The sequence below is a fragment of the Macrotis lagotis genome, chromosome 8 (genome assembly GCF_037893015.1).
Source record: "Macrotis lagotis isolate mMagLag1 chromosome 8, bilby.v1.9.chrom.fasta, whole genome shotgun sequence".
Lineage (NCBI taxonomy): Eukaryota > Metazoa > Chordata > Mammalia > Peramelemorphia > Peramelidae > Macrotis > Macrotis lagotis.
This window is the reverse complement of record NC_133665.1, coordinates 4,825,835-4,897,923: the sequence shown is the minus strand read 5'-3', so window position 1 is coordinate 4,897,923 and position 72,089 is coordinate 4,825,835.

The window sequence follows — 72,089 nt, the reverse complement described above, 5'->3', positions numbered from 1 at the left end:
TCTGCTGCCAAGCTCACAAAACTAGCAGCAGAAGTGGTAATGGGCCAAAGTTCTTGCTACCTCCAATACTTTGGTCTAATTCAGCATGGTCCTTTTGGGGGCTCTCCATGGAGAGGAACAAAGTCCAAATTTGTGACACAACTAGGGAAGGTAACAAAAGAGGACTGGTTGAGGTGAATGAGAGCCCCTGAAACTGAAATTTCCCTCTCTCTGCTGATTGATGTGCCATTATTCCTTCAAAGGCATTTTTTAAACATCTCTGGGAAGCTGTCCCTGACTAATTCACACTGGCATAAGTGTTATAGTGAACCTCAATCCTTGGAGACCAGAGCCAATCTGTTTTGGAGAGCACTGCCCTGTCCTTTACATCTTGGATGAGTCCCTTCCACCCTCTTCCTGCTGTCATTATACTATTTCAGGCAGTAAATATACAGACCCCTTATTACCTCCTCCCTGGACTATTGCAAATGGCCTAGTAAGGAATATTTCCTCTTTTATTCTTTCTCCCCATCTAATCAATCCATCCTTCAGCCTGCCAAGAGAGTAGACTTTTTTACTCATAGGCATCTTGATTATATTATTCTTTTGCTCAAAGAAATCTGCAAGAGATCACCTATTTTAAACTTCAGTACAAAAAAAATTTAAAAACCATTGCTATGTACACAGCAAACATGAGAAGATTCATAATATAAAACAATAGATCTCCATTTCAAGCTTAAATTTTAAAGGAAATTAAAAAAAGAGACTCTCTAATGAAGCAATTACTAGGCATGACAGATAGAGTGCTGACTGGATGTGGAGTTAGAAGGATCTGGGTTCTAGTCCTTCCTCAGATACTTTATAGGTATGTCACTCTGAGCAAGATGCTTAACCTCTCTCAGTTTTCCTTATCTGTAATATGCATATAATAATAGTCGTGAAAATCAAAGAAGATAATATGTATAAATCATTTTGCAAAGCTGAAACACCAAATAATCTTAACTGCTATTATTATTATCTAACAAATGAAATTTAAATTACATACAATCTTTGTTGTTATTGTTCAGCCATTTCAATTGTACCAGACTCTTTCTGATCCTATTTGGGGTTTTCTTAGCAAAGAAAGGTTTACTATTTCATTCTCCAGGTTATTTTACAAATAGGAAAGTGAGGCAAACAGGGTTATGTGACCTGCCCATTGTCATAAAACTAGTGTTTTAAGTCAGATTTGAACTCAGGTAGATGAGTCTTCTTGATATCAAGCTTTATATTCTATCCATTATGCCACCTAGCTGCCTTCCTGTACCAACTGAGGCAAAGAACATCCTACCATAAAACCTGCAAAACCATTTGATCTGGCATTGCCATTATAACCACAAGTGGGACTCAAAATTCAATAAATTTAGGAGCATTTTAAGGATGAATTAATTAAACATTTGACCAAATATAGTAGACTAATTTTAAAGTGATAATATTGTATGATCTGCAAATAAATGACCCTTGGCAGAAAAAAAGGTTCCTACCTCTGATATAGAACAACCCTTTATTCCATCCTCATGCTCTTATTCCTTTGCTTATATCGTCTGATATGCTATCTTGCCCCTCTTGATCCAACTGAAATATCACCACTCCCGGGAGGTGCTCCATGATCTTCTTTCCTGGCTTAGTATGAACCTTCCTTCATTAGACTTCACACAACAACTTGTTTTATAACTCTCTGATCCATTTAAAATAAATAGAAAGCGGATCTCAGTGTCAGAGTTGATGTTGGTGTTGCTATTGATATTGGTCAATCACATCTGACTCTTTGTTACCCTGTATGTGTTTTTCTTGCAAATATAATGGAGTGGTTTGCAAATTCCTTCTCCAGTGGATTAAGGGAAACAGAGGATAAGTGGCTTGCCCAGGATCACATATCATAAGTATATGAGCCTGGATTTGAATTTCTTAACTCTGGTCCAGTGCTCTATCCACCGGGTCATCCAGCTATCTTTGTGTAAGAGAGACTCAAGTTCAAGTCACTCTGGGCAAGTCTTTTAATGTCTCAGTGTTTCAAGGAGCACTGTAAGGCTTGCCCTGTTTTAGTGGTGAAGTACCTCACCTGGAGCAGCCTGTGATGAAATAGAAAGTTCAATCTGGGTAAGTAAACTTCTTGAAGTCCAGGTCTGTATCTCATCTAAACTCTGTGCCTTTCCATTCCTTAGCATAATCCCTATAGCATGCAGTACTTCAAAATGTTTGGTGCATTGTAATGTATTCACATTTTTAATTGCTTTGTGTGTTTCTTTTTAAAAATTGCATTCATCTTTTCTACCAGTTGATATCACAGGGAATATGAATTCTACCTTTTTTTAAGGCTTTTGCAAGGCAATGGGGTTAAGTGGCTTGTCCAAGGCCACACAGCTAGGTAATTATTAAATGTCTGAGGCCAGATTTGAACTCAGGTACTCCCGACTGCAGGGCCAGTGCTGTACCACCTAGCCACCCCGAATTCTACCTTTTTTTTATATTGCTCCCTTCTCTATCTCACCTCCCACTGCCATATTGGGTCAGTTGGAGTTTAGCCAATAGTGAGGATTATTTTTCAAGTTTTGTGATAAACAGGGTGACTACCATGGAATTTTGTCCCTAAATAGAAAGAAAGAAGAATCAAGAGCATCCTAAGCTTTGTGAGTGGCATTTGACCATGATAATCTTACACTAATTAAAGGAGGTTGTAACTAGAGAAGAAGCCCCAGATCAATTGCTGTACTTCCTGGCAAAATAGAGGAAAATTAGTGGAAAAAACTCTAAGCTCCTCATCCACCAAATCAGCTCTAATTAATTGTGAACACCTGCCCTTGCACATTCTAGTCTGAATCCTTGGGAAAAGAGCCATTAGTCCCTAGAACCTGCCAACCACTCTCACCCTCACACCTCCCCTTATCTGCTTAGAACCCTCAGTTCCATCTTCCCAAAGCTTTAGGGCCTGGCTAGGAAGAAAGAGCCAATTCAAATACAACCCAGACAACCCAGAAATCATCTATCAGGGGAAGGATATTTTGGGTCTCCTCCAAAATGACCCTCAAAACACCCCCTGAGGTTCAGTTTGCATTAACAGCTGGCTATGCTGAGCTTGCCTCAGAAATGGATCTGATCTATCAGCTGACTCTCCTCCTGTCCCAGAGTCACCCTAACACCCTGTCGGGTGAAAGAAAGAAAAGACCAAATATTTAATAGCCCATATAATTTTCTTCTCCTACATTCCCCCAGGCTCCACTGTATACATTTGCAGAAGCAGCTTTCACTTTCTCTATGCCAAACCCCTGGCATAGAAAGAAGACTTAAGGTCTCTAGCTCCCTCCTTCCCTTCACGTTTTTTTTTTTTGACTCAAACTAAAACATGTACTCTCTAACATCAAAAAGACCACACCATTCCTTTGGGACAATGCTCAGAGGTCAAGCACCTTCTCCAGGTAATCAACTTTAACTTTAATAGACATATCAGAAGATTCTAAGGAGTAGTTAGCCCTACCAGGGTACAACACATGTCCCAAAGACCACTCAAAGGATGATGCAAACCTGAAGTTTCTTTGAGAAGAGCTATAGATTCACATACTCCTTCGAAGCTTCCTATGCTATTTAAACTATCTCAGATACACTTAAGGACCAGCCACACATTTGAAGACCTCTTCTTCAATCCCATTACTGAAAAATTTACATGCATAATAAAAAGCTGCTGTCTTAACACTAATCTTTGAAAAATTTTACATTTGTATTAATTTTACTTCCCAGGTTTTTAATTGAAGAGAGTATATTCCATCACAAGGGAAATAAAATCTGAGTTCATCTATCCAAGGGCCATGTGGCTTCATTAGAAATTACATTAGCTCCTCATTAAGCAACAATAATAATGTAGAGTTGGAATCAATAAAAAATACATTGCCCTAAGGTGTAGATTAGCTTGGTTCAATTATACTCTTATATGGCCAAGCACTAGCAGCTTCAGTGCTAATAAAAAGGCAATGGGATGCTGCATGAGAATATAATTCTTCTTCATTCTCAGTCACAGAAACATAGCCCCTCATTACAATGGCATAAAAGCAAATCCTATCCTAGAAGCCACACTTGTTTCTATCAGGGTCATTTGTGATGAGAAAAACTGGCTCACTTTTCTGGGAGGCAGAAAGATGTGGAAGATGTCAGAGAGGCACTAAAATATCATCAGTTCATAGATCAAGAACTAAGAGACCTCAGAGAACATCTGGCCCAACCCCTTCTTTTTACAGATAAAGAAACTAAGACCCAAAAGGCAAAGTGCTTTATCCTCCCTCAGTCATGGTTTAGTTAAGTGGAGGAGCTAGGATCTGAAACCAGATCCTTTGGTTCTAGAATTCATGCTATTTCCACTGCTCACTCTATATCAGAGAGCCCAATAACTACTTTAGGGTGAAGCTAGGATTTTAGTTTACATTCTAGCAAATCAGGTAAAAAAAATGGACATCTTAGAAATGTTGTCACACTTTCTCTCCTCTCCTCTGATATATGAATTACAAAATGCCTTCCAAAAAGGCCCTACAATACCAGATTAACTTAGAGGAAAATCTATACATGAAAGAAGTTCTTCTAAACAGGGGTTCTGCCCCAAGCTGGACTGTTACATAAAACTCTTTGGATATTATCTATAATACAAAGACCAGACTCAGGATCAGGCTTAACTCTAAGTAGTATCTTAACCCAGGATGGGGGCGGGGGGAGTAGAATTGCTATAGATAAGGCACAGAAGCATATCCTTGGATAATAGAGATAGATAGAAGTAAAGAGCTAAATATAAAGCTTTATTCTTATCTTACATAGTGAAAGAGCCTTACCAATATATTCCTAGAGTCTCCTTTTAAGAAACTCTGGCAATCTCCAAGGGCTAATATTAAATATAATAGGGATGGTAGCAACTATTGAATCGCTGGTTGTGATACCCATCCTTAGATTCTTATGCCCAAACTACATGGTTATTCAGTACTCTCATGCTACCATAACATTCCTACTTTGTTAATCTCCATCATGTTCAAATAATATAGGGAAAAAATGGCAGGAGGCATAAGAAAATGAACAACCTACCTGGTTCTCTGCTAGACTGTAGGGCAGGGCTAGTTGAGCCTGGACAAAAAATAAAAAAATAAATAAATAGAATGGTTAGTTTTCCAATTAAAATAATGTCTTCAAGCTTTGTTGCCCTTCTTAGAAATAATAACCACATTACTCATATAACAGTCTGCCTGGGGAGTTTCCATGAAATCAGAAAGAGGTTCTAGTTAACTTATTATTCACTGAAATTAGTGGTAGTGGGAAAGGATTTTTCTGTCAGTTTTCTTCATTTGTAAAATGAGTATTTAGACACAAATACATTATTGATTTAGGGATGTTATAACTCATTGAGTCAACCCCCCCTTCATTTTATAGGTGAGAAAATTGAAACAAAGAGAGATTATGTGACTTACCCAAAGTTACATAGCTAAGAAGCATATGATTTTGTGTTGCTGATTCTTAAGTCCAAAAGCTGGCCCAATACTCACTGTTACCTGTAGCCCTTAGTAAGCTCTACTAACTGTCCTCTATTGGAACCTTCAGTCATGAGAGACCACATCTCTTCAATGACTTAATGACCTCTATCACCTCTTCTTGCTCTAACTCTATAATCCTATAAGTCAACATCCTCACACACTCATAGTATAGCTTCAATGTTTAGGGCAATGACACAATAGGCAAATGTCTAGTGACAGGTGACTGAAGGATGGGGGATGAAGTTGGACAGGAAGACCTCCAAGGACTTCCCCTAACTCTAAACATATGACCCTATGACATTAGGTCATCTTGAAGGGAAAAAAAAGTTTTAATGCATTCCTAATTGTCTGATTGATGAGAGAACCTGCATTCCTTTCCTTTTCTCCCACTTTTCCTTTTTTTAAGAACAAAAGGGGTAGATTTTCAAAGGAGGAGAATCCAGTCAGACTAGGAGTTCCTAGAATGGGACTTGGCAGGAAGAAGGAATAAGTGGCTAAATATTGTTATTAACTTGGTTAGCATATATACTTAATAATGATTTTAATTAGTCACTATCCACGAATAAGGAAAAGTTATTTGTGGTGTGTCTAGAATGCTATAAATAAAGGTTTGGGATGGAGAATGTCCAAAAAGAAAATACATGAGTTTTCAAGAGTAGAGGGGGAAAAAAATCTAGTTATCAGAATTCTAGCCCAGAAGCAGCTCAGCTAACAATTAAGCCAGTTTGGTGTTTTTGAGGGGCTAGATCCTTCCCTTTAAAAGAAATGAAATCAAGAAGTAATTACAAAAGACAGACAACTTTGATTATAAGAACTGGAAAAGCTTTTGCAGAAACAGAATTAATATTCCTAGTATAAAATTATAGGTAAATTTCAAATGAGGGGAAAAAACCTTTGTATTGAATTTCTCTGATAAGAATTTGTTATTCAAAATAAATAAATGGATAGATATAGATAACACATACATACTACACATATCCATGTGTGTGTATAAAATTAATTCCCCAATAGAGAAGTGATCAAAGGATACAAACTGTTTGAAAAAGAATTTCAAACTATTAACAACCATGTGAATCACTATTAAAAATAAAAATGCAAATCAAAACAATCTTATACCCTGTAAATTTTATCAAAGATGATAAAAGATAGGAAAACCAAATGTTGGAGGAATTGTGGAAATGTAAGCTCACTAGTACATTGCTGGTGGAACTGTGAATCAATACAACCATTCTAAAAACAATTTGGAGTTATGCAAAACAAATTATAAAAATGTTCACACTGTTTGGCCCAGAAATTGCATTACTAGGCTTATAACCCAAAGAAGTCATTGATAAAAAGCAATTCCCCATATACACTAAAATATTTATAGCAGAATTTTTTGTAATAGAAAATAATTGGAAACAAAGTAGCTGTTCATCAAATGAGGAATAGCTAAACAAATTGTGGTACATAAAATGTAATGGAATATTACTATGCTATAAGAAATGATGAATATGATGGAGAGAAAAGCATGGACAAAACTACAGAAACTTGCTGAGAGAATATACACAATGACTAAATGCAAATGGAGTGAATGTTACAAAATTTCAAAGGACAAGTATGGCACTCAAGAAAAGATATCTAAAGACCCTCTGAATCTCTTTGCATAGGTGGGAAGTCCATGAGTGTAGAATGAATATATTTTTGCATAGCAAATATTTTTAGAAATTTTCTGTGTATTAATTGGTTATATTAATTTCCCTCACTTTTTCTTTTCTTTTAGTTTTGAAAAACATTATTTATTATATAAGATGGTTCTCTTATGAGAAAAGAATACTAGGAAAAATATGTGATGTAAAAAACTGAATAAAAACTTATTTATTATAAAAAAAGAACAAAAGGACCCAGTAGTTAATCCAAAGGAATTAATCAGTAACAGCAGATTTCCAAGTGTTGGTGAGTGAAAGTTCGGGGACAGAAGAAGATGAAGGAGGAAGTTTCCTTTTCTGTCCTGGACATTATTCTTGCTAAACACTCTATTGCCTTTATAAAATGTTGCACAAGAAAATCATGTGCTACTTGTCAATTGTTTACAAGAATATCCCAATAAAAAGAAGAGAAAGTGAAATTACTTTAAAAAAAAGATGGTCTCCAATTTGATGGCTTCTTCAAAGAACCAAAAAGGTGGCTGATAGAGAACAGTAGCATTTAACAAAAATCCCCTCTGCTATGTCTCTGATTTGAAGTGGGCATTGGTATTACTAGCAAGAGCCCTGAAGACATACAGCTGGGAAAAGAGGTGGCACATGCTGGTCCAGATGCCCATGGAGATGATGGCTTTGAGCTGTAGTAATAGTTTAAGCCTAACTGCAGAGTTCACACAGTGCTATGCACATAGCAAAAGCTCAATAATTACTTACTGAAAGAATGATTTCAGTTTCAATTTCTGCCAAAAAGCCCAATAGCTCAAGTAAATTTAGTGATTTACTAATCACAAGGCATCAACTTTCCCATTTGTTAGGAGGGAATGAGATGACTTAAGTAGACGTGTTTTGATATTTGGAGGATAAACAATTTTTTTTAAATTGGCAGAGTAGGGAATTCTTTTTGCTCCTTACTCAGTTACCTCATCCAACCCCTATTCTATATCTGGATTTGTTTTTCAGTCTCTCCCTTTATACCCAAGAAAAATAAGTATCCAATACGATAGCCTATATGATGGGCAAGACCATGTAAATAAGTGCCAAGATCTGATCAGCTCTGAAGAAGAGTCTTAAATCAACCTATTTGTGTTTGTTTTTGCAAGGTAATAGGGTTAAGTGACTTGCCCAAGGTAACACAGCTAGGTAATTATTAAGTGTCTGAAGTCAAATTTGAACTCAGGTCCTCCTGACCCCAGGGCCAGTGCTCTATCCCCTGCACCAGCTAGCTGCCCCAGATCAACCATTTTGCTAACAGGAAATGCATCCCAGCAATAACTCTTCTCTTCTAACTCCTTTTTTTGAATTAAATGTAAGGGTCATTTCTATAAAAAAGAGGATTTCCCTTCCTTCATAAGGAGCTCATGTGAGATTCTGCCACACCTCTCTGTCCCAGATTCCCAAGCCGCATCATACCTAAAGTTTACTTTCCTTCAGTGTCCTCTAGAACATCTCTTGATTTCACACAAATAGAAAACAACTAGGTGGTAAACTGAATACATACAGCACAGGTCCTGGGGTCAAGAAGACCTAAGTTTAAACTCTGCTTCAGACACTTATTATCCGCATGACAAATCGGTTAACCTCTCTTATTTTCAAATAAAGGAAGGAGTTGAACACATTAATCTCCCGATCTCTAAGTTCTTCCCATGAACCTATGAATTAACTTTCTAAGTATATCTACGGTATAAGATTCCCTCATCTAATGCTTATTTCAAAGAACTGAATGACATCAACAAGTACCTTACACCATAGTTGCTGATGTTAAAAAGTAAAAATTACAGTCCCAATAAGATGTTAGATCTTTCATTTGATTGGAAGAAATATTGATCAATAAAGAACTTCTCAAATGCCTACTATATACCAGGCACCTTTCTAAGTCCCAAGGATACAAAGGCAAAAAAAAACAAAATTGCTTCAATTCTCAAGGTTGCCTTCTGTGAAAAGGCAGGGGGAAGTCAACATGTACACATGTAACCAGATTAAAAAAATTTGTAAAGTAAGGGATGCTAGTTAGGTAAGGGACTAGTATCACGGATGTTCAGGTAAGACCTCCTATAGGAAGTGGCACTTCAGCTTAGTTTTGAGAAACCTAGAAGCCTAAGAGCCTAGAAGGAGGATAAAGGATATTCCAGATATGAAAAATAGCCCATGCAAAGACACAAAAGTAGGAAATGGAATTTTATGAATAAGGAGAAAAAGAGGAATCTATTTTGGCTAGATTCTAGTGTATATAAAGAAGTGTAATGCTTCAATAGTCTGGGAAAATAGGTTATGCCCATATTGTATAGATCTTTAGATGCCAAACACCAAAGTTAGTATTTGATCCTAGAGGCAACAGGGAACCACTAGATGTTTTTCAGCAGGGGTTGGTATGGTCAAGCCTATGATTTAGGAGTATCTCTTAAGTGTTCACTTGATTAATACATATACTAAAATGTGAATAACATTTTGGCAAATCTGGAAAGATTGAATTGGAGAGAAGATAGTCTAAAACTACCAATTAGAAGACTAGTTCAAAAGGCAAGAGGTGAAGTAGGTTTGAACTAGGTAATTAGAGCATTGACAGAAGGAAAGAGACATGTCCAAAAGATGTTGTAGAGACTGAATCAACAAGACATTATAAATGATTGGAAATGGAAATAAGGGACAATGAGAAGTTGAGCTTGACTCTGGGGTTTCAGACTTACCTAACTGGAAAGATAGTAGTGCTATTGTCAGATAAAGAGAAAAAGTAAACATTTTGGAGGAAAGAGAAAGAATTCTTGTTGAGTTTGTGATCTTCTGCTGCTTTATTAATCTTCTTTATAAATGAATCATGCAATGGTTCCTTATTGTCAATAGGTAAAGCTGAGACTTCGAAACTTGGTATTTGAAGCCTTCCATACTCTGTCATTAACATCCTTTTCATTTTTATCTCATATCTGTTCCATGTTACAGCTAACCTGAACTATTATCCATAGTACACACCATGTTTTATCTAAGCTTTGTATTCTTCCAGCATAAAAGCTTCTTTAACTGAAATGTTTAATTGATTTGTCTTACTGACAATAGCTTTAAAAAGACTCAGATTACTATTAAATAAAACTATCACTTCACACTGCCAAGGTATCTGTTATGATAAGCAAATGGAGTGGGAATGCAACAAAAGGAAGCTGGAAGAGGAGTAAAAGAGTGAGCATAGGTGACAGGGACACTTACTCAAATAGAGATTCTGAAAAGGAATTCATCAATGATAATGGGGTGAAAGAATCTTCTACTATGAGAAGGCTACAAGGGAATGGTGCACCGATCCAGATAGAAAGGAGCAGAACTAGGAGAGGGTACATTTCTTCTCTTTAATATTCAACCTAACCTTTTAATTATTATTTTAGGAATTTTACCAGGGCTCAATATCAGCTCATTGGACTGTAGTTTAAAGTATCTCTCTTTTTCCATTTTTAAAAATCAGCACCCATCTCTGTGAATGTGGCATTGTCTATATTTCCCTAATGATCATCAAATCACTTCATTATCTTGGAATGTTGTTTAAGTCATTCAAGCCAGATTACTTAGACTCACTGAGGATAATGAGGTACTATCTTTGTATCTTCTCTTGTTATTTTTGAGTTCCAGTTTGCCATAAGTTTTGTTCAATTCTATACAAACGGGCATTCTTATTCATAGAGAAATTGGAAGTTGGGTAATTCTTCCTTTCCCTTCTCTCTATCATTTCTTATTAAACCCTATCTTTCCCAATCAGGGGTTCTGTGCCTTCTCTATTGTTTCCTTTCTCTTTCCTTTAGGAAATATATATCTATGTGTATATTGTATATATGAATATGCATACAATATATGTATGCTATGGATATATTATATATGTATGTATATAATATATGTATGATATTTCCTTCTTGCAAATACCACTTTTGATCCTTAATATTAGCACTGTGTGTGTGGATCTGCATGTGGGAAATGAGAAGGTTAGGTAAGGTATCTTTTAAGGTCCCTTCTAAGAACTTCTGAGCCTATGTGATGTTGGACTAACTCAGGAAGCTGTGCATCCAACTGGTCAGCTCACTATAAGAAAAAGTTCTAACAATTTAAAAATCGCACGGGTTTCTTCTTGAGAAGATGAGTTTTCTATTACTTGAAGTCATGTGATCTCTAGTCAGAGATTTAGCAGAAAAAAAGAGAAAAGAATGGATGATGTGATAAAATGGAAGGACTACTGAGTTTGAAGCCAGAGAAAGGAAACAAGCATTTTAAAGTACCTTCTATATACTAAGTAACTTATTAATATTATCTCTTTTGACCCTTACAACAACCTTGGGAAGTATTAGTCTTATCCCCCTTTTACTACTGAGGAAACTGAGGCAGATAGAGATTGAGTGACTTGCCTCAACTAGAGTCTGAGGCCATATGTGAACCAAGATCTTCCTGATTTCAGGCCCAATAATCTATCCACTGCACTACCTAGCTGCCTCTGTGTTAGTTTATACAATTTGTTTACTTGGAGAAACTGGACTATTGGACTAGAGGACCACTGATTTCCCTTCTAGAACTAAAACTATGTTCCTGTGATATCCCTTTCAGCACTGAAATTCTATTACCAACCTTCCCCCCCCCCCCCAAGACAAAAGACTATCAGGGAATTTTTACTCTGCACACTCCTTGGGGCATCACTCTTTAACACTAAAATCCTCTTAACATCTAACTCCTTTCCACCACTAAACTTTGGGAACTAGAATAAGCACTTTTACTTTCTCTGTGTTTTGTGTTCAAGAATAGCTTTAGCCCATTACATTCTCTTTTCTCTGAGCCAGATGTGCTCACTAAAGCTGATGGTCCTCAAAGATAAAGGCCACCCTCTTCAGAGAGGATTATGAACCAGCTCCTGCACCACTTCAATGAAGTCAAAACTTGAGATTAAGGCAATGTAGACTTTTAGCAATCCATCCACCATGCTACCATACATTCAACTTTTCTGTATAATGCTTCCTTCAGCATGAAAGAAGCTGCCTGAAAAAAACCTATGAGATTTCACTAGAAACACAACTTCTATTTTTGGCATAATTATAAGGTTTTAGCTTGGATCCATTTATAAGACAGTAATACAAGACAAGGAAGGACCACAATGAACTCTACCCCTTTCTTTTCCCTCTGAAAATTTTGCAAAGGGCTTAAAGGGAAGAAGACACAACATGAAACTTTCATCAGAGGTCTGATTGCTGCAGGAGAAAAGAGGCCAGACAAATCCTAATTCTGAGTGGTGCTGAGCAAGTTAATTGGGCACTACCATCATTTCATTGCCTCTTGTCCGTGCTCTTGATGTCTGGGAACACAAGGGATTTATACACAAGCCCACATGCAGATCCACACACACATTGCTAATAGTAAGGAGCAAAAGTGGTATTTGCAATCTCTAATCATCCTTAGGCAATATCAAAGTCAACCTCTTTGTCTCTAAGTATTCTAATCCTGACCCTGTTATGCTCTGCAAAAGAAGCGATTTAAGTTCTTCCATTGGTGCTTTTTGAAAATAGTCAGACAAAGTAGTGTTCCCTGAAATTAAAGGCTCACATCACATAACAAATGAGAAGGTCGCCACATGCGACCAATATTCTTCTCCATTAAAGTTGAAGCATATTCTAGATAGGAACTTAACATCTTTGCATATTTTCACTACTCTAGGAAACAGCCTATAAAGGGCAAATAGAATAGAAGACCCTAAAATCCAAAAAACAGCAGTTTTATAGGAGAGATATGTGAGGTGGAAGCATTGTGGAAAGGTAGAAAAAGTCACTGGATTTGGAATCAAATCTTAGCTAAGTGGGCAGCTAGGTAGAACAGTGGATAGAGCACCAGGCCTGGAGTCAGGAGGGCCTGAGTTCAAATCCAGCCTCAGAAACTTAATAATTACCTAGCTGTGTGACCTTGGGCAAGTCACTTAACCCCATTGCCTTGCAAAACCTTAAAAAAAATCTTAGCCAAGGCTAAAATTCTAACTCTGGGATTTATGTGACCTTAGAAAAAGTCTTATAACTTTGTGTACCTCAGTTTTCTAAACTGAATTTCTATGCCTCAATTTCCTTAAGAAAAAAATGAGTTAGCCAAATGAAATGACTTCTAAATTCTCTTTTAGCTCCTAGACTATGATCCCATGGACTAACATACATCACTATCAATGTGAAATCAAAGTTAATGTTCTTTATGAGCCTCTAGACAGGATGTTCACAGTACAGTGAGCCATGATTTGTTTCAGACAGGAACATGAGATAGGGAGGGGAAAATAAGTATTTTATTCACCTTTTTTTCATATCCTGGCCCTCTCCTGGTGTAGTCTATATATGTTTCATTTGCAGCTTAGATGGAAGGAAAGGAAAGGAGGTGGTGACCTCTTCAAGACATAGTGCAAGCTTTGCTGCTGCCTCTCAAGTTGTCAGAAATAAGGAACTTGTCAATACATTGCTCTCCAGTGAGGCTGGCGCCACCGAGGGACCTGAGCCTCCCCAGGGATAGGAAATCAATAGAGAGGAACTGAAAGGCTTTTAAAATGATTTTGACAGTTTGGGACACATGCATTAGGGCTCCTGATGTGATACAGGAAGCAAGGGCAGGAATTCAACTTGGCCTCCTGTGGGAGCCTGTCCAGCAGTCAATAGACAGAATTACAAAGCATTGCCTGGTCCAAAACAGGATGGGTCTTCGAGGAGTGCCCATGTGCTAGGCACAATGGAAAACTGCACTCCTTTCATAAGCCATAAAAGAAAGTCAAAGTAATAGAGCTATTTTCCTAGAGAACTCATTTCATTTTCAGTTTCTACAAACTCCATATAACTGTCCCAGAGGCTGAGTTTCCCCTAATTTCCCATAAAGCTTTCCTTGCCAATCACACCCATGGCAACTTATATCACCAAAGCTGCTCACCTGCTTCCTAGTCCCTATTATTACCTAAAATCAACAGAAACATAACAAACAAATAAGCACAGTTCTTCTGAACGAGTTCGATTATACCAGTCTTCAGAATCTCAGCAACCAGTACTTAATTTTTAAAATGCAATATATATATATATATATATATATATATATATATATATATATATATATAATGGAACATTAATATTTAAAACACCTAATGCAATATTTAATTTGCTATCTAATGCAAATAAAAATAGTAAACAGATTTATTAATGATTTACAGAAATGCTTTTTCCCTATTTTTTTTAGCATTTTCTGCTTAGGGAATAATTTTCCACTCTCCAGAATACAAACATTGGAGCATTTTCAGACTAGATCCTGCAAGTGGGTCAAGGCAATCATTTGACAAATCATTATCACCAACAAGAGACAACCACATCATTAGATAGGGCAAAATAGCATACCCAATTCTAACAGTTCCTATATCCTTTGAGAACTCATCATTAATCAGTGACACTGTTCATGAGAAACTTAACATTGCAATAATTTTTCAGGCACTTTGGATGTTCTCAGACATATACAGGTTACCTATGTTGCAGTATCACCACCACCTAAATCTTATTTTCCAGCATATCTATATTCTCAGAGGATTTAGTGTTTTTGATGAACTAAGCCATTAACTCAGTGAAACCTTGACCTAGCCAGGATTGGACATTGCTTCATTAATGGACCTTACTGGGTATCTTCAGGCTTCATTTTCTTTACAGCTTGTGGAACTTATAGACAATCAAAATGCTGTCTCTGAAGGAGCTAGGAATGTTTATCAAAGTGTCATTCACTGGAAATTTTAATTGTCATAGCTCTGACTCCCTAAGTTTCTGAAGATACTATAAAAAGAAGTCTAACAAGACAACCTTTCAGGCACTTTACCTTAACAAACATCACTATATAATAGTTGACTTTTAAAAACACTTTAGAGTTTGCAGACTGCTTTCTCAATGGCATTTCAATATGATTTTTAAGGGAGTTACTATTATCTCCATTCTACAGATGAAAAAAATTGATGTTCAGATCAGGGAAGCTTAAAAAAAAATCTGAAACAAGATTCAAACCTAGGTCATTCTGAATTTGTCAATTCACTTCATTTCTTCAGTAACTTCTCACCTTATTAAGATATCATTTGGAGTTAGATACATTATAATTGCAAATATAATTATTGTTGATTAGTTGGAGTTTTTGTTTTTAATACTCCAACTTTACCTGATGACAGAATGTACTATAACTTCACTGCCAGGTGGTCAACCAGGCTCTGCTCAAGCACTTCCAAGAACAAAAATCTCACTACATCTCTTTCTTTAATAGCTCTGATCTACACTGAATCTCCAATTTATCGCACCATTTTCCCAGTTCTGCTCTCTGAAGTTATCTAAAATATCTCTTCCTCATCACAAAAGTTCATCACATTTTTGAAAGCATATCTTATGTATCCTTTCCAGTTTTCTAGGTCCAACATCAACAACTCAATATTTGAATTTAGTTCAATTCAGCAAATATCTACTAAGTATTTAATAGATACAAAGCACTTAAATGCTTTGATTTCTCTTTGTCAAATTTATATTCCTCTCTACGTATGCTCGATAATCTTCTTAAAATGTAGTACTAACAATTGAAAAAACTCTAAGGGTGGCCAGGTGACGCAGTGGATGGAGCACTGACCCTGGAGTCAGGGGTACCTGAGTTCAAATCTGACTTCAGACACTTAATAATTACCTAGCTGTGTGGCCTTGGGCAAGCTACTTAACCCCATTGCTTTGCAAAAATCTAAAAACAAAACAAAACAAACAAAAAAAACGCTCTAGATATACATAGAGGCAAGTGGAACTGACTTTATGGACTTTATTAGATTTCATCCTATACAATCAAAACAGAATCTTTGCTATTCTATTTATTTGAGAATAAAATTGAAAATCTTAGAAACCCCCAGCTCTAAGGAATGCAGCCAAAGTTTAGGGAATATATTGCCAATAGCATTTTTAACATGACATTTTTGATTGTCCAAATTTTATTGTAGAGAAAGTAGTTATTTATTAAATGCCAACTCATAGACGATGCTAAGAATTTTACAAATATTATCGTAAATAAAACTGCAGTTGGTTTATTGGTATCTTTTGTTTTTATGTCAGTTATTTCCTAATCTTTCATAATTCCCAAAAAATGCTCCTTTACAGCAAAGAAAAGCAGCTAAGTAAAACCAAGAACATGGGCACATCTGACAGACATTCTGTCTTATTCTGCTCCTATAATCCTCCACCTCTCCACTGAGAGGACAGTTTAATTCGTCATCTATTCTCTAAAACCAAGGTTTAATCAACTCAATCAATCTATGTTCAAATTTCTTTAAGTGTTATTTTTCATTACATTACTGTGGTGATTGGGTGTGTTTTTTCTCCTGCTTCTGCCAATTTTACTTATCTCTTACCAATTTCTCTGAATCTCTCATTTTCATTATTATGTCACAATAGCATTGCTTAATAATCATGTACCATGATTATTCAGTCAAATACCAATATGACCAACTCTTTTTCCAGTTATTGACTAACACAAAATCTATTTGTCATGAAAATTTGGGAATGTGTGGAGGGAGGGAAGGGGAGAGAGAGAAAGAGAGAAAGAGAGAAAGAGAGAAAGAGAGAGAGAGAGAGAGAGAGAGAGAGAGAGAGAGAGAGAGAGAGAGAGAGAATGAGAATGACTTTCTATTTTTGTTCTCCTTTGTTAACATACCCAGGAGGGGCGCCTTTTGGCCAAAGCAGTTCAATGTCTTTTCTTATAAAAATATCTTTTAGAGAGATTTTTTTTGCAAGATTATTTTTTCCCAACTAAATAGCCATCATTTCTTTATCATCTTTTTTTTACAAATCTTTCTTATGGCCATGACACTCTCCTTCTTTCCTTCTCATACCCATGCAATAACTAAATAGGATTTAAATGAGTACCATGGAAATGGTCTTTTGTGCTACTGAAAAATCAGATGTGTGGAGAATAATGAAAAAGATAATAGAAACTTCTCTGTGGTAAAATGAATCCAGCAGAATAAAATATTATAGTAACTGGAGGGAAAGGAGAAATATTGATAAACTACCTTAGTAACATTGTTTAAAGTGAGGGAAGCAAATTTTAAAATATGCCACAAGACTTACCTACTCAAAGGGAGTCCCTACTGGGAAACATGCTTATATAGGGGAGATGGGGAAGTAGAATGATATTAAAAGATTCTAGTCTTTAAAATATAAACAAAATTAAATCTTGAAAAAATCCTGACACTCCACAGGAATTATAATAATAATTGAATTGCATGATTTGCAAAGTGCTATATTTATATATACCATCTCCTTGTGGTGTGTGTATTTAAGCATTGATGTACATGTACATAGATATATGTACAATGTACATAGAACATTGTGCATATATATATGTAGATAGAGATATATGATTTTCTGTTTTTTCTCTCCTTGGAAAACATGCCAAGAAATAGAATTTCATGGTCAGAGCAATTTAGTGGCTTTTTAAAAATCAAATATACTTTTGAATGGATTTTTTTGCAAGACTATCCTTTCTGAACCAAATAATCATCATTCCTAGATCAGTTTTCCTCATATGTCTTAAGAGGATGATATGATTCTTCTTTAAAAAGTGACATTCCTCATTAATCATTAGATAGAAATGAATATATCTCTATGAATGAATATCCTTTCATACTAGGTATTTAATGTTCATAATTTTTATGTTTAGGAGTTTAGGGTTAATGCATAATTGATTTGAATGAATTAAAGCTATCTCAAAAACAGCAAAGAAAAGAAAGATATACATGGCTACATAATGAAATGTGATGGAAATGTGAAGGATGATTTTTTTCCTACTATTTTCCTGTCCTAGATCATTTTGAATGCTGTAGATTCTACCCTTGAGTAAGCACTTCTCTAGGAAAAATTTTAGAGGACTTTGAAAGTCGTGGTCCTTCCACCATGAATAACTCACTATAGTGGTCAAATTTTTAAAATTCACATTCTAGAGGGTCACATGTTTCCAGCTTAGAACTATGTCAATGCACTGGAAGAATTTCACTCTAAATTCCCCTGCTGGAGGAAAGATCTAGGATGAATTATCTTTCTTTCCTTAGCTTTCAAAGAAAAGAGAACTACCAGAAACTTTTCATTAGTCTTAATTTTAACTAAATGTTTTGTATTACCCTTTCACACACTAGTGACTTTCAATGCCTTTTAAAAATCAATTTTTCCACTTTGGAGACATACATGTTGATGAATTATTACAAGTCATCAATTTCTAAGAGCTCCCTCATTTCCTGATCTAGAGTAGAGGTTCCTTTGCTTACTGGTATTAGAAAAATTAAGACAATCTTGGGACTAATCAAAACTGATTAAGATGAAGAGGTTCCCCACTTTCCCACAATGGCTAACATCAGAAGGCATCTGTGTCTTTCAAAATGAAGAGGTATGAAATGAAGAGGTAAGCTTCAGTGGTGCCTCATTTAGCAAGGAAAGGGATATTTGAAAGGGTCAACATAAGTGACAATATACAGCAAATGCATGGACATGAATTTGGCATTATTTTCATATATTGTCTCTTTTTTAACACTAAGAAACACAAAATGAGTTGCCATCTGTTCACTAAAATATGTTAACGTTAATTCATATATATATAAATTAAGTGTGCTTGAAATGTATTTTTGTTGTGAATAACATCATATTAAGTGTGACAATCCCTGGAGTGTTGCAGTGACTCATAAATGAGATCAATGATCACTCAGAAGAGTTGCAACAGCAGCAGGGGTAGAGGGGCCAACTATTGCTCAGACTATGTGAGCACTTCTCTCAAGAGGCTGATCCAGCAGCATACATATATATATATATATATATATATATATACATATATATATATATGTATATATATATATATATATATATATATATATATATATATATATATATATATATATATATATATATATAGGACAGATCTTGCAGGTAAACTAAGTCAAACTAAGTCCAGAATTCGACAGAGGGAGGAGAGTGAATTGGTTTTCTTCTAAGAAATTTTGTCATATATAATGATGGCAGGAAAAATCCCTGAGGCAAAAGCCCATCTTTTTGGTATAAACATGTTATTTCCTTTGATATCGTATAGTCAGAAGCTATGGAATTCTTCAGACCTTGAGGAGTTTAGATTGCTTAGATTAAATATACCTAAGCGTTTAGGTTGAGGATAACCCATAGGAGAGTGGAGAGGTACATAGTAAATATATCTAGACTATGGCACATTACAAATAAAAAATTAAATAGGAAAATTGGTGTAAAAGATGGTATCAGAGAAGTGTTGTTATATTTTTGGTTGTTTACTTGTTTTATTTGTTTTAGGGATGGGGATTGAACCAGATATATGATTTTATTCACATAAGTAACTCACAGTAAGAAAAGTCTCCATCATTGAAAACTGGCATCTTCTCTGCAATTAAGAGTTTTAGAAATCACCAATTATTTCCTATCCCTTCATATTATTAAGCTTTTTAATGTTTTTTAAAACTCATTTTTTCCTTTACCAAATTCATGATCATTGCTTTCTTATATATTGTCCTTTAATTGGTTACCTTTTCCAATATTTTTTCAAAATATTAGTAGGTGTTTTGAGGTTAAGTAATTGGCCTCACATGGCCAGTATTGTAGGATTTAGAGCTTAAATCCAAGCCATTCTGACTCGTTAGCCAACCCCCTATTTTATGGATGGCTCCAGATGGCTAGGAAAAAAAATGTATCAATCATATGGAGAGAATAGTGATAACTGAGGTATAGCTATGATTCTCCCTTGATGAACAAGTAATGTCAAAAGAATGAAAAGAATGTTGATTAGACTACCTATGTTGGATTTTTGGGACAGGCAAGATGGACAGATGTATTTAGTTGTGAAATTGATGAAGTACAGATATGAATAAAATGCTAGTAGAGTAATGGGCACCCATATGTAAATGTGTATGTGTAGACTTCTCAATATAGCATCCGGATTTCTACTCATAGCTTGAAGGAGTTGCATAATTCATATTTGTGAACTTTAGTATTTATTTTGTCCAAAATGAGCCTCTAGTGACTCTTGAGAGCTAGTTTAACAATAAACTGTTCAAAAGATTTCTTATTATTTAGTTATTTCAAGTGTGTCTGACTCTTCATGATTCCCATTTGGATTTTTCTCGGTAAAGATGTTAAAGTGATTTGTCATTTTCTTCTCCAGCTCATTTAAAAGATAAGGAAACTGAGGTAAATAGGGTCAAATGACTTGCCCAGAGTGATACAGCTAGTAGATGTCTGAGATCACATTTGAACTCAGGATGATGAGTCTTCCTGACTCCAGGTCTGATATTCTATCAATTGTAATATGTAGTTATCCCATTCTAAAGATAGAATATCATAGGTGGAGCAGTGGATAGAGCACTGGCCCTGGAGTCAGAAGTACCTGAGTTCAAATCCAGCCTCAGACATTTAATATGTGGCCTTGAGCAAGCCACTTAACCATATTTGCCTTGCAAAAACCTAAAAAAAATACTGGGAGCTTCTCTAAAGGATATTGGAAGCTATTCTAAAGATATTTAGAGTTGTTCTAAAGATTCAGGAGGAGACTATCTAAACAACAATATAAAACTCAAATAGAAATAGGAGCCACTAAGTCAAAATAAAAATCCCCAATGGCTGCATATTGATTTATAAAACTACATATTAACATATATGACATAATTAATATAATAATTTATTTTATTTTCATTTTTTTGCTCAATATTTCCTAGTTACATTTTATAATCTTGTTGAGAGAGTACTTGAGTACTGAGAGTTAGGGGCTATATGTTTAATACCCCTAAGCTAAAAGACCAGAAGTTCTTTCCCAATCAGTCCTCACCAAGGTCACTGTGAGAAAAAGATAGAAGATGACAAAATGTAGAGATAAAGATACTGCAAGTCTATCCAAATAATGAAGCATGGAAAAGTTCTATATTAGGGTTAAAAAGTCAGCTCAGAAGTACAAGATAGGATATGACTAGTCAGCCAACTGTTTTTGTGAAAGAGCTCTAAGAGTTTAGGTGACTGCAAACTCAAAAAGAAAAAGTAGTAAAAATAGTTGCCAAGTAAAACTAACGAATATTTTCCATTAAAAAAGGAGATAATATTCTTCTAGTATCCTGCCCTGGTCAGATCATTTTGGGGGTATTATGCTCAATTTAGATGCCATCTTTTAAGAAGTATAAGTAAAAAATAAGTTTATCTTATAAGGTATAAGTTAGAGAATATATAGAGCAACTCAACTGGAATGATAAAATACTTACAGTACGAGTCACATAGCTTGGAAGTATCAGGGGATATTTAGTCTGGACAGCAGAAGATTTAGGAAGACACACATAATAACTATTTTTAAATATCTGAAGGACTATCATATGGAAAATAGATTAAATTTTTCTGCTTTTCATCCACCTGAAAAGGGTAGATGAAAATAAATGAGTAAAAATAACATTAGGAAAAATTTTCTTATGACTAGAATTTTCTTAGTTTCCTTTCACTAGAAGACCATCTGTTGGGGGTAGGTTTTTTGGGTGGTAAGGGGGATTTATTGGTCGTTCAATATACTCTGTGTTTTTTGTTAGATTTTTTTGCAAGGCAAATGGGGTTAAGTGGCTTGCCCAAGGCCACACAGCTAGGTAATTATTAAGCATTTGAGACCAGATTTGAACCCAGGTACTCCTGACTTCAGGGCTGGTGCTTTATCCACTGTACCACCTAGCCGCCTCCTTCAATATACTTTGTACTCAATTGAGTTAGAAGAGACTTCAGTGGCCAAGATTCTGATAAAAATAGGAGAAATGGAGTTATCTTAATGCAAAAATCTGAGACTTCAATTTTGTCTTTAGAGCCCCCATATCTTCTTTCCTGCATCACATTTTTCTCATTCCAGTGTAATGCCAACATCATGCTTCACCAGGTTCTGTGCTCTACATTCCCTGGTTCCTCATGCCCTAGGGGAAAAAACTCATTTGGCAAAGGATTCCACATTAAGATGGTGTTATCTATTTCCTTTTTACCTCTATACCCATAGTACCCAGCTCACTATCCAGAATATAGAAGTAAAAAGTTACTTTTTCATTGATTGACACCAAATACTGACTCTCTTCATTGCCAATTCTCATTACAACCTTTCAGGATTCTTCTCTTCCCTAAAGTTCAACTCAGGTGCTATTTCTTCCATGAAGTTTTATAAAGCCTTATCTAGTCCCCATACCAATCAAACTCATCTGAATGTTATTTCTCAGTTTGGGGATTTGGGGGAGGTTTTTTTTTTTTACAAGACAATGGGGATAAGTTACTTGCTCAGGCTCACACAGCTAGGTAATTATTTAAGTGTCTGGGACCATATTTGAACTTAGGTCCTCCTGACTCCAGGGCAGGTGCTCTATCCACTGTGCTACACACACACACACACACACACACACACTTGACTCTCTAACTTCCACCTTATATTGCATTAATCTTTTATATGTAGCATACATCACTAGATTCTGAGATCCTTGAGAGTAGGGGATGAATAACATTTTTAGTTCTTTCCTTGCCTAAAACAGCAATCCCTTAATAAATGCCATAATTGAATTGAATTCCCAGAAAAGAGAGAAAACTTAAAACCCTTTTCATTGATTCCATATATTGTGAATATTCAGTATCATCCATCACAATCCCAAAATTCATGTCAAAGAAAAGTTCAAGAATCTCAAAGGAAATAATTAATTCCAAATAAATTATACAACACTACTCATCACAGCATCTTTGTGCTGTTTAAAATTGAGAAAAGTAAATCAGTGAAATAGAATTAGTTAACAAGGTCCCAAAGTATTCAAACAGTAACCCAGTGTGAGATAAACCTTAAAAAAATAAATTACAGGGGAAAGGAAACTCTTCACAAAAACAAATGGTAAAACATGGAAAGCAGTTTGGCAGAAACTAGGACTAGACTAAGAATGTATACCATATACCCCCCAAAAGTTCCAAAGCAATAAACAAATGCAACATAAGAGAATATATCATTAAACAAAAAAGAGTGGTTAAATTTCTAGGATCCCAAGATGGCAAAGTAAACAGTAAATCTCCAAAATTCTACCATATTCAACTCCAAACAACCATAAAATAGCACCCTAAAACAAAATCTGGAACAATAGAAGCAGCAAAAGTATGGTAAGAAACAGTATTGGAGTCTAAGAAACTTGGAAAATCAACAGGAAAGGTCTGTCTTACTTGGATTAAAGGGGAGCATGGTCTAGGACAGGAAGCATCTTACAAGTTCCACATTAGCAAACCAGTGATAGGTCCTGAGCCCCAGAGCAAAGAAGCAGGCAAATACCAATACCAGGACCCACATGTGGCTCAACATAGCCAAGGGAACTGACAAGTGCTTCCTCACTGTAGCCCCAGGCCAGTAGGTAAATGCCAACCACACAAATGCCTAAGCAAACAAATAACTTTCAGTGGTCAGACTGCCACATACACCAATGTATCCCCAAGGAAACACAGAAATACCCCATTGGCCTCAATATATGTCTGATACCAGCACAACACCAGGTAAACTGCTATACTATTACATCCTCCAGTAGGGTTAGCCACCCTCTCATCACAGCACAAGACACAAGGGTTTCCCATGGGCCTCTGGACAACATCAGTGCAGTATCAGGTAAACAGCAAAGGTTTACCATGGCACAAAAAGTCAAAGACAGTGACCCTTTCACCCAAGAGAAGAACTCAAATTTAATAGAAAGGAAAAAGGCTAAATATGATGAGGAAAAACAACCAAAAAAATAATCTGACCAATAACTTTCTGTTATTTTGGTGATCAGGAAGATCAAGACACAAACTTAGAAGGGGGTAATAATGTCAAAATACCGATGGGGAAAACCCTGAAGAAAACTGGAAGGTAATCTCACACCTAGAAAGAATTCATGGAAGAGCCCAAAAAGGAGCTTCAAAATCATATAAAAGAGGGGAAAGAAAAATTTGAAAGAGAAATATGGAATAAGTCACCAGCTTGGAGAAAGAAAACAACTCCTTAAAAAGTAGTATTCCTAAAAGGAAAAAGAGATGCAAAAATCCACTGCAACTGGTCAAATAGAAAAAAGTCAAAAGTTAATTCAGGAAAACAACTCTTTAAAAGTTAGATTTGAGCAACTGGAAGTTAATAACTCTATGAAACATCAAGAATCAATCAAACAGAAGAATCAGGATTGGGGTGGAGTCAAAATGGCCCAAGGGCAGGAATTCCTAGAAATTCAAAAAAAGCTACTCCCCAAAAGCTCCAAAAGCCATACAATTTTGGCACAATTTACAATTTAGAGGGGCAGAACTCACAGAAAGACCATTTCCCAGTCCAAGACAACTTAGAAGATGTGCAGGAAAGGTCTGTTCCACCATGACCAGGGATTGGAAAGAGCCTGGTTGCATCCAGGCCTCAGTGCATCCAGGCCCCAGTGCATCTGTGCTGCAGCTAAGCAGAGCCAGAGCAAACCAACTCTAGCCTTCCAGGAAGTGGGTGCCTGGGCCCCTAGGCATGCCTTAGTCCTTGACAACTGGGGCAGCTTCCAGACTTCCTGAAGAGGGATAACAGGGGATAGCTTGAAGGGGCAGTGAGATAACTCTGCTGCACTAGAGTGAATGCAGAGCCTAGGCCAGCACCAGCTTTGGAGCAGTCATGCAGTGGGAACCTGCAGAGCCACCCAGCACTTCCAGAGCACTCAGCCCACAGAAAGTAAGGGGGTTGGGGGAGGGGGGACTGCAGAGGTCTCACTGCTATCCCTGGGACAGGATTCTTCTGTTTGCCCATACTCAAATCCAGGTCACAGTCTGAGCTCCCATACCACCATAGAAAAGCAGGGATCTTCCTCTGAGCTCCAGGACAGAGGGTAAGGCTTGTGGTTACCCACAGACAAGAGTGTAGACCAGGAAAGTAGTCAGAACCTCTGATGAAACCTTGAAGGAATTAAGGTTTATGTGGGTTGGACTCCAAACTAAAGCTATGGAAGTATGGTAAATCAGACTTGGGCTGAGGAAATGAACAAACAACAGAAAAAGAAGAAAGTGACCCTAGAAATTTACTTTGGTCCCAGGGAGGATCAAAGTACATACTCAGAAGACAAAGTTAAAGCTTCTGTATCCAAAGCCTCCAAGGGAAATAGGAAATAGGCTCAGACAACAGAGGAGCTCAAAAAAGACTTTGAAAAACAAATAAGGGAGGTGGAGAAAAAAAATTGGGAAGAGTAATGAGAGATACACAAGAGAATCAAGAAAACCAAGTCAGCAACTTAGTGAAAGAAATATTTTAAAAATTATGAAAATAACATGTTAAAAACCAGTTTAGGTCAAATGGAAAAAAAGCAGCCCAAAAGGCAAATGAGGAGAAGAATGTCTTAAAAAGCAGGATGTGCCAGTTGGAAAAGGAGATAAAAAAGCTCTCTGAAGAAAAGTCCTTCAAATGCAGGATAGAGCTAAAGGAAGCTGATGACTTTGCAAGAAATCAAGAAACAATAAAACAGACCAAAAAGAATGAAAAATTAGAAGAGAATGTGAAATATCTCATTGGAAAAATGGACCTAGAAAACCAATCCAGAAGAGATAATTTAAAAATTATTGGGCTACCTGAAAGTCATGACCAGGAAAAGATGCTGGATTTCATTTCCCCAAGAAATAATCCATCAAAATTGCCCTGAGATCCTAGAAGCAGAGAGTAAAATAGAAATGGAGGAATTCACTCATCACCCCCTGAAAAGAAGCCCAAAAGAAAAACTTCCAGGAATATTATAGCCAAATTTCAGAACTCTGAAGTCAAAGAGAAAATGCTACAAGCTGCCAGAAAGAAAGTTTGACTACCATGGCATTACAGTTAGGATTACACAGGATTTGGCAACATCTACATCAAGAGCTCCTAGGACTTGGGAATATGATATTCTGGAAGGCAAAAGATCTTGGTTTGCAACTGGGAATCAACTACCCAGAAAAACTGAACATATTCTTTCAGGGAAAAAGATGGACATTCAATGAAATAAGGAAATTTCAAACTTTCCTGTTGAAAGGACCAGAGCTGAACAGAAAGTTTGGTATCCAAGTACAGGATCAGGTGCAGCATAGAGAGGGTGGACAGGAAGAACAGTTAGGAGGAATTTAGTCATGTTGAACTGCTTGTATTCCTGCATGGGAAGAAGATGCTGAAAACTCATGGGAACCTTCTCATTTACAAGAGCAGTTAGAAGGAGCATATATAGACAAGTTTTTCTTTGACTTGGGGGTTTTAGGATTTGTCAAAAATATTCTTGGAAGTTTTTCTTTTGGGATCTCTTTCAGAAAGGAATCAGTGTAAGCTTTTTCTTGATTTTTTCATGTGAAATATCTTAACCCATGTTACATCAGTAAATTCCCTCAATTTCTATTTAACCTTCTATTTCTAGGATCTCAGGGCAATTTTACCCTAGATCCTCTAAGATCTCAGGGCAATTCTGCTGGATTATTTCTTGAAAAAATGAAGTCTAGGCTCTTTTCCTGGTCATGACTTTCAGGTAGCCCAATAATTTTTAAATTATTTCTCCTGGATCTGTTTTCAAGATCAATTGTTTTTCCAATGAGATATTTCACATTTTCTTCTAATTTTTGGCTTTTGGGGAAGAGTTTTATTTCTTCCTGATTTCTCATAAAGTCATCAGCTTCCTTTAGTTCCATTCTGCAACTGAAGGAGTTGTTTTCTTCAGAGAACTTTTTTATCTCCTTTTCCAGCTAGCCAGGTCTGCTTTTTAAGGCACTCTTCTCATTTGCCTTTTGTTTTGCTTTTCCATTTGGCCTAAACTGGTTTTTAACATATTATTTTCTTCAGTATTTTTTTTGTATTTCTTTCATCAAGCTGCTGATTTGGTTTTCGTGATTTATGTGAATTGCTTTCATTTTTCCTCCCAATTCTTCCTCCACCTCCCTTAATTGTTTTTCAAAGTCTTTTTTGTGCTCATCCATAGTATGAGCCCATTTTCTATTTCTCTTGGAGGTTTTAGATACAGAAGCTTCAAATTTGTCATCTTCTGAATCTTCCATTGGAACAAAGTAATTTTCTATGGTTAGATTCTTCTTTTTCTTTTGTTTACTTATTTCTTCATCCTAAACCTAATTTGCCACACTTCCAAGGCTTTTGGGTTTTTTGGGGACTCCTCACTGGGACCTTTATTTCCCCAAGGTCTTAAACTCTCTTGCCTGTGCTTTGATATGTAGAGGACCACAGATGTTCCCCTCTGCCCTGGAGCTGTGAGGATGAGCCCTGCTCAGCTATCTTTAGTATGGAAGCCCAAACTGCAACCTGGATCTGAGTGTGGGCAAACAGCAGAATCCTGCCCCAGGGAGAGCAGAGAGATTTCTGCAATCTCTTGGACCCTCTTACCGTCTGTGGGCTGTGCTCTGGAGGTACAGGCTGGCTTCCTCAATTCCCGCTGCAGGTTATCACTGCAGGGCTGTTCTGAGGCTGATGCTCCTCACCCTGCACTCATTCTGGTGCAGTAGAGTTCTCTCATCACCCCTTCAAGCTGTTCCCAATAATCCCTGGGCTGGGCTGGGCTGGGCTGCGCTGCACTGTGGCCATGGCTTTTTTCCAACCCCTGGTCCCAATGAAATACACCTTTCCTGTGGAACTTCTAAGTTGTCTTGGACTGGGAAATTGTATCACTCAGTGTTTCTACCCTCTAAATTTTGGCTTGAGTTATAATTTGTTGACTTTTGGAGTTTTGGGGGGGAAGGAGTTTCTGGAAAATTCTGTCTTCATGCCACCATCTTTGCTCTGCCCTATAACACACTTCTGTGGAGGAACAGGGTAAAAGGAGAAAGAGAATAGAATAAATGGGAGTAGGGAGGAATAGAATAGAGTGAAATACAGCTAGTAATAGCAACTGTGGGAAAAGATATTGAAGCAACTTTTCTGATGGACTTCCTGATAAAGAAGGCACATCATCCCAGAAACAGACTTGATGGAATCTGAACACAGACTGAAGTATACCTTTTTCTTTCTCTCATCTCATTTCTCCCAAGATTTCTCTATCTTTTTGGGGAAAGGGGAGGAGGGATTATGTTTATTTTCACAATGAGACTATTGTAATAAAATAAAAGTAAATAAATAAACCATAGGAAAAGAAAAAAAGAATCAAACAGGGGCAAATAGGTGTTGCAGTGGATAGAGTATCGACCCTAGAGTCAGGAGGACCTGAGTTCAAATCTGGTCTCAGACACTTAATAATTACCTAGCCTAATAATTATTTAACCCCATTGCCTTGAAAAAAATAAAAACAAATAAAAAAAATCAATCAAATTTTAAAAAGTTTTAAAAAAGAATAAAATGTAAAATGCCCCATGGGAAAAATAATAGAAAGTGTAAGGCTGTTCCATTTAGTTCTATAATTAAGATATAGATGATAAAAATTTAATTTTAATTTATAAAACTGAGTATATTTGACAGGAACAATAAAAAGAAAGAACTAGAAGGGACCTTAAAGACCATCTAGTCCAGAGGTGGGGAACTTCCAGCCCACAGATCATATAGGTCTGGCATTTCCAAGGCAGTTGTAGGCAGATTCAAAATTCAATAAATTTAGTAGCTTTTTAGGGATTTAGGAATTAATTAAATGTTTGTCTAAATATAGGCTTTGAGTGATATTATAAATATCTAAATGGCCCCTGGCAAAAAAATAATTCTCAACCCCTGATGTAAAATTCTCAACCCTCCATTAAAGATGAGAAAAATGAGTTTCAAAAAGGTTAAGTGATTTGTCCAAGATATCACAAGGTGTAATCGGCAGAAGTGGGATTTGAACCTAGCACCTTCAATTCCAGAGCCATTTCCATTGTGCAACATGGCCAACCAATGACTATTTTAAATAAATGGAATCAAAATAACTATGGTAAGAAGGAAATTCATAAAATAGGGTGGAAAGGAATCTTCAAATCGAATATCTCTGGAAGTCTAATATTGGTCTGAATGTTTTTCTAATCATATATTTTCATTCTTATAGAGGACTTTGGGTAAAATCTTCCACCAATCCAGATCAACACACTCTTTGAAATCTATAAATCTAAAAGATTTATTCAGGTTTATTTGAACTCAGGTATTTCATATGGTCTTAAAGTTCTGCTCTCTAGTCACCATGTCATACTGCTTCTCTATAGGAATTTTTGTGTAATTAAAATGATGAATAAGAGAAATTCAGAGAACTCTAAGAAGACACTAATAATTATTATTATAAATCTATTTTTGTGCCAAGCAGTTCTAGGCACTTTACAATTCACATCTCACTTTCTCCTTACAACAATCTGGAAAGTGAATAAATGAGGAAATGGGAGCAAAGTTAAATGATTTTTCCAGGGTCACACAGGTAGCATTTATCTAAAGATGGATTTGAACTCTGGTCTTCTTGACTATAGCCCGATGCACTAACCACTACTCCACCAAATTGCCCCGTGTATGATCTCCTACAAACCAGAGTACCTATGACCAAGAGAAAAATATATACAGTGACTAATATTAAGGAAAACAAACTTAAAAAGTTAAAAACTTAATTTAATGTTAAAGGAATGAACATTAGAACAGGTATATTCTATTGGCTTTCTGTCATGGAAAGTAGAGGAGAGAGGAAAAGAGCCAATATTGGGCACAGATCTGAGAAAGAAGGTAAAGAAATGCCAGGAAGAAGAACTTTGGACAATCAGGATGTAGATTAAAGGCACTGGAAACCTGGAAGTACCATGAAATATGTGAAAAGACTAATAAAAGGGAAGGTGTAATGTTACAAAAAATCAATTTTATCCATTCCAAATTTGGTCTAGAATTTTGCCTTTCCTTGTCTTTAATTTGAAAAAGATTTAATAGTTAAATCCAACTCAGACATCCACACACACACTCCCATTGCCAATTTTACCTGCCCCATTTGAAGTTCCCAATCATGCACCCTGGAGTTCCCCCAAAAAAATTTAATATAAAATGTCCAAAAATTATATTTCACAATCATGTCATTAGAATTGAGTTTCCTTTCCTTACCCTGACCTTAGAGAGCCATCACTTGTATTTTTATTGGCATCAACCTTTCACTCTGGGTCCATTTGTTTAACATAGAGCAAGGCATAACACTCAAGAGAACAGCAAGTGAAGGAAGAAACATCTGAATTATAGAACCCCAAGCAACATCAGAATGTTCTTGATGCCAGAACCTCACCATCATCTCCATGCAAATTCTGGGCCCAAGTGTTTATGAGCGATTCACCTTAACATTTACAAATGGAATAAGAAGAAAGTATTCATTTGACAATGATTTTGCTTGGTCAGAGTCAAGTATATGCAAATCAGGATCAGGTCTCTAACACGAACTGTTGTAGCCTTTTGCAAATTGTGTATAAAGGGACTTTGGGAGCATCTAACCCCACTCCATTTTACAGATTCAGAAAGTTAGGCCTAGAGAAGTGAAGTGACACACAGTGACATAAAACTAAGATGGAATTTGAACTCCTAATTCAACTCCTAGTTGAATTTTTTTCTTTTTCCAAGGCAGCATTAAGTGACTTGCCCATGTAATTAATGTTAAAGGAATGAAAATTCGCACAGCTAGGTAATTACTAAGTGTCTGAGGCTAGATTTGAACTTGGATCCCTTTGACTCCTGGACCAGTACTCTATTCACTGTGCCACCTAGCTGCCCCTCCACGTTGAGTTTTCTATACACTATGCCATGCTTCTTTTTTTTCACAATAAAGTTAAGAAGTTGATTTGAGAAAATCCTATTGGTAAACTTACAGAAAAAAAAGAGGTTTTGTTTGAAACATCTCTCCCTATAGTATGGAAAATGGTCATGTGCAGTGATACCTTCAGAGGACAAAAGCAATCCTAAACTGCTAATAACAATGAAGCTGATCCAGGATGAATTAGATTGTGTAAATGCTCCCTTTGGTGCCTCCTAGGGAATGATTTTTCAGGGACTGGAGTTAATTCCAAGATGACTTGTTAGGCTCAAATTCTCAATAAAGCAGATTCTTGCCCAGGGAACAATTTGTCTATTATGACCTATAAAAGAAAGCTGATATACTTCTTTTAGCTTATTTAGCCTATTCTCTTGCATTTTCCTACTATGATAGAAAAAAAAAGGAAGCAGCAGGGATGGAAGAGTTATATCTTTCCATTCCAGGAGTTGCCAATGACTGCCTTTCAGAAGTTCATAGTAATCTGAGAGTAGAGTTTGTAGACCTTTTTTCTAGACCACCTTATACTTTTTTTAAATTCTTGACCACAGGTTAAAGAATGAAGAACTGAGGGTACATTTTTCCAGTCTAAGAGGCAGCAGAAGCAATAGGGAAGTAGAAGAATACTAGGAGTTCCTCCTGAAACCCATGGAAGAAGCAGACACGTTCTGTGGGCAAGTCACACCACCATTGTTACTGACTGACAATAGCTACTAGCATTCCTACAATACTTTAAAGCTGGCAAAGTATTTCTTGTGTATTATTTTACTTTGGCTACGCAAAAACACTGTAAGGTAAGTGCTATACAGATTGTTCCCATTTTACAAATGAGAAAATTGAGAATATTAGAGGATAAACAACTTATCAATCTTCACACTGTGTCAGATGGCAAGTACAAAACCAGACATCCAAGTATTAAACTATTTTTCCTTCATATTTCTCAGACTTAATTTCCTCATCTGTAAAATTGAAGGGATTCAATTAAATGCTCTCTTAAAATCCCTTTCAGCTCTAAATTGTTGTTATTGTTCAGTTGTCTCCAACTTTTCATCTTGAATGATATAATTTTGAGTGACCTGCCCAGGACCACCCAGCTGGAAAGTGTCTGAGGCTAGATTTGAACATTTTGAAGTAAGTCTTCTTGACTTTAGGCTAAGCACTTTAACCACTCCATTACCTATCTGCTCCTCTATTCTAAACAGAGGATGTTATGGATAATTCCCAGCACAACTCCATGTATAGAGCCACAATGCTTCACAATAAAAGCAAATAATACTGGGTCTAAGGACTGGGAATGGTATTTAAAGCTTGGGGTTTTTTTTAAGTTCCCCATCATTTCTGCTAGAGAGGAGTTGGTATGAGGCTTCTTTTTAGTAGGTATTACACAAAATTTGCTAAATGTTGTTAATTATGTCGATAACAAACCTATCAGAAATCATATGATTATATCAATAGATGCTGAAAAACTTTTGACAAAATACAGCATCCATTCCTACTAAAAACACTAGAGAGCATAGGAATAAATGGATTGTTCATTAGAATAATAAGCAGTATCTATCTGAAACCATCAACAAGCATCATATGCAATGGGGATAGGCTAGAGGCATTCCCAAGAAGATCAGGGGTGAAACGAGGATGCCCATTATTGCCACTACTATTCAATATTGTATTAGAAATGTTAGCTTCAGCAATAAGAGAAGAAAAAGAAACTGAGGGAATTAGAATTGGGAAAGAAAGAAGAGACAAAACTCTCAGTACATATGATGGTATACCTAGACAATCCCAAAAAATCATCTAAAAACTACTAGAAATGATTAGCAACTTTAGCAAAGTAGCAGGATATAAAATAAACCCTCATAAATCCTCAACATTTCTATATATGACTAGTAAGATACAGCAGAAAGAGCTAGAAAGAGAAATCCCATTCAAAGTAATCTCAGACAAGGCAGACTCAAAACTTTTTTAAAACAATCACAAAACACACTTCTCACGCAAATAAAATCAGATTTAAATAACTGGGCAAGCATCAACTGTTCATGGATAGGTAGAGATAATATAATAAAAATGACAATTCTACCAAAACCAAACTACTTGATCAGTGTCCTTCCAATAAAAATTTCAAAACATTACTTTAATGAGTTAGAAAAAATGGAAGTAAATTAATACAGAGAAATAAAAAAGTCAAGAATTTCCAGGGATTCAATGAAAAAGTGCAAAAGAAGGTGGCTTAGCCTTACCAGATATAAAATTATATTATAAAGGATCAGTAATCAAAACTGTTTGGTACTGGCTAAGAAATATAGTGGTAGATCAGTGGAATAGAATAGGTGCAATAGCAGGAAATGATTAAAGTAATCTGCTGTTTGATAAACCCAAAGAGTCCAGCTACTGGGATTAAAAACACTCTCTTCAACTAAAATTGTTGGGAAAATTCGAAGTTAGTATGGAAGAAATTTGGATTAGACCAACACCTCACACCATATACCAAGAGAAGATCAAAATGGATACAGGATTTAGACATAAAAAACAATATTAGAAGCAAACTAGAAGATCAAGGAGTAGTTTACCTGTCAGATCTATGGAAAGGAAAGCAGTTTATGACCAAGGAAGAGATAGAGAACATCATTAGGGCGGCTAGGTGGTGCAGCAGATAGAGCACTGGCCCTGGAGTCAGGAGTACCTGAGTTCAAATCTGGCCTCAGACACTTAATAATTACCTAGCTGTGTAGCCTTGGGCAAGCTACTTAACCCCATTGCCTTTCAAAAACCTAAAAAGAAAAACTAGATGATTTTAATTACATTAAATTAAAAAGGGTTTGCACAGACAAAACCACTGTAACTAAGTTCAAAAGAAATTTAGTAAATTGAGAAACAATTTTTACAACTAGTATTTCTAACAAAGGACTCATTTTTAAAATATACAGAGAACTGAGTCAAATATTCAAAAAAAAACAAGTCATTTCCCAATTGACAAATGGTCAAAGGACATGCAAAGGCAATTTACAAATGAGGAAATCAAAGCAATCCATAGTCTTAGGAAAAACTGCTCTAAATAATTACTTATTAGAGAAATTCAAATTAAAGCATCTCTGAGGTACTCCCACACTTCACAGACTGACCATTATGACCAGAAACAGTGATCAATATTGGAAGGGATGTGGGAAATCTGGTACATTAATGCATTGTTGGCAGAGCTGTGAACTCATCCAACCTTTCTGGAGAACAATTTGGAATTACACCCAAAGGGCAACAAAAATGTGCATACCCTTTGATCCAGCAATACCACTACTGGGTCTATACCCTGAAAAGATTATGAAAAAATGGTTAAAACATCACTTGTACAAAAATACTTATAGCAGCACTGTTTGTGGTAGCAAAAAAAATGGAAATTAAGTGAATGTCCTTCAATTGGGGAATAACTTAACAAACTGTGGTGTATGTATGTCATGTAACACTGTTGTTCTATTAGAAACCAGGAGGGATGGGAATTCAGGGAAGCCTGGAAGGATGTGCATGAACTGATGCTGAGCAAGATGAGCAGAACCAGAAGAACATTAAATACCCTAACAGCAACATGGGAGTGATAATCAACCTTGATGGACTTGCTCATTCCATCAGTGCAATAATCAGGCACAACTTTGGGATATCTGAGATATCTGTATCCAGAGAAAGAATTGTGGAATTTGAACAAAGACCAAAGACTATTACCTTTAATTTTTTTTACAGCTGTTATCTCATTATATAATTTTGCTATCTCTTATACCTTATTTTTTTCCTCAAGGATATGATTTCTCTCTCATCACATTCAACTGAAATCAATGTATACTATGGAAACAAGGCAAAGACTAACAGATTGCCTTCTGTGAGGGGTGGGGGGAGGGAAGCAAGTTTAGGAGAAAAATTATAAAACTCAAAATAAATAAAATCTTTCTTAAAAAATAAAAAATAAGGGGTGGCTAGGTGGTGCAGTGGATAGAGCACCAGCCCTGGAGTCAGGAGGACCTGAGTTCAAATCTGACCTCAGACCTTAATAATTACCTAGCTGTGTGGTCTTGGGCAAGCCACTTAACCCCATTTGCTTTGCAAAAAAAAATCTTAAAAAAATAAATAAATAATACTAAATATTTTTTTAAAAACTGCTAAATTTTGTTTGTTAAATTTGTTTTAAAAATTACTTCTCTAGGTCAAGAAGAATGTAACTAAGTAAATAATTTCATGCTCAGACACTGTGACAACTAACATATAGTTCAGAGACATAAAGATAAATTGCCCCTAAATGTATAACTTTCTATAATGAACAAAGACTCTGAACAGAATTTTTCTATTTTGAAACATTCCTGAACAAAAGCAAAATTATTGCCTTTAGTCTATTCCTGTATCTTAATTTTTTAAAAATAAAACTGTCCCTTTTCTTAGGACCAAATTGTCAGTCTACTTTCAAAAGTTATGGTTACACCTTGACACTTACCTGGAGCCTTATTCTAAAGCTGTCTTCAGAGACCAGGAACATTTCATAAGAGAAGAGTATTATAACCACCTCTATTTTTTTATTTCTCTAGTAATAAACCTTCTTGGAAAAAACTATATTTTTAGGAGACTTGGGTTCTAGTCCTAGTTCTCTCTTCCTCTGTATGTTATAGGTTAAATGACTTCATCTCTCTGGGAGAAACTCAATGATTTCATTGAGAAAAATTGGAGGTTTAGTCCAGATAATCTCTTCAATATTCTTCAACCCTAGAATTTTATGAAATCAATGAAGATGGACAACACAAGGCCAAATTCTGCTTGATAATAAGTAGTGCTATAAAGAGATCACAATTTTTTCAAGGACAGATGTCACAGAGAGGAGTTAAAATGCATTGATGGCCCTGCCTGGGTTCATTTTTGCATTGTCTTGACACAAACTCCCCATTTTACTCAGATATTGCTCCTCTCAAGAGAGACAGACTGAAAATGTGGGAGTGCTGTGGCAGACTCAAAATGCTAAAAGATCTTTCTTTCCAGGGTACTTTTCAGGGAAGGCTGATATTTAACAGCCCACTTGGGGGAAATATTTATTTTCCATCTGTTCATTATATTTTAAATATGTGCTGCAACATTTTATGAGATGAGATGCTGTAAACACATGTATCCAGGTTCTTTGCCTCTAGAATTCACCCTGAGATTTCCTTCCATAACTGGATCAATTAGGGAAGCAGGGCTCAGAGCTGACTTTGCTGAAAACAGGGATATTCAGAGCTCTGTGGGTACAGGGAAATTTCCAGTGAAGGCTAAATCGTGCTGTTTCCATGTCTAATATATAAAGTCAAACAGCAATAACCCCCACAGCAGGGGAAGGAGAGATTTAAACTTCACAGTCCCAGAAGGCAGGCAGGTCCTGAAGCCCTGAACACCTCTCCGTAAAACAATTAGGGAAAAGTTGAGGCTGAACTTTGTGATACTAACTAGAAATATTGATAGGGAAAGGAAGAAGAGCACAGTGTGGGCTGAAGGAATCAGAGAAAGCTTCATGTTAGACACTGAGGAAATGGGAAAGGGGAAAAAATTATATGCCCAAGATGTAAAACTAGAAGGGATCTCAGAGGTCATCTAATCTAACTTCATTTTGAAGATGAAAAATTGAGGTCGCAGAGGTTACATTACTTTCCAAAGTTATTCCACTCCCCCCCCACATACTCTATGATCCCAAGACATTAACCTTCTTGCTATTTCTTATACAATAAACTCTGTCTCTAGACTACCTACATTTTCTTTTCTTTTCTTTCTTTTTTTTTGAGGCAATCAGAATTAAGCAACTTGCTCAAGGTCACACAGCAAGTAAATGTCTCAGGTCAGTTTTAAACTTAGTTCCATTCCTAGCTTCTAGTAATAATAATAATAAATAATCGATTACACACACTGTAATTTGTCTCAAACATAGTGATGTCATTTTGAACTTCTTCAATAATGTAGGACAAGAACCAACCAACCTCCTGACTCCAAGGTCAATGTTCTATTCTCTATGCTATCTAGATGCTCCTGCTCCTTGCATTTTCACCAACAGTTTCCCATACCTACACTAATCTCCCTCTTCATGTGTGTTTCCTTGGCTTTCCTGACTTTCTTCAAGTTCCAGTTAAAATATCATCTTCTACATGTTCCTTCTGTTCATTATGTCCAATTTATCCTGTTTATATTATATTTGGATGTAGTTTGTATAGTATTCCCTATACATTAAACTATGAGTTCCTGAAGAGCAGACTATCTTTTGTCTTTCTTTGTATTCTGGCACATTGTAGGTACTTAATAACTGTAGAGCAGTATGGACATAACAAAGAAGACTGATATGACTAGATGAGTTCATGTCGGAGAGAGGTGGAAAATAGGATAGCATGAGTTCAGCTTATGGAGGACCTTGAAAGTCTATCAAAAGAATTTCATAAAGCAATAGCACTACTAAAGAAAAGAAAGAGGAAAAAATATGTGAAAAAAATGTTTATTGAACCTTTTCGTATTGTGGAAAAGAAATGGAAACTGAGAGGGTATCCACAAACTGGACAAGGGGTGACTATTAAGATATGTAAATATATTTATATGAATCTATCCATATGTGTATAAATAGGTGTATCTGTATATCTATATGTATAAATGTATATATACATATGAACAAGTTATGATATATATAGTATAAATGATAGAATATTATTCCTGCAAGAAATTAGAAAGGCAATAATTTCAGAGAAAGTTAAAAAGGACTTGAATAAAGATAGATTAAAGTGAGTAGAACTAGAAGAACAATTTTTCAATAATGCCAATATTACAGGGATAAACAACTTTGAAAGACTTAGCATCTCTGATGAACTCAAAGACCATCTACAATTTCAGAGGGCTCTTGATGAAGCTTGTGATCCATTTCATGATAGAGAAGGAAAGGACAGAATACAGAATGAGGCACATTTGGGAAGTAGAGGGAATTTGGGGAACTAATGTGGGATTTTTGTTTTGCTTACTTGTTGGAAATAGGATTTTGGTTTTGGTTTTGATATTTTTTTTCTTTCTTAACAGGTGGAGAAAGAGCATGTGGATCTGAAAATTAAACTATTTTTTTAAAAAAGAGAGTTTGATCCTGATACAACTTGTCAAAATGCAAAGAATGTAAGACTTGGAATCAAGAAGAACAGAGTTCAAATTCTGCCACAGATATCTGCTAACAGTAAAACCCTGGGCAAGACATTTAACCTATTTCAATCTTGGTTTACTCATTTAGCTATTTTCACCATAATTGTCAGTATCATCACTATTGCTATCATTATTATTATTATTATCATTATTATTATTATTATTAAGCAAATACATATTAAAATGCCTATATACTTTGATTTTGGCATCTGTAAATGAGGCATTAGACCAAAGACTTGTGAAGTTCCTTCTATCAATTAAATGATTCATAAACATTTATCGTGCCAATCAGGCAATGTACTAGGTGTTAAGGATACAAAGACAAAAGTTAAAAGAGTTCCTGCCCTCAAGTTGCTTAGAATCTATTTGCTTATGTGCTGGGGGAGGGTATGCGCTTCCTGTAGAAGTGCTCAAGTTTAATCTCACACACACACACATACACCTACACACAGATACAAATTAGATACAAAGTAGGTCACTAGCAGCTGAGAAATAAATAAATAATAATTGCTAGCATATATAAAATCTTAAGTACTTATAATGCACTTTACATATTATTTTACTTAATCCTGACAACCCTGGAAGGCAGATACTATTATTATCTCCATTTTACAAACAGTGAAACTGTGTTTGATAGATGATAAGTGACTTGTCTAAGGTCACACAGTGAATTAGTGACTAAGGCAAAATCCAAACTCAACTCTATCTGACTCTAAGGCCAGAATTCTGTGCCACTTAGGAGCTCAAGAAAGGCCTCATGTAGAAGCTTGTCCTTGAGATTCTGAGAGGTGGAAGGGAGGAAGGAGTGCATACTATGTATGGGGAACAAACAAGGCAAAGATATAGTGGCAGGAGATGGAGAGTCTTACATGAAGATAAGCAAGAAATCCAGTTTGATTGAATTGTAGTATGGGTAAGGTTGGAAAGACAGGTGGAGGCCAAGTTGTGAAAAACTTTAATTGTCAACTCTGCCATTCAAATGGTTTAGGAAAATTAATCTTGCTATAGGAAAACTTGCAGGGGGTAGGGCAGAGACAAGATATTGGCATGAGAATAGCCTTTCCTTCAAAATCCTTAAACTAAATGTTCAAGAAACAGAACCAACAGAAAGATCCAGTAAGGAAATTCTCCAGCCCAAGGTAATCTGGAAGATCATGGGAAGGCTCTGTTCCACAGGGTTGGAGAGGGCAAAAGTGCAGCTGGGATCATCATGCAGAAGGAGCCACAGCCTTTGGGGAACAGCCTGTGGGTGCCTGGTCCTTGGGAGCACCAGCTCCTAGCAGCAGAAAGTTTTCTGACCTGTCAACCTAGGGAACACCAAGCACAACTTGGAAGATCAGCTGGAAACCTTTGCCAAAGTGAGTGGGTGCCAGCATGGCCCTCAGTGCAGCCCAGATCCCAGGAAATGGAAGCATGCCCATAGTGCCGCACAGCAAGGAGCCACCTGACAGCTGCTTCCAGAGCACTCAGTCCACAGAAGGTAACAGGCAGGCTGTCGAGGTCTCTCCTCTGTTCTTGGGACGTGACTCTTGTGCTTTGTCCATATTCAGACCCTGGTCACAGTCTGAGCCCCCATACTGCAATAACAGAGCAGGGACCTTCCTCAGGCAGAGGGGTATGCTTATGGTCATCCACAGACCAAAACTCAGGCCAGGAGAGCATTCAGAGCCTCTCATAAACCTTGAAGGAACTGAGGTCCTTGTGGGGATGTCACAGTAATACTCAAAAGTCCAGGAAGCACCCAAAAACAAGGGCAAAGGCTAGGGAAATGAGTAAACAGAAAAAAAAGGAACCTGACTATAGACAATTACTTTGGTCCCATGGAGGATAAAAACACACATTCAGAAGATGACAAAGTCTAAGCTTCTATATCCAAAGCCTCTAAGAAATATAGGAATTGGGCTCAGGCTATGACAGGGCTCAAAAAAGTGTGAAAATCAAGTAAGGGAGGTAGAAGTAAAATTGGGAATAGAAATGAGAGAGATACAGGAAAAACATGAAAACCAAGTCAGCAGCTTGGTCAAGGAGATCCAAAAAATGCTGAAGAAAATAACATATTAAAAACCAGTTTAGGTCAAATGGAAAAAGTAGTCCAAAAACTTAATGAGGAGAAGAATACTTTAAAAAGCAGAATTGGCCAGATGGAAAAGGAGATGAGAAAACTCTCAGAAGAGAACAACTCCTTCAAATGTAGAATGGAACTAAAGGAAGATGATGACTTTGCAAGGAATCAAGAAACAATAATACAATACCAAAAGAATGAAAGACTAAAAGAAAATTTGAAATATCTCATTTAAAAACTGATCTGGAAAACAGATCCAGAAGAGACAATTTAAAAAATAATGGGCTTCCTAAAAGTCATGATCAGGAGAAGATCCTTGACTCCATTTTTAAAGACTTTCTACAGGAAAATTGCCCTAATATTCTAGAAGCAGAAGGCAAAATAGAAATTGAGAGAATTCACCTATCTGCTCCTGAAAGAGATCCAAATAATAACCTCCAGGAATATTATAGCCAAGCTCCAAAACTCCCAAATCAAAGAGAAAAAATAACAAGCAGCCAAAACAAAACAATTCAAATATCATGGAGCTGCAGTCAGGATCACACAGGACTTAGAAGCATCCACATTAAGAACTCAGAGGGCTTGGAATATAATATTCCAGAAGGCAAAAGAGCTTGGAATGCAACCAAGAATCAACTATCCAGCAAAAATGAAATCCTCTTCCAAGGGAAAAGATGGACTTTCAATGAAACAGGGGAATTTCAAATGTTCCTGTTGAAGCAGCCAGAGCTGAACAGAAAGTTTGATCTTCAAGTACAGGACTCAGGTGAAGCACAGAAAATGTAGAAGAGAAGAAATTATGGAGGATTTAATGAAGATGAACTGCATGTGTTTGTGCATGGGACGACAATACTGATAATATTCATATAAACCTTCTCATTTATTAGAGCAGTTAGAAGGGGTTTTATACATGAGGCACAAGGAGAGAGCCAAATTTGAAGGTATACTATATTTCTTAAATGGAGTCAATGGATGAAAAGGAAATGTACTGGGAGGAAAGGAATCAAGAGGTAGAATAGACTAAGATATTTCATGTAAAAAAGTCAAGAAATAGCTTTCACAATGGTAATGGAAAGGGGGAAGGTGAGGGTGGAATGATGGAGCCTTTATTCTCATCAGAAATGGCTCAGAGAGGAAAAAATGTACATAGTTAATAGGGTATAAAAATCGAGAAGAAAAATGAGAGAAAGGGGATGGGAGAAAAGGGACAGGGTGAGGGAAGGGGAGATGTAGGTGATAGAGGAGAGGGTAGATCATGGGGGAGGATAGTCAGATATAACACATTTTCTTTTTTTTACTTTTTGCAAGGTTGTAGGATTGGGTGGCATGTCCAGGACCAAGGGGATGGGCAGTTGCTGGGTCTCTGGAGTGGGATGTAGGCTCAGGGCCTCCTGGACCCAGGGCCAGTGCTCTATTACTCAGCTGCCTCACAGCACACTTTTGAAGAGGGACAAAGTGAGAGAGAAAATACAATAAATGGTAGTGAGGAGGAATGGATGCAGAGAATTACAATCAGCAACAGCAACTGTGGAAAAATATGGAAGTAACTTCTCTGATGGACTTATGATAAAGAAAGCAAACCACCCCAGAGACAGAGCTGATGGTATCAGATCGCAGACTGAAACACATTTTTTTCTCTTTCTTTCATTTTGTTTCTCATGAGGTTTTTTTTTATTTTTGTGGGGGAATGGGGGATTATGTTTACTCTTACGATAAGATTATTTTAGTAATGTTTAAATAAATAAAAATGTAAATTTTAAAAAGAAAAGTTGCAGGAAGTAGAAACTAGAGATAAGAAAATCTACTGAGTAACTTGAATTATTAGATATAAGTGGGAAGAAGACTGGATTAAGATTTGGGTAGGAAGAAGAAGGGGCCAATCCAAAAGACAGTTTGTAGAAAGAAAAAACAGCATATGTAAAAAAAAACTGGCAGGGAAAGTCTCCAAGTTATACAAACAGCATTAAGGGGAACATGGAGCTTTAATTAGTTCTTCATTTGGGCCTTTGACAGATGAAGGAAGGTAAGAGGGAGGGGGGAAAGGAATGAAAAGTTTTGTGTTTCATAGCTGCTATCCTGAACACTTCCAGTGCCAAGTCCTTGGATATTTAAAAAAATGACCACAAAGGAAAGTACTGCCCATTCTTTCTTCAGGATCTTTGGGGCAATTGAGATCTCTGTCAAATTCTCAGATGCCTTATTACCACAACTAAAGAAGCTATCCATATCCCAGTTACCTCCTACATGTCTCCACTAAGGTGTCAGTGACTCGATTTCTATTGTCCCCTTGCTGCAATTCATCAGTTGAAATTGTTACTTCCATGGCAAAAATTTGCTTTCCTTTATTCCCCATTAATTTCTCATAAGGACAGAGGACACTCTTGTCCTTCTCAAAAGGTACTTCACACTGCCTGGGGTAAGATTTAATTTTCAAAGGTCTTTCCATTCATCAACAAAAATCAATATGATTGTTGTTGTTTTTAAGCCTTTTACTTGTTAAAGCCATAAAGATCCTTCAAACTAAATGTACTAAATGCTTTTTTTATATCCCCATCTCTACTGGAAAAAAAAAGCCCTGAAAAATCCTGACTCTGGTAAAATATATTTTATTCTGCAAATGGCAGAATTTTCCATGTTTAAAAGCAATTTAGCATACAGTACTGGTCAGAATATTCCTCATTAAATGTTCTAGATAAATTTAGTGGAAATATTTCATATTAGCTAAGTTAAATGAATATAGGCATTCTGCCCTGTAAATTTGAACACTAAGTAATATGCTATCAAGTTCAAGGAAATCTGCTCAGTGATTATTAGCATCATATTGAACAAAGGAAGAAAGAAGAGGTACAAAACAGAGAGAGATTATATATATATTAAGGTTGCCTTTTTTTCTTTACATCAGAGTCATTTCAGCATCCTCTTCCAGACCAAACCTTCTGACAAAGAAAAACATTAATGGTAGTAGTCCATTGATGATGACAAAGAAAAGTAATTAGGTTAAAACATTAATAGTAAAAGCCATTTTGATGATATTTACAATATTCAGTCATGGTTGTCCCCTATCTCTTTGCTGAGATGGGAAAGTGTGTTTTATTATTTGTTCTCTTGGACCTTTACTGCTTTTTTAAAAATTTCTTCAGTCTGGCATATTTTTTGGCACTTCTTCATTTACACTGGAGTCAATAGGTATATTTTTCACTAAGATTTGTTTATTTTACTCTCTATTAGTCCATATAAATCTTCTGTGTTTCTCTGAATTCCTCTTATCGGCCATTATTTTCCTCACAACAATCTTCCCTTATACTCTTTAGATCAGTTTTGGGGGTTTTTTTCAGTTATTCCTGCTTTGAGTACCTTCTTTATTTCCATTTCTTTGTCACTACAGAATATTTTGCTATGAATAATCTATGATTCTGCCATCTTCATAATGGCAGAACTGCAGAAAGAGTATAGGTGAATTAAATGCACTGAACTTTTTAACATCAAGCCTAGCACATTTCTATGCATATAGGATATACTCAATAAATAGATATTACTGAATGATACATATTAATACCTAATGATACCTACTAATGGTGTCATGGTTATGGAATTTCTTTTCCTTAAGATATTTAAATAAATATAATTTATCCCCTTTCTTCTTCCTTAGGAAGGATGCTCAGAGCAGCTAAGTGGAATAATGGATAGAATATCAGTCCTCAAGTCAGGAGAACTTGGGTTCAAATTTGGTCTTGGACAATTGACACTAGTTGTGTGACATGGCCAAGTAACTTAACCCCAATTGTCTCAGAAAAAAAAGGAAGGAAGGAAGGAAGGAAGGAAGGAAGGAAGGAAGGAAGGAAGGAAGGAAGGAAGGAAGGAAGGAAGGAAGGAAGGAAAGAAGGAAGGAAGGAAGGAAGTTTCTTAACAGAAACTACTTCATTTAAGGGCCCAGCACTTAGTACAGTATCACCCATAATAGGTGCTCAAAAATGCTTGTTGAAAGTTATGATATATGAATATAATGAAATATTATTATAAAATAACAAATGATGAACAGGCAGATTTCAGAAAACCTGGAAAGACTTAGAAGAAATAATACAAAGTGAAATCAGCAGAATCAGGAAAATGTTGTATGCAGTAACAGCAGCATAATGTGATGATAAATTATTATCAACTCTGCTCTTCTCAGCAACACAAGAATCCAACACAAGTACAAAGAACACATGAAAGAAAATGTTATCCAAATCCAGATAAAATCTGAATAAAGAGCAAAGAATATTTTTTCACTCTATTCTTTCTTGTATTTTTTCTCCTTTTGATCTGTTTCTTCATCCACAACTATGACTAATATGGAAATAAATTTCACATGACAACACAAGTATAAACTATATCAAACTGCCTACCACTGTCAGAAGAGGGGAAGGAAGGGAAGGTGAAAAATCTGGAACTCAAAATCTTATAAAAATGTATGCTAAAACTCTTCTTAATATGTAATTGAAGGAAAATAAAATGCCATCAAAATTGCTTATTGATTACTGGATTTTGTGCTAGATATCACTCCAGTGATTCCTTCATTACTCTAGCGTCAAATACAAAACTTTCACTTTTCAAAATACTATATAACTTGACCCCAACTTACCTTTCCAGCCTTGCTGGACACTATTTGTCTGACCACTCCCTAGGCTTCTCTCTATTCCTTGTTCATGGCATTTCAAATCCCAGGCTTTTACTCTGGTCATTCCACCTGGTTAGCGGACCTGGAATGTCCTCTCTCCTTACCTCTGATGCATAAGGGCTCACTCTTCAAGATAAGTCTTGATACCACATTTTACTTGAAACTTATCTGAATCTTCCTTTCCTTCAATATCTCCTAACTTACATAGAAGGTGCAGGTCTACATTCATAAAAGAAATGTCCTCATATGACAGTTTCCAGTACCAATTAAATCCCTCTTTGTATCTCTCTTTATTAATTCTATTTATCTTTGTATGTTTATATAAATAATATATGGTATATATGTTATTATGTCATTTTATTACATTATAATATATTTTATAACATATAATTCTGTATATACTTATATACCATACATATATATTCTTGTATCCTTATCAAAATGTAAGCAACTTGAAAATAGAGATAATTTGATTCTTTGCATTTATATTCCTACTATTTAGCATAGTGTCTAATAAATGCTTTTTGATTGTTTGATCAGTAGGTTACGATAACCTCCAGAGACCACATTTTGTCCTGAGTACCTATAATGGGCAAGGATGTTCATATTTACATAATCTGTATTATTCCCTAACAAATACATTAGGAAAGTGGCTACTGAAAATACATTAAGTTCTTTTTTAAAAAAAAAATTCTCCTTAACTCCAAAGAAAAACTAAGTAAGCAGTCTTGAGGTACTTTATGCTAGCTCCACCCTTTATACTTTAAGCTCCTTCTTTTGACTTTCTATGTATCTGCAGTACATAGCACAGAGCCAGAGACAGAGAAGATGCTTAATAGTTACCAACTGACTAGAATGACAGAAGGAAGGCCTTGATATCCATGACAAAAATGTTGCTCCAAATAGGCTCTCAACACCCTCTTTTACATAGATTATAAAGTACTCAGTGTGTCCAAAGATCGTAATAAATCTTCCTCCATATCTCTACATACCTTCATACACATACAACATACACAACACACACATACACACTCATTTCTAAATGTTAGCCAGGATGGAATGTAAACTTGAATCAGGTGCCAACCTTCATCTCCTCCACATATGTTCTTCCCCATTTACCTGAGTTGACTCCATCATTTCCCTGTCAACAGCTGGGAATATAGTTAGATTACTAAATCTGGCAGTAGTTCTTCTTTTTTTTTCTCCCCTGTTATTATGATGACTCAAAAGGAAATACTTGGCACAAGAGCAGAGCTGTATGCAATCCCCTGCCCTTCTCTCCCTCACAAAACTGAGTCTTGTCCCTTTTAACAGATTTAATCTTAGAAGGGGGGTGGGGGGGGGAGTATATTTCCAATAGCCTCTGTTTAGGAAAATTAGATGATTCCCTCTGGTTTCTCTTGACTATATGAAAAAAAATGTTTCAAGAAGTGGCTAGAGTGATGAGACTGGAATCAGAAAGACTTATCTACAAAAGTTCAAATCTGGTCTCAGTCACTTACTAGCTGTGTGACCCTAAGCAAGTCATTTAATCCTGTTTGCCTCAGTCTCATCTGTAAATGATCTGGAGAAGGAATGTCAAACCATTTCAGTATCTCTTCCAAGAAAACTTCAAATGGGATCACAAAAAGTCAGAAATAGCTAAAAAAGGACTAAACAACAATTACTTAAGAACTTGGATTTTGTTTCTAGTGCAAAAGAAGAATCACAAAAGGAAAAAAAGAACTACTGGGCATGGTACAGTGGAAAAGTTCCTGGATTTGGGAGTCAGAAAATAAGGATTCTTTGACTTCCGACTATGTAACTTTGAACAAGTCATCTTGCAACATGACTTCAATTTCCTCAATAACATGAGGAAGTTGGATTAGGAGACCTCTAAGGTTCTTTCAAGCTCTAAATCTCTATTAACCTTGGGGTTTCTCTGGGATCTAAATGCATCCTGGGATCTTCTCTCTTCTAGATTAGCATCCTAACAAGAACACCTTCACTCATCCCAAAAGATAAAGACATCCAACATTGTGTTGAGGTCCGAGACAAACATGTCCAAGAACCAGGCAAGGATTGTTGATCTGAAGAGGTAGAGGGTCCTCATAACAATAAGATCCAGCAAAGTTGTCATTCTCAAAAGGTCACTCCATTTTCATTCAAAGCTAAGACTATTTTCTTAGGTCCCTCTTCTTCCCAAGAGACCAAATAGATACTTATTATGGATATAGCTCTGGGTTTGGAGTCAGGTTGTCTTGAGTTTAAACTATGCCTCTGACACGTATTACCTATGTGACCATGGGCAAATAAATTAATCTCTTTCTTTTTCAGTTTCCTCATGAAGAATGGTTTTGAAGATCACTTCTAACTCGAAATCTATGATTTTATGCTTAGAGATCCCAATTCAAAATTGTACTAAAATCAGCATAATTTGCAGAAAAACAAACCAAAAAAAAAAGAAAGCCCACCTTTGCTAGCTTCCCTAAAACTAAAAAGCTAAAGCTAAAAAAGCTAAAAGCTAAAAGCTAAAAAAAAAAGAAGGAAATGATGTTTCAAAACTTTAGACTTCCAATCTGGATTTATAAAATCATGAAGCATCTGAATTGCTCCTGGACTTCCAAAATATCACTCTCCTACTGCTCTAATTCTCCAAATTCTTGGTCAGGCATGGAATTCCTTCCTAAATTTCCTAAACTCTTTCCATACCATTCCTCACAACTACCACTGCCAATGTCACTTGGCCAATGGCTTTATAAATTTAGTACCCCAAATAGACTTCCAAGGAGTCATACCTCATGTTTCTCAATGATGACATTCTACTCTGAAAGAGACTTTTATTTCTGGCCAGTTTGGCAGATTTATCCCAGCTACCAAGAATTGACTTTTGTTTGACCCAAGATTTGCTTTTATCACTGCTCTCCAGTAAAGAATGAATGCCTTCACATTCTGTTTGCCTACGCCCATCTATCTAATTCCTGACATGGCTCACACATAAAATCCAATTAAAGAGATCAGAACAAATTCACAGTCAATCCCTTGTTGAAGGGTTAATATTTTCAAATGGAATATAAATGTCAACATGAGGTCATTGAAGTTACAGGCAGTTATCAAGCCTACAGTGTACCATGATAACACATGATACTGAAAATGCTTATCAACATAGCCCTCATTAATATGACACAGAAACTTTCTATCCTTTTGAGATTTTAAATTCTAGTAGAGATTTGGAGTCACCATTTTGTTTTAATCCACTCAAACAGATCATTTCATTAACACCAAAACCAATTTGTTGGAATATGGGAAATTATTTTGCTCTTTTCTATTAATTTATTATAACATAAAATATTACATGAATTACTGGTTGACATACTTGACACATTCTCTCATACAATTTCTCTCTATATAAATGGAGAACTCCTACTCTGTGTGAGATGAGGTCAAAGCCCTGTTATTAAGATCAAGTTTAAAATAACTCTAGACACACAAAAGTTTTGTCTAATCACCCAAATGTATAGTAAACTTACCCATGCTTCCAAAACTATACCCACATAATAATCTACTGCCCCCCGAGAATCCAAAAAAGACACTTGAGAGACAGTTTGATAGAACAGCTAGATGTGGGTCAAGAAGATTAGAGCTCCATTCTGCCTTGTTTACTGTCTTATTTGGACCTAGTATGAGTCATTTAATCACTCAGCCTCAATTTCCTCATCTATATAATGGAGTTAATAATAGCACCAACCTCAAAGTGGTTGTGAAGATTAAATAATATTTATAAAGTGCTTTGCAAACTTTAAAGATGAGTACACTGAGGCCCACAAAAGTTTAAATGGCTTGCCAAAAGTTACACAAATAGTTGATTCCTGCCCTTCAGTATGGAAGAAGACCAAAATGACATCACTATGTTAAAGATGAGTTACAGTGTATTCAACTGTGACTTATCAGAACAATATGAGCACAGAATGCTCTTCCACACATCTGGCACAAATAGTTCATGTGAATATTTGTTCACATGTGTGGTTACTCTAAACTTACATATCTCTCATATTTCCTTTGAGTTGCTTCAATTCTGCCTTGCATTACCCTCTCTGATGAGGACATGCCATGCTGAGCAGTCCTGTATCAGTGTCTCCCATACTGCACAATCAATTCTAAAGTTCTTTTTTATATTTATTTTTATTAAAGATATTATTTGAGTTTTACAGTTCCCCCCCAATCCTACCTTCCCTTCCCCCATCCCCAATTCTAAAGTTCTTAAGAGAGACCTTCAGTGTTTTCTTAAACTGCTTCTTCTCTTGTGAGCTCTTGTGAGCACTTGCCCTTATGTGAGCTCTCCATAAAACAGTCATTCTTAGCAAGCTTACACTTAGTTTTCTAAAAACTAGGTCAACCATCTCAGTTGTGCTCTCTGTAGTAAAGTGTGAATGTTTGAAAAAGCACCTCAGTGTCTGATATCTTCTCCTGCCAGGTGATCTTCAGAATCTTCCTAAGAAAATTTAAATAGAAACTATTCAGTTTCCTGGCTTGGCACTGGTTTCACTGTCCAGTGACTGTCCAGGTTTCACAAGCATACATCAGTGAGGTTGACCTCAATGACTATGTAGACCTTCAGTTTGGTAGTCAATCTAATACCTCTTCTCTCCCACATTGTTAGGCCAAAATTATCATAAGTAATAGAGAATAAATCCATAATCAATCCAATGCTGCATCTCAGAATTGAGTGCACAATCATCTACAAACAGATCTTACATCAACATTCCCTCTATTTTGGTCTTAGCTGTAGCCTTTCAGGTTGAAGAATTTACTTCATTGAGATAGCTGACTTTGATGACTTGATCTCTCGGTGAAGCATCTGATAATATAACTGAAAGCATTTTGCTAAAAAGCATGGGAGTAAGGAGCCTTGTTTCACTTCAATGGTGGCCAAGAAATCTTGAGAGCATTGACCACTATCCAAAACCCAGGCAAGCATGCTGTTGAGAAACAGACGAATAATACTGATGAACTTTTCTTGGAAATCAAATTTTGACGTAATATTCCATAAGCCCTGATGACTGACAGTATGGGAGGTCTTGGTCAGATCTACAAACATTGTAGATGTTTGCTCCTCTTATTTTTACTGGTCTTGAAGCAGTAAACACCATATCGACTGTTCCTCAACCCTTTCTGAAGCCACACTGGCTCTCAGGGAAGTGACCATCTTCCAGGTATAAGATCAGCTTATTAAGGACTCTGGAAAGAATCTTACCAGCAATGACTAAAAGAGAAACATCCCTATGATTGTCATAGAATAATCTATTCCTTTACCTTTAAAGATATAGACAGTAGAGGAATCCTTGAATTCCTAGGGATGACCTCTTCATGCCATATAACCTGGAAAATTTCTATTAAATGGAAGAACTGGGATTCATCTAATAACTCCAAATTCAATGTTCTTTCCTCTACAGCACTCTTTAAAAGATTTGGTCAGACCAAAAAAAGGGTAACTATTATTAAAAATTATTGTTATTATCACCTTTTAAGTAAGAGTATTGTCTTCCATTGGAAATGTATATTTTCCCCTCAGAAACCAACCTCTACAATAGGTCCTCATAAATATGAATATGAAATGTGAAGATATTAAATATCTTTTGTCAAGACCCATTAATCAGATTGCATTGTGATCCTGAGCACCTGAGCATTTTTATGAGCAAATTAGTTTCAAATAATGTTATTCTAGGCCCAGAAGAGTTGAAAATAAGGAAAAATCCTAACCATTTCCCTAAGCAAAATATTTGTGGAAAGCAATAATGAACTTTATTTTATACATTAGGTATATTCCTAGAAAGTTATATGTAAATTAAATACTATTGTAAATCTAAGTGCTTGGTATTTTAAAGAAAGCTAGCATTTGAGAGTGTTGGTTATGGAATTCTTCTCCCTGCTAATGAAGAGCTTCAGTCTAGTAGATCAAATGAATTCAAGAGTTCTGAGTCAGAGTGAGATTAAAAGTAATCAGGTATTTACACTAAGTCTAGACAGTAGTGTAAGAGAAGTGTTGACAGGTTGTTGAAGAAGGGTTTAAACAGCCCAGTTATGAAAAATTGAGCATGTTAACAAGCTTCCTTATCAATCAAAAGTGGGAATGGGCTCTTGAATGGTCATGGCACTTAAAGCCTAGGAAAAATATCCAGAACCAGGCTTTAAAAAAATTAATACATGAAGATACAATAATTATCAATAATTATAATACAAGAATAGAATTAAAAGGGGATAGAATAGACAGAAACAAAGCCATCCCTGTCCTCAAGGAACTCACATTTTAGTGAGAAGAAATTATATGTATACAATGAGAAAATGCAAAAATATATTAAAAATTACAAAGTTTGTGAGTGCTTAAAACACTAGTAACCAGAGGGATCAGAAATCCAATCAACCAATAAATCCTTATTAACTACTTACTATGTTCTACGTACTGTTCTGTATGCTTGGGATACAAAGACAAAACTGATTATGGATAAGTCATTTAACATCTCTTAGTTTCAGTTTCCTCATCTGTAAAATGGGGGGGGTGCTAAACTAGCTGGCATCTAAGTCTATAATCCCATGATCTTGTGAAAGACCTTGAAATGAGTATTGAAAGCAGCTGAAGGCTCTGAGAGGTACAAGTGAGGAAGAAGTAAGCATGAGGACAGTCTTCTGAAGGTGTGAAGACAAGAGATGGAATATTCTGTAACACAAATACTCTAAGAAGTATCTCTCTCTCTCTCTCTCTCTCTCTCTCTCTCTCTCTCTCTCTCTCTCTCTCCATCCATTTCTCTTTCTGTCTCTCTCTGTCTCTGTCTTCTCAATTTTATGGCATTTTTGTAACACCTTGTATATCCCATTATCCTTCTCAACAAAGTCACCCAGAATCCAAGACTGGAATGCATCAACACCACGGATAGGACAAAAGGGACCAATTCAATCTCTTTATATGAGTAAACCAGACTATCTAATTAAATCTATATAGACCACAGAAGATCTAAGTATTTAAAGCTGGAAGTGAACTCAAAGAGAACAGGTTTAACTTTCTCTTTCTATAAGTGGGCAAACTGAAATCTAGAGAGCTGAAATAACTTACTCAAGGGCATATGGGTAAGAATCAGACTTCAGACACTTCCTAGCTATATGACCCTAGACAATTCACTTAGCATGTGTTTATCTCAGTTTCCTCCTAGGAGAGTAAAATAATAATGTTTACCTCTCAAGGTTGTTATCAGAATCAAATAGTTAGGTGTCTGGCACATAGTAAATACTATATAAATGTTACCATTTATTAAGTAAAAAAGAGAGAATTTGAACACAGGTCCTCTTACTCTAAATTCAGTGTTCTATTATTCTATGTTTTCAAGTCTCCTTCAGGTTTCCTAGAACCTATAAGAACTAAGAAAGCATACAATTTTATGACATTCACTATGGAGAAGTCATGGAAATATTGAACAGTGGGATTATTTTAACCCCCATTATAAAGTTAAGGTAAGAATGCAGAGGTCCAGAGCTCTCATGATTATGGAAGAAAGAAATGCCAGGACCATGTTAAGTTTTTTAGCCAAATTTATTCCCATAAGATTTCATTCATTTAGAGCAGGGAATTTTAAACCTGGGGTACATGGACTTGGTTGTTTGGAAAATACTTTGATATTTCAATATAATTTGTTTCCTTTGCAATCCTATGTATTTCATTTTATGTTTTTTTTTTAAAAAACATTGTTCCAAGAAGGGTGTGTGAATAGGCTTCTCTAGACTGACACAAAAAGGCTAAGAATCCCTGATTTATAGATAGTTTGTCAAATATAACACAAGACTGGGCATCAGTCACATTGAGAGTGCAAAATCCCGTTTCAGACACTTCATAGATTAACACTATCAGTGAGTTATTGTGAATATCACATGTCATAATGTATATAAAGTGCTTTTTAAAACTTAAATTATGGTATCAATGAATTATTATTATTCTTGGGAGATATAATTCCCAAATATGATATTGTCCTCAATCAGCAGAGGTACTTGCCAATTCATACCTGTCCCTTGACTGTCTGATTGACAGCAGCAGTAGCAGCCAGCTTCCTCAAATCTAAAGGTCACTTTGGTGAGTGGATGAGTGAGTGAGAGTGTGCTTTGCTTTCCCCAGAACTATTCCTCCTCTAGTTTCATAATCTAATAGGCTCCAATGTTCATTTTTGCCTTATTTCTTTAGTGGCCCCTGTGGATTGGAAATGTAATGTTCTCAAAGAAAAAAATCGATGTAATGTTATAAAAAAGTATAAATATACAAATATTATGGATGAGCAGTGATTCTTTTCCTACTCAGACCACTGCATCACTTTTTCAAATATTCTTCATCTTAACGGTTCATCTCAGACTCAAGGGTAATTCCTTTGATACAAAAGGGCAGCATCAAGCCAATGCTGGAGAGATCATTGGGGCCATTAGTCCACCACTTGCACTATGAAATAAAATACATTTCCTAATGCAATTTTTAATATCCAATTATCACGGAGATGTCTTTGTCAGGTCATCAAGTACATATTAAAATGACTAGTTTCTCAACATAGTGACAATGGCTCTGGCTGCAATGAGAAATGGTAGGTCTAAAGATTTTCAGGCATGATTCAAGATAGCCTCAATGCCATTGACCTTATATTGCTTTTTTTTTAGGTTTTTCAAGGCAAATGGGGTTAAGTGGCTTGCCCAAGGCCACACAACTAGGTAATTACTAAGTGTCTGAGACCGGATTTGAACCCAGGTACTCCTGACTCCAGGGCCGGTGCTTTATCCACGGCACCACCTAGCCGCCCCAATATATTGCTTTTCTTAGAGAATCCAGCTCCTGAGAGGGAAATTTGGACTACAATGTATGACCATTAAGAAAATTTAAGTTGATACATATGCCCATTATATAGATGCAGAAGTTCAAAGTATTATCCTAAGATGCATCTGTTAATTCATTCAAACTTTGGATAATGCTCTGCTTAATCATATTTTTCTTTGCCATACCTTTATGTTTTTCAGAAAATGTTATTCTGTTCACCACCAATGTTTGAGGGAAATAGGGACAAAAAGAAATGGAAAGACAATATTAATTGGATTGATTTAGAGGGAAGAAGAAGAAGAAAGGAATTGCAAAATTTTTTAATTCTCTGTAAAAATAGATAGATTTTGTGATGACTTAAATGATATCTCAGGCAGCAAGGTGGCATAGTGGATAGAGCAATGACCCTGGAGTCAGGAGGACCTAAGGTCAAAACTGGTTATCAGACATTTACTATTATGTGATCCTAGACAAGTTATTTAACTCTATTTGCCTTAGTTCCTTATGTGCAACATGACCTAGAGAAGAAATGACAAACCACTTCAGTATTTTTGCCAGGAAAACTCCAAGAGTCACTGAGATTTTGACACAACTGAAACAACTCAACAACAAAGGTAGTGTCCTGAGCTCCAGTCCCACATTTTCAAATGTTTATTGAATATTTTCATTTATGTCTAATAGATAATTTCAACTAAGCATGTCCAAATAAGAACTCATCTTTTCCACTAAATGTATCACTCCTTCTAAATTCTACATTTTTGCTAAAAGTACCACTTGATAAAGTCACTGAAAAAAACTTTACTCTCTTATCTCTCCCATAGTCTTCTCATTTTATTTTCACATCTCTCACCTAAGCCATGTTATTGCCACTCATACCACAACCACTCTGGTTCAAGGACAAATCACCTCTACAAATCACCCAGACAATCGCAATAGCCTCCTAACTTATGTGTCTCCATCTAGCCTTTCCATTTCCAAATCCACCCTCTATGTAGCAGCTAATTTGATTCCTATGGATAGAAATTCAACATGCAGAGAAAGGACATTTCAGAGCAAGAGAACTATCCTAATTATACCATACTTATTACTAGATCCAAGAATAGGAACAAAGTGTCATGAATAATTTAGATAAGTTTATGTATGAAGGATTCATTTTTAATAAATTTTGTTGATAGCCTTGGTTTTCATATAACTAACATTTCTCCCCATATTCCTTCCTCCTTGTTTTCCTGATTCTGCTTATTTTACACGGCATCCCAGCATATGTCTTTCATATCTTTTCCCCTGCTTCTCTGGATTCATCATATTTTCATTTCTTAAAGCAGTAGAATCAAATTCAAACTTAAGCAGATCACTGCAGGCTGCATATTGACTTAGAAAACTACTAATTAACATTATCTATGTTGTATTCTTATTTATTTTGTTAAACATTTCCCAATTATATGTCTATTTGTTTCATGGCCCACTGAAGAGTTTGTAAAGATTTGCAGCCTATGAATTGTGAGTTTGACACCTCTGTCTTATAGCACAGTTATATTCCTTAGTATTTATATACCACAATTTGTTTAGCAATTACCCAATTAATGATTATCTATTTTGTTTCCAGTTCTTTGCTATTACTTTGCTGCTATAAATATTTTGATGCATATGGGAATTTACTTCTTATTTATGACCATTTTCTTGGGATATATGCCTAGTAATAAAATCTTTGGGACAAAGGGCATGGACCTTTTAGTCACATGATATTTGGATAATTCCAAACTGCTTTTAAATGGTTGTGTCATACTAATGTATCCATTTTTCCCATCCCCTCCCACATTGATTATTCTCATCTTTGCCAATTTTCTGGGAGGGGGAGAGAAGTGTTTCACAGTACTAATTCAGGGCAAGCTAGGTGTGAGTGGATGACACCATGAAAGGCAATTATGCTTAGTTAAATATGTTTCTTGGTGTCAATGTCAGGGAATAGTGTATCAAATTTACCAATGGTTTATTCCATCTCACTTATTAAGGACAAAGAGAAGAATACCATTAAAAATAGACCTATTCCTAAAATACAATTCTGACCCTGGCCTTCTTCTACTCAAGGAGCTTCAGCGGCTCATTATTGGCTTTAAAATAAAATATAAACTCTTACTATCAGTCCTTCACAATGAGGATCCCAACCTAATTTTTCATACTGATAATTCATAACTCTACCTCAGATACTCTGTCTTCCTACCCAACTGGTCCAATAGTTCCACTCCCTACCTTCCTCCTCTCACATATAATGTTCCTGCCCCCACCTCCATATCATATGCCTGGAACATTCTTCCTCTTCATCTCTGCATCTTGAAATGTCTAGATCTCTTCAAAGCTTAAATCAAGTGCCAACTTGTTCAAGAGGTCTCTGTGAGTATCTTCCCAAAGAAATCACTTTGTATTTATTTTTCATGCATCTTACATTGATTTTATTGTGAAAATGTTTTATTTCACACACACACACATGCGTGCACACACGCACACACATGCACACGCACACAAACACACAACACAAACACACCTCTCAGTAGAATGTAAGCTCCTTGAGGGGAAAAACTATTTCATTTTTCCCCCTTTCATCCCTAGTATCTGGCACATAGTAAGAGCTCCATAAATATTTAGGGATAGACAGACTGAATGATTTTAATGCCTCCAGTTTGTCTTCTAAGAGTTATTTGTTGATGATGATGTACTGTGGTTCAGGCATGAATAGTTTGAGGAATAAAATTCTTGATTTTATATAAGTCATAAATCATATAGATTGGGGTGGAGTAGGCTTAAAAGACACATGAGGTATGATGTAGAGGCACTGGGCTCTGAAACTGGTAAACTGGCTGTTGCTCCCAGAAGACACACAATGCTTGTCCCTCCTGCCCAAGTATATAGAGTGGATCATTTGCCCATGACATCACTGTGACAGATGGACAGTGATATAATTCTCAAACTAGAGGACTTGAATCTGACCCTTTCCACCACTTGGCAGAAATCAAAGCCATAAACAGCTATCCCCAGGGAGCAGTGATGAGGCAATGAGTGCCTCTACCCCATTTACCATCACTCATGAAGCAGAGTATGAAGCTTCCTGGAGCCAGGCTCATCTTTTCCTGATAAAGGATGGCTCCCTGCTCACCTAGAGAGAGAAGAAGTTTGAGTTCATTTTTTTTTTCATGAATTACTTCTGAGGATTGAGGTAACATGTGCTTTTATTTCTGCCTCTGTCCTCATGCTTGACTGTTGGAACTTTCCCTTTTCCATTGAGCAGAAATCAGAAGACTCTCATTCTATCCTCCAAACAGGGATTTTATAAAACAATAGCCCTCAAGTCACTCTGTACTTAAACTCTCAGAGTCTTTCTTCTCCTGTGGCAAATTTTTAGAGATACTGTGTTAAGTATGTATGCTGATCCTGAGAAGAATGAAGGACAAGCAGGAGACTCAGAGTTAAATGAGCCCCAGTGAATATCCTTGACATCCCCCCCTACCCATCAAGTCTCCATGAGTAAAATGTATCTGGGGATAGATGAAGAAAGGAACAAGAAACTAGAGAACAGATAATGGTGCTTATCTCCCCCCACCCATGTATTTTTTCTTATAACTATCCAGGAGGATCAAGTAGGTAATGAAAAATATTGATCTTATTAATCCAAGAGAATGACAAGAAAATGGTAACTGACGGGCAAAAGGGAGACACAGAAAGTCCTATGGTAGTAATAATAAACTTTCTTTTAACCGCAATAGTTTCTGGTTACAGAAGAATCAAGTGGTCTTTTTCTTAGCTTATTTTGTAATGGTGGAGAACAAATCCTCCCCAGTTGTAAGATAAGTCTATAAATTGTGAAATTTTTATAAAATCTGAGCCTTTAGTGTGAGAAAGTACCAATAAAAACAAGTGCTTCTTGTAGTTACATTAGAGTGACCAAATGTACACATTACACTGAACTGAGCTCCATTATTTCCAGAGCTATTATAGTGACTAATTTGGTTTTGGTCCATGATGGGCTTCCTGTGAAGAATACCTGAGATTTTATATTTCATCTTATTTTTACTGTAACCATGTTTTCATTTTTGAAGGTACATTTTGATCTTGTCACATACTTTCAGAACTGAGGGCCAATTCATTAGTGTTGGAGTTCCTGTTTGTTTTACAAATTCAAAGCTTTCAGAATTCTATAGTTTAGGTTTCTAAGGCAGATGCCTCTATATTCACCTCTAAAGATGCAAAGATTCTAGGGTGTTCCCTCTGTTTATTTTCAGAAAACCTATTGCCATTTTTCCCATTTACCCTCCTATTTTTATTACCTTGTCTCTCTCCTTTTCCTCCAGTCAGGTAGAGCTATTACCCTGTGAATACAGGACTCAGAGATGACTTTTTGAAAGGATGAACTTATGAAAGGAATCATACCAGAAAATGTCTGCTGGTTTCTTTACTTCATCTTATCCTACAATATAGACTCTCTCTTTGATATCTAATGAATGTCTGCTGCTTCAGACCTTGGATGAGAAAAGGTTCCAAGATCACTTCCAACTCTAGAATCCTATTGTAACAACAACTTACACTGATATAGCACTTGAAGATTTATAAAGCATTTTCCTCTCTCCCACCCTGTAAGGTAAGTAAACCCTATGATCCTCATTTTCCAGATGGGGAAATTGAGATTTAGAGGGCTCAAATGACTTCTGTACAGTGAAATAGCTAGTAAGTGGCAGACAAGATTCAAGGAGATCAGTTCTCCAAGCTCCAAGCCCAATATTCTTTCCACTACATCACTCTTCTTCTACAAACATTAAAGTCATTCATGCTATCCCACCTGGAGAAGCAGTAACTTCCTCTTTAGTCTTTTGTAAATGACAAACAGAAAAATCATCAAGTCTTCATAATGATTATCTTCTGAACAGCAAATTGGATACGAGATGATAGTAGTCTCCTATTGATAGTGTTTCAACCAAAATATGAGATGATGGTATTGGAAAGTACCTCATAAGTTTATCTAATCCAATCTCTAGTCAAGTCCATAGGCATGCATGAAGTGTCTACTATGTGTCAAGCACTATCTGAGCATTGGGGACACAAAGAAAGGCAAAAGACAATGCCTGCTCTCAGGGAGCTCACAGTCTAATGGAAGAAAAATATGCAAATAGCTATATAGAGACAAGATACAGCCAGGAGAAATTGGCAGTGGGGTGGGGAGGGAGCTAGTCTCAGATAGAAAGCATTAAGACTAAGGATAATTAGTAAACAGCTCCTTGTAGAAGCTAGGGCTTTAACTAAGTCCTAAAGAAAGCGTCTTATGAGTAATCTTTGTATATTTAGGCATACAGGTTTGAACAATACTATTTTTTTCTTTTTTACTTTCTTTCTTTCTTTCCTTTTTTTTGTTTGAGTCTTCTTATACAAAATGACAATATAGAATGTTTTACATAAATACACATGAATAACCCACATAGAATTACTAACATCTTAAGGAGAGAAGAGAAGAAAGGACGGGATAGAAATTGGAACCCAAAACTTTTTTTAAAATGTTAAAAATTGTTTTAATATGCAATTGTAAAAAATAAAATCTTATTTAAAAAAAGACAGAAAAGAAAACCACTTATTCAATCTATTATACTAAGGACCATAGAAACATAGATACAGAATGAAAAGGATCTCCAGAGACCATCTAGGCCAACCATGGACTTTACAACCGTGGTTTTACAGATGAGGAAACTGAGAACCATGGAGATTAAAAACTCATTCAAGGTTATTCAGGGATTAAATGTCAAAAGTCCCCTGAATCCAAAGCTTATGTTCTTTCCACTGTACAATACTTCTGGATATTTCTGATAGCTGGGAATTTTTCTGGGCCAGAATTGGTCTCTTTGAGACTTTGAAACTTATTCCTTGTTCTACTACCTGAGGTAAAAAAAAAACAAACAAGGCTAATTCCTCTTTCATAAGATCTGACATTCAGATACCTAAAAACAAGCTATCTCATCCCTAAGTCTTCTCTTCCCTAAGTTAAATAACCCAAATTCCTTTCATCAAGCCTACAAAATGGTTGTAAAAGAGGGATAATTGTTGAAACATGAAGCTGACTAGGCCCCTGAGTAATCCAAGTGTGTTCAAACTAGAGCAAAGGGCTGTTAGATAAGGTAATATTCTTTCTCCTCTCTCTCTCTCTCTGTCTCTCTCTCTCTCTCTGTCTCTGTGTGTGTGTATCTCTGCCTCTGTTTCCATCTCTCCATCTCTCTCTTTCTCTATTTCAGTCTCTTTCTCTATCTCAGTCTCTCTGTCTTCTCTGTCTCTGTCTCTGTCTCTCTCTGTCTCTCTCTGTCTCTCTCTCTCTCTCTGTCTCTCTCTCTCTCTCTCTCTCTCTCTCTCTCTCTCTCTCTCTCTCTCTCTCTCTCTCTCTCTCTCTCTTTCTCTTTTCCTTCCCTTCCTTTCCCTTTCCCTCCCCACTCCCACATCTCCAGAAATGGTATCTGGTGCTCAGCATACAAGCATCACCCAGAGAGACACTTGGGATCCTCCTTGTTAGTTCAGAGAATTTAGAAAGAAAAATCTTGTGGTTACTTCATTCATCCTCCATATAAATGCCAAGTCAATCAGATAATTGGTCTCCACTGAGTACAGCCCTGAGGCCTTAAAACCTGTGCTGCACCAATACTTGTGGGGGGGAGGATTTAACTGAGTGCATAAAAATCCCAACAAACAGCAAAGACTTGGATCCATAAGGGACTAAGAACAGGGAAAACAGCTCAATACTAAAACCCCCACACACGAGTCATTGACTCAAGCAAATAGAGATTATTATGGGTAAATCATTATGAAAATCATTCTGCTATACAGCCAGGAAAAGAAAATGAAAAGCAAATAGTGTGGGAGCAGAGAACACAAAGGGACAAAAAAAGTGCACCCAAAGGAGTAGGATTCAAGAACATCTGAAAAAAAGCAACCCACAGAATAATTCCTCCAGGAAAAATGTCAGATGTCAAAAGGGCAGTCTAGATAATTTAGCACCTTCAGTTACAGGGCTAGGATTTTCTTCCAGCAAAATGGCAGTAAAGAAGTTCCTTCTGCCAACACAGAAAGCAATGCTTCTTCAACCTTATCAGTGATCCTTTGGAGTCATGGTGGTGCAGAATTGCCTCACCCTGTGATGAACCTGGTGATGTTTCTCTTCACAGATAGCTACAGTGGTTCTCAGGTAGCAAGATTTAGGAGTTAGCCTTGTATGGTGACTAACAGGGTAGAATTGGGATTTTAGACATTTTTAAACTTGTGACCCTGGGCAAGTCACCCTCTCCCAAGCAGTTTATTTATGAATTGGAAATGAATCATGACATCTATTTCACAAGGCTTCTGCAAGGATCAAATATATGTAAAACTTTAAAGTCTTAAATTATTACATAAATGTTGATGTAGCTAGGTGGTCTATAGAATAGAATAACTGCAGGTAGACTCAGGATGAACTGAGTTCAAGTTCAGTCTCAGGGGCAGCTAGGTGGCATAGTAGATAAAGCACCGGCCTTGGAGTCAGGAGTACCTGGGTTCAAATCTGGTCTCAGACACTTAATAATTACCTAGCTGTGTGGCCTTGGGCAAGCCACTTAACCCCATTTGCCTTGCAAAAAAAAAAAAACCTAAAAAAAAGGTTCAGTCTCAGACACTAGTTATGTGACCTTGGGCAAGTCCCTTAACTCTATTTGTTTCAGTTTCCTCATATATAAAATGAATTGGAGAAAGCAATGGTAAACCACAACATTGATATATTTGCCAAGAAAATTCTAAATGGGGTCACAAATAGTTGGACATGGTTGGACAAGCAACAACAGTAACAACCAGCCACTGATGTGTTCTGGCACAAAGACAAAAGCACAAAAGTCCCTGCTCTCAAGGAATTTGTAATCTATTGATGGATCATAGATTGTGAATTATGAATTGTATTAGGAACTTACTGGAACCGTCCACCTGAGTGTGTGCTCTAAGGCACATAATATTTGACAACCTGGACTCATCTCCGCATCATGGCAAGATATTAAAATGGGGCTTCTGCAACAAGTCCTAGGAAATGTAAAGAGCAGACCCTTTCCTGACTATTGCTGGTTGGTGTGATCCCTGTTGGTGTGATCCCTGAATACACTGACCTGAAGAAACAGGTAGGAAGGATCAGAAAGAGCCATAACTTAGAATTAGGGAAAAAATAGGGATCTAGATTTAGATAAGATCTGAGAGAAGACACAAGAAATCTTCTCCCAAGGCAGTATGGTGACTGGCCACATGGCAAGATGAGGTCGAGATGCTAAGTGAATGGAAATGGGACCAGTTAGATCAGGAAGTTGTGCCAGCCATTCATGACTAGGATCAAGATATCTTAAAAATAAAGCTCTTATTCTCTTTAATTCATGAATTTACTTCTCTGTAAGTTTGTTTTAACTTATTTTCCTTTGATGCTAATAGAATGGTACAGTGGAAAGAGTTGGTGCTTTGGAGCCAGAGGCACACCGTTCAGATTCTACCTCTGACATTTCCAACCTGAATGCTCTTGGACAAGTCACTTCTCTAAACCTCAATTTCTTCATTAACAAAATAAGTGATCTGGACCAATCCGTCTTGGAAGCCCCTCCCAGAAATAAATAATGATCAAAAGGAAAGTTCTTTTCAAACAACTAAACCTCTATTTAAGATTCACTAAGGATAACAAGGGGATCCAGGTGGCACAGAGGATAGAGGTCAGACTTGAAGTCAGGGAGACTCATCTTCATGAATTCAATCTGATCTCAGACACTTATTAACCCCTGAGCCCTCTTTTCCTCTGTTTCCTCAACTTTTAAAATTAGATGGAAAAGGAAGTGGCTTCAGTATCTTTGCCAAGAAAACTCCAAATGGAGCCATAAAGTATCAGATGTGCCTGAAACAGAGCAACAAAATAGATATTTTCTGTTTTCCACAAATAAACCAGGTTCTATCCAGGAGTGGCAACTTGTCATCTGCCTCAGTCAATCAACAAGTATTTATTAAAAGCCACAGTGCAAAGAACTGGGGTTACAAATAAAAGCAAAACCAGAAACCCCATCCTCAAGGAGCTCATATTCTAATGAAGGAGACAGCATGTAAATATACATAGAAAAAATATACAGGGTACATGGAAAGTAATCTCATATCAGAGTCATTAGTGGGATGGGGAGAAGAAGGAAGTGCTTAGCACAGTGCTTAACTCATGGTGAGAGGTTAATAAACGCTTATTGAATGACTGAATAAGAAAAGCCTCCTGCTGAACATGGGGTTTAAGCTGAGCCTTGAAGGGAGCCGTGGAAACTAAGAGATGAATGTAAGGGAGATAGAAGATTTGAGGCATAGGAGACAACCAGTAAAAAATCATGGAGACACAAGATATTGTTATATTTGAATAACTCCTAGGAAGTCAGTTTGGTTTTATCATAGACTATGTCCCTATCTTTCTACCAGCTGTGCTCTGGACCCAATCTCTAGATGTCAAATCCTCCCCAGCCCCTGATCCTGATGGAATTCTTGCATTCAGTTTTAGCACCAAATTCTAGGGCAGAATGTTCCTGATTGTAGATGAGTGAAAACTCACCTAACCTACTATATCTAGCTGACCTTAGATAATGTCTAACATCTCAGCTATACACCAAGAAACCAGGCACTACCTCTCTGAGGCATCTTCTCATTTGAATGTCTCTGTACTCCCTTCCCACCATTCAACTCTTGTTCTTGCAGTAGGAATAATAACCAAAAGAGTTTCTATTGTCTATTTCTATGGTCCCTAATGGAAAGGATATGACAATCAGCTGCCCTATGACTCCATTCCTGTGACTTTCCATTTCAAAACTCCTTACCTTGTCCCTCACTTCCCAGATGAGTTGGATTTCCCTTTTAAGATATATGATCCTGAAGAACAAAAAAAAACTTATTATTTTTGAATTTGTATTAACAATGTCTAGTGCAGTACCTGCTTACACAGTAGATGTTTAGTAGCTAGACAGCACTGGGGTTGGAATTCAGAAGACTAAGCTTCCTGAATTCAAATCTGGTCTCAGACAATTATAAGTTGTATGAGGAAGCTAAACTGGATGACCTCTGAGGTTCCTCCCACTGACTTTAGATCTATCATACGTGAGAGGTTCAAATCACCTATGAGTTCATTGTTAACATTGAAGAGCTGTTGGTCAAAGTAGATGGAAAAATATGTAGAACATGTCATTTTAACATCATGCTGAGCTAAATTACAAAATATACTCCATTCATATGAAATCTCTAAAGAAACAATTTGGTGACATTCTCCTGAATCATGAAATTCTTACCTCGTTTTATACAATTACCATGTACCTGGAAAGTTTAATATAAATCTCTTTTTCCCTTATTAGTTAACTGAATTATATTTTAATATTCTGAGATAGCTTACTATTTAAAAGAAATCTCTACACAATAGAAAGAACACTGAACTAAAGGCTAGGATGTCCTGGATTCTAGTCTTGGAGATAATAATGACACTTCCTAGCTTTTTTGACCATAATTAGGCTATTTTGCTTCTCTGACCCTCAGTTTCATCTTCGATAAAATGAAGGCACTGGACTGGATGATTATAAAATATCACCCCAGTCTAAAATTCTTATTTTGTCTTTTCCACAAATGTAGCTTTTTCTACATTTCTACCTAGATAGAGCTTGTTCCTGTAATAAGGAAAATTCTGTAAGGGCTCCAAATGGTTGGCAGACTGGATAACTCTGCCTGTCGTTTCCCTGAGGCTGGAGCAGAAAAAGGCAACAGAGCTATTCACCCTCCAGTGAATTTCCATTTTGGGTAGCAAACAGGTCAGTAGAGATGCATCCTCAGGATGAAGGGATCAAATAATGATCCAAGTAGAAATCTAACTTCTTCAACAACCAGTTTGATAAAAGGAGATTAAAAGTAAGTTGTCATAAGCAAAACTAATTTTGACTTGAGTTTTAATTTTGATTTTGGTAATGGGGCAAGTACCACAAACCAAGTAGCAGAAAATAAAGCCCTCATTTAAAGAGTGGAGAAAAGAACTGAAAGGAGAATAAAGGGACAGAGGGAAAACTCATCTCAGTCTAACATCTCAGCTTCCTCTTTTAATTATTTTTGCTAACTAGATGATAAGGTCTATAAATCTTGTACCCTTGGACAAAAGTCCAGTCATCCTATCTTAGTTAAAGCACTATCTGTATTTCTGTTCAAGAGGGATGGTAAGATTTTGCCAGAATCTTAGAGCAGTCCCCTTTGTGAACTTAAGAATATCTTCTGGTGAGTGAGAGATGTGATGTGCTTCCTCTCCTGCTCACCTTGTAACTTTCACATAGTAAACAATGATTAATTTCTGTAGCTCCAAGGCAAAGTGTGTTTCTATCTGATCATTTAAAATTATTTGCTCCTTTCGAACAACTCAGCAACTATTATTCTACCCAGTAATGTCCTTAATCAAATCAAGAAATTTGGGATGCTACAAATTCCCAACAAGGCTTGGCTTGTTAGGAACTCCCAACAAATGCACTGGGATTGATTTGGATAGAATCATAAACTACAACTGTGCCTTGGGACTCAATGGTTGAATTTGGATTCATTATTTCTTCATCTATTAAAAGCAGATTAACTTTAGGGAAAACTATTTCTTGAGTTTGAATTTCATTCACATGTTCAATTGGCCTTAAATAAGCAATCGTGCTCATGAGATTGCATTTTATATTTTTATTTTAAAAGTTGAATTATCCCCTCACTGAGGCTCAGGAGAAGATTGTAAAATCCCTCTTTTGATGAGTTTTTCCTTGAAGTATCCAACACACACACACACACACACACACACACACACACACACACACACACACACAGACATATCTCCTAAAGAAAGAACAGTGGCTCTAGTTTATGATTGCAAAGTTGGTCCTTAAAATTCCTAACTTCTCCAACCAGCATGATGTACCCAATTAAAGGAAAAGATTGGAAAGTTCTACTTTAGGACTCTCTTTAGCAGTAGAAGTCACTCATACAGTATTACCCATCCTCAGCTTTCATAAAGCTTTCCTTCAATAAATAGCCCCAGTGTCATAAGCATAAGGAGAGTGAAGCCTCAAAGGTCATGTAACAGACCTGTGTTGCCTGGAACTTGTGAGTTCCTCCACCTACCAAAAAAAATACATAAAGAAGACTTTGGGGACTAATGAGGCAATCCCCAGTGGGTCATAGATATTTATGGACATGGGACTTTTAAAAGTTAAAGTTCAAAATTAAATATATATATATATATATATATATATATATATATATATATATATATATATATGTATATGGAATAGCAACCATCAGAATGAATCTTCCCTATACTTTAGTCTGCCTCTGGTCTCAAGAAAGAAAATTCCCATTCCATTAGAAAAGAAATCAGCTGGCATGAGCAAAAGTAGACTTAGCAGCATCAAGCACCCAAAGGGATGGGAAGCCCTGAGAGATAGTTCAAAGTGGGATAAAGGATTTTTGCCTGTTTTAGAACAATAAATTTTGCAAACAGCATGAGTGATTTAAACTCACCCCTGAGATGCTTGACATTTCTAAAAAGGCATGTTCCTCCTATTTAGGTTTTATTACTCATTTTTAATTCAGCCAAACTATTTACTAAATTATCTGTTGAGGCTTTTGATTGAGATCTGTGAAGTGGAGACCGTAGTTTAGCAAACTGAGACTGAAACAAGAAATTGGGGGAGGGGGAGCAGATACAAGTATCTTTATAGCCACACTGAACCCAGCTTAGCCAAAATGAGAGGAAGAGTTAATGGGTAAATTGCTTTTAAGATTTAAAATGGAGCTCTGCAGCAGCCTGGATTAAGATCCACAGTGCCCCCTGGTGGTGGTCAATAGTCAAACTGTAATTGTTCTTCCCATTTTAGTCATCATCCATACCAATGGGATTGGACAGGCAGGTCAAAGTACCAAAACCATTATATCTTCTCAGAGCACAAGAGCTTCACCCCAGACCATCAGCTCTGATTTTAGTTTACTCATGAAGCCACCTTAAAAAAAAAAGTAATCCTCATAGAGGAGGATATCTCCTCCTAGACACTGATGATGATGATGTTTGTCTTTCATTCTTGAAGAAGACCATGACATCAGGGAGATGATGCCATGAAAAATACGTGAACTGGATTTGATGAGGGGGTACTGTGCTGTCACCTGCATCATTTTCTGCTCTGGAGCCTACTGGGTCCAGTGGTTAGATATGAATAAGAATGACTGGAGATAGGAACCATAGTCACACTGGGCAGCTAGATGGCCCAAGAGATGTAGTACTGACCTTGAAGTCAGGAGGACCAAGATTCAAATCCACCTCAGACACTTAATGGATAAGTAATCTTGGTCAAGTCACTTAAATCTGATTGTCACATCCAGGGAATCTCCTAGCCACTATGAACATCAACCAAAACCAACCCTCATATTTGAATAGGTAAAACCAAGATCCCTGGGTATAGCAGCATCATCCCAAATCATTAGCCCTGTTTACAGCCTAGTCTCAACAGCCACAGTCCAGTTAAGCAATGCTTATGAAGATTCAATCTGGAAATCTTCTCTTGCTGAAGCCTCTGTCATAGCTGCTGAGGGCCCAGAAAAGGAAGTTCTCAACACAAATGTCCTTGACACTATTAAATGATAGATTTAATTTTATTCATAGAAATAATACTATAATTTTTTTTAAAAAAAGAAATAATACTTAAGAAGAACTTACCTTGTCACTCTACCCCACGGTACAGGGTCTTTCCTTCTGACTCATAAATCAAACATCCTATCTGTATCATCTCCTCCTTTAATGGAATACTATTGTGCTACAAAAAATGATGACCTGAATAATTTTAGTAAAACATATTAAGTCTTGAATGAAATAATGAAGAGCAAAATAAACAGAACCAAAAGAATATTACTTACAGTAACTGAAATAGTTTTAAAAGAATGACTGAGGGAATAAGTTATTTTATCTATTACAAATACACAAATTAACCATGAAGGACATATGAAGAAAGAAGCTATCTATACCCAGAGAAAAAAATAAATAGAAATATCTATGTGTGCATGTGTATTTGTGTATGAATGTATGTATGTATGTATCTCTCTCTGAGAGAGAGAGAGAGAGAGAGAGAGAGAGAGAGAGAGAGAGAGAGACCTGTGTCTCATGGTAGCTATCTCGAGAGCAAGAGGAAGGAGGAAAGAAAAAAGAAAAGAAATTTACATAATAATGTTTATTTTAAAGAAATAATAAGTTGTACCTAATAGATTTATAATTCATGTGCAATCATCTTTTTTATTGTGCACTATTATAGAAATGTTTGTATTATTCCACAAATTAAAAATAAATTAAAAGAAAAAAGAATGTAAGCCCCTTGAGAGCAGTCTGTTTTGTTTTTCTATTTTCATTTCTAGTCTTTAGCACATGGTGAATGCTTAATATGTACTTTTAAAAAATTATTCATTCATTCATTCACCAGCACACTCATACAGAAAAATTGTTTCACTCATTCACTGGCCATTTCCTACTTCTGTATAATTTTTTGGACACGTCATTTCTAGGGGCAAATCCTTTCACTTCCTGACTCCTAACATTTGATCAACTGTGATGAATAATAAGTATTGAAGTAATATATTTTATCTATTTAACCAAATCTTGAAACTTTCACCCAGCAACATGGTAAAGACAAAGGAATCAAGTAGCAGCTGGTGGCACAGAGGATAGAGTTTAAGACCTGGAGTCAGGAAGACCTGAGTTCAAAGCTAGCCTCAAATACTTAACAGCTGTGTGGTACACTAGGCAAGTCACAGAATTCTTGTTCTCCTCAGTTTCCTCATCTATAAAATGAAGATAATAACAAAGCCCCTAATTCCAAGATTATTGTGAAGACCAAATGAGACAATAAAAAAAGCACTTAGCACACTTCTTAGTATAGAATGTGTTCTATAAATGTTAGTTATTATTATTATATTTAGGTAGACACAAAGTCCAGGTTTGCTTCATCTTCAGAATTTTGTCTATTCTTAGCATAGCTAGATGTCTTTACCAAATAAACTTTGAGATATATGTATATATATATATGTATATATATATATACATATATATATTAGAGAGAGATTTCTTGAGGTGTTTTTTAATAATAATAATAATAACTGATTCATATATAAGGCTTCAAAGTTTTTAAAGATATATATGTATATATGTGTATATGTATGCAAAATTCCATTTAAATTTCACTAACAATCCTAGGAGAGTAAATACTATAGATATTTATCACCCCCTGTTGACAGAGAAGATGTGACTTGTCCATTGGCTCAAAGTGTCAGAAAAGATATGAAAACAGGTGGATTATTGGGGAAATTTACAATATGGAGTCAGAGGAATGGTTCTGTCACTTATTCCTAGTGTGACCATGGATAAATCATTTCATCTCATTGGACCTCATCTGTCAAATGAAGCAGTTGTAACATATGGCCTCTGATGTTCCTCTCAGATCTATGTCTAAGATCCCTTCTGGCTCTCCTCAGAATTATGTCTAAGATCCCTTCTGGCTCTCCTCTGATCCCAACTTCAAGTCCATAATCGTAGACATGTCCTCTTTTTTCCCTAACCTTTCTAGCCCATAGTCCTTAAAACTTCTACTCTGTCCAAGTATCTGTTTCCATGTATCATTGCTACTCTCTTCCTCCCAATCTCTTTAGATGACACTTTGCCTAAAGAGACCCACTGAAACCTAGAAAATAATGAGTCCCCATATTTGGCAACAGAAACAAAAGGGTTCAACACTCATTAGTTTGTACTGCAGGACTAGTGCATCCTGAAGCTCATCTGTACTTCATAAAGCCTCTAAACTTTATAGCAGTCAGCAAACACATGAGACAGAAGAAGTGGAATAAGCATGAAAGGAAGAAAGCGATGTCATCACTCAGGGTGATGTCTGGACTAGCAGATTTGCTCCAAACCTACAAATTCAAAGCAGCAATGTCGAAGAAAGAAGCAACTTTAAAGTAAAGTGCAAACTATAGCAGGTATTCTTTATCCAGACTGATTACAGATCTCTTTTAGAAAGATTGGCAAGGGGCGGCTAGATGGTGCAGTGGATAAAGCACCGGATCTGGAGTCAGGAGTACCTGGGTTCAAATACAGTCTCAGACACTTAACAATTACCTAGCTATGTGGCCTTGGGCAAGTCGCTTAAGCCCATTTGCCTTGCAAAAATTTTAAAAAAAAAAGATTGGCAGAGAGATGGTCCATTGGTGTATGTTTTTATACCATTTTACAGTATGGTGTAATGGAAAGACACTGGATTTGGAAAAGAAGGGCAGTCATGGAGTGAAAATTTTGAATAATCAATGGATTATCTATGTTGTCACATTGATAATACATACAATGTCAAGAGACCAAAATCTAGAATGTTGGGAGAACTCCCTGCAGAGGAATTATGAGAGAACAAAATGTTTTCCTCACAATAACCATTGGAGGTAATTTGCATAAGCATTAGTACAGCAGTATAATATAGTGAAGAGGACCAAGATTTTAATCTTGGATCTGACATTTACTACGCGTGTGACTTTGGGTATGCAATTTAACTTCTCTGGGTCTTAGTTCCTTCATGAAGAGTCTATACTAACTGGCCTCTATAGTAACTTTCTAAATGTAAAACTATGGTCCTATTATCCCTATTTTCAGATAAGACTGAGATTTCAATAATAAGGATGCATTTTTGTGCAGTGCTTAATATTGCATAAATGTTCGTGAGTAAAAACTCTCTGAACTAAATTGTCTAAGTTCAATTATACTTATTTTACAAATAAGAGAAATTATTAACAGAGAATGTAAGTTACATGCCCTAGGTCATAAAACTAACAATATTAAGAGCCCTAGACAACTAGACTTCATAATCAGCTAAATCTTGTGAAATATCCTATATCAGTTCCTTTGGTTGTAATCTCATTGTGGAAAGAAATCAAATGTCCTTAGATAGCTTTCTCTTCTCTTCCATGAGTAAATGTCATGCCAAATGGGAGGTCACAGGGGTCTACTAAACTACCTGGCTGATCAATGGTTGATTTCCTATATACAGAGGAATCCCTATTCTGCTGCTTGTTTAACCAGCAGAATGAGAAGTATGCATTTCTGTATGCTAAAACAGTATTGTGACAGGAATGAGAAAATACTAAAAATACCAACTGTGCAAAATTCCATTTCATGGAGGTTTGACTCATTCCCTGGATAACTGGAAACTACCTTATACTTTGCCCAACTCTTCCTGTCACCACCTTTGTCTTTCCTCTGCTCATTTCACAATAATAATAAAACTAACATTTATATGGCACTTGAAATTTTACTAAATACTTTACTTTTTATGTCATTTCATTCTCGCAACTATCCTGTGAGTTAGTTATCATTCTCAACCTCATTTTTACAGTAGAGGAAATTGAGGTTGAGAGAAGTTAAATAACTTACCCAAGGATCCACAGATCTTAAAGGTCAGAGAGGCAGGATTCAAATTCCATATTTCTGAGTCCAAATCCACTGTCCATTATGCCATCTATTTGCCATCTAAGGTGCTAACATAATCACCTCATTACATACATTAGTGCTTTCTTCCCCATTGAAAACCTCTTTGCTATTCAAAGTGAATAGTAGTAGTCCATTTTAATCTTTGCTCCACTTCTTCAAGTCATCTACATAGGGTATGACCAATGCTTGCTTTATTAAATATGCTTCTTTTATGCCTCTGAGCAGGAATTTACAAAGTCTTTTGGTAGAGGCTGCATTAAGAATTCATTAACTGTGATGCATCTGTGAAAATTCAAGGATATATTCTCTCCAGTGGTGCAAATCACCACTCATCCATGATTTTCTATCTTGTGTGACTTTTAACTATGTTCTCCTATAAAGAGAGAATATCTAGAATATGAATTCCTGAGAGTCACTTCTATTTCTATCCTATTCAGTATCCACCTAACATCTTAGGGGCTTTTCTCTAACTCTTCTTGACTTAGTTATCATTTTTCAGATCTCAGTTTCTCACTATAAGACAGAGATAAAGATATCTTTTCTCCTTACCCTTCAGAGTTATTGTAAGGACTGTCTGTAAATGTATAGAAACATACATTGTAAACCTTCAAGTCTTATACAGATGTAAGGAATTAATAATATTCCTTTCTTCTGATTCTTATGTTGATCTCTAGTTTCATTAGTATGAGTAACCTCTCAGCAAATTCACATCATGACCCATCTGTGCTGTCTCTTGTTTTTTGATCCTTAATTTCCAATAGCCCTTCATATAATATCCACCCAACATACTGGAGGGGTTTGTCTAGTTCTTTTAATATCACTGAACTGCCAACATAGCATGTGGGCTGTCCATCTGTCATCTCTTTTTCTCACTACATGACCTCAATGACATCTCTTATGCCATTTCTTATTCACAT